Source organism: Castor canadensis, chromosome 12 (assembly GCF_047511655.1).
Source record: "Castor canadensis chromosome 12, mCasCan1.hap1v2, whole genome shotgun sequence".
In the NCBI taxonomy this organism is placed as follows: Eukaryota; Metazoa; Chordata; class Mammalia; order Rodentia; family Castoridae; genus Castor; species Castor canadensis.
In genome coordinates this window covers 91416112-91488200 of record NC_133397.1, presented here as the reverse complement: position 1 = coordinate 91488200, position 72089 = coordinate 91416112, and the positions used below count along the sequence as shown (strand labels likewise).

General features: G+C 39.5%; 1 long non-coding RNA gene across 1 annotated transcript; it reads left to right on the top strand.

The window, feature by feature from the left end:
* The first annotated feature begins 29796 nt into the window (after positions 1-29796).
* On the top strand, positions 29797-57961 carry LOC109677054 (uncharacterized). The gene is made up of 3 exons (XR_012440093.1): positions 29797-29853; positions 30092-30235; positions 57505-57961. It is a non-coding gene; the product is annotated as an uncharacterized lncRNA (long non-coding RNA).
* Positions 57962-72089: the final 14128 nt, after the last annotated feature.

Here is a 72089-nt window from a genome sequence, read left to right as displayed (position 1 = left end):
AGAATCCATTGGGTCCTGGACTTTTCTTTTTGGGGAGACTCTTGATTGCTGCTTCAATTTCATTTTGTGTTATAGCTCTATTCAGGTGATTAATTTCCTCTTGGTTCAGTTTTGGATGATCATATGTATCTAGAAATCTGTCCATTTCTTTTAGATTTTCAAATTTATTTGAATATAGGTTCTCAAAGTAGTCTCTGATGATTTCCTGGACTTCCATGGTGTTTGTTGTTATCTCCCCTTTTGCATTCCTGATTCTACTAATTTGGGTTTTTTCTCTCCTCATTTTAGTCAGGTTTGCCAGGGGTCTATCGATCTTATTTATTTTTTCAAAGAACCAACTTTTTGTTTCATTAATTCTTTGTATGGTTTTTTTGGTTTCTATTTCATTGATTTCAGCTCTTATTTTTATTATTTCTCTCCTTCTATTTGTTTTGGGATTTGCTTGTTCTTGTTTTTCTAGGAGTTTGAGATGTATCATTAGGTCATTCATTTGGGATCTTTCAATCTTTTTAATATATGCACTCATGGCTATAAACTTTCCTCTCAAGACTGCCTTAGCTGTGTCCCATAGGTTCCGGTAGGTTGTGTTTTCATTTTCATTGACTTCTAGGAACTTTTTAATTTCCTCTTTTATTGCATCGATGATCCATTCTTCATTAAGTAATGAGTTATTTAGTTTCCAGCTGTTTGCATGTTTTTTGTCTTTACTTTTTTGTTGAGTTCTACTTTTACTGCATTGTGGTCAGATAGTATGCACGGTATTATTTCTATTTTCTTATATTTGCTGAGGCTTGCTTTGTGCCCTAGGATATGATCTATTTTGGAGAAGGTTCCATGGGCTGCTGAGAAGAATGTATATTGTGTAGAGGTTGGATGAAATGTTCTGTAGACATCTACTAGGTCCACTTGATCTATTGCATATTTTAGATCTTGGATTTCTTTATTGAGTTTTTGTTTGGATGACCTATCTATTGATGATAATGGAGTGTTAAAGTCTCCCACAACCACTGTGTTGGCGTTTATATATGCTTTTAGGTCTTTTAGGGTATGTTTGATGAAATTGGGTGCGTTGACATTGGGTGCGTACAGATTGATGATTATTATTTCCTTTTGGTCTATTTCCCCTTTTATTAGTATGGAATGTCCTTCTTTGTCTCATTTGATCAATGTAGGTTTGAAGTCTACTTTGTCAGAGATAAGTATTGCTACTCCTGCTTGTTTTCGGGGGCCATTGGCTTGGTAAATCTTCTTCCAGCCTTTCATCCTAAGCATATGCTTATTTCTGTCGGTGAGATGAGTCTCCTGTAAGCAACAAATTGTTGGATCTTCTTTTTTAATCCATTTTGTCAAACGGTGTCTTTTGATCGGTGAATTAAGTCCATTAACATTAAGCGTTAGTACTGATAGGTATGTGGTGATTCCTGCCATTTAGTTATCTTAGTTGTTTGAAGGTTTGATTGTGTGTACCTAACTTGATGTTACTCTCTACTGTCTTGCTTTTTCTTATCCTGTGGTTTGGTGCTGCCTGCCTTTTCATGGTTAAGTTGGGTGTCACTTTCTGTGTGCAGGATCCCTTGCAGAATCTTTTGTAATGGTGGCTTTGTGGTCACATATTGTTTTAGTTTCTGCTTATCATGGAAGACTTTTATTGCTCCATCTATTTTGAATGATAGCTTTGCTGGGTAGAGTATCCTGGGGTTGAAGTTATTTTCATTCAGTGCCCGGAAGATCTCACCCCACGCTCTTCTTGCTTTTAATGTTTCTGTTGAGAAGTCTGCTGTGATTTTGATGGGTTTACCTTTGTATGTTACTTGTTTTTTCTCTCTTGCAGCCTTCAATATTCTTTCCTTAGTTTCTGAACTTGTTGTTTTATGATGATATGTCGTGGAGTAGTTCTATTTTGATCTGGTCTGTTTGGTGTCCTGGAGGCCTCTTGCATTTGTATGGGAATATCTTTCTCTAGATTTGGGAAATTTTCCGTTATTATTTTGTTGAATATATTACGCATTCCCTTCGCTTGCACCTCTTCTCCTTCTTCGATGCCCATGATTCTCAAGTTTGGTCTTTTGATGGAGTCGGTGAGTTCTTGCATTTTCTTTTCACAGGTCTTGAGTTGTTTAATTAATAGTTCTTTGGTTTTTCCTTTAATTACCATTTCATCTTCAAGTTCTGAGATTCTGTCTTCTGTTTGTTCTTTTCTGCTGGATTGGCCTTCCGTTTTGTTTTGCAGTTCTGTTTCATTCTTTTTTCTGAGGTTTTCCATATCCTGGCTGTTTTCTTCTTTATTGTTGTCTATTTTTGTCCTGAGTTCATTTATCCATTTATTCATTGTGTTCTCTCTTTCACTTTGGTGTTTATACAGTGCTTCTATGGTTTCCTTTATTTCTTCTTTTGCTTTTTCAAATTCTCTATTTTTATTGTCTTGGAATTTCTTGAGTGTCACCTGTACATTTTGGTTGACCCTATCCAGTATCATCTCTATAAAATTCTCATTGAGTACTTGTAGTATGTCTTCTTTTAAATTATTCTTGTGGGCTTCATTGGGTCCTTTGGCATAGTTTATCTTCATTTTGTTGGAGTCTGGCTCTGAGTTTCTGTTCTCTTCATTACCCTCTGGTTCCTGTACTAATTTTTTGCTGTGGGGAAACTGGTTTCCTTGTTTTTTCTGTCTTCCTGTCATTGTCCTTGGTGTTGTTACTGTCCCTGTACTGTGTGTAATTAAGTATTTTCTAGCTTGTAATAATAACAATGGTAATATTGAGAATGGAAGAGTGAGCTGAGATGGAAAGCAAGAAGTTAAAGAAAAGGGGAAAACAAATATACAGACAAGAGGGAGAAAGCAGAACAAGGTATCAGACAAGAGAGTTTCAAAGGTATAAACAGGGAGTGTTAGTGTACTAATCGACAGTAAGCTGAACAGACAATAGAGAGACAGAGAGAGGATTGAAAATCAAAGATAAAAAAAATAAAAAATAAGTATATGAAAGTAATATCTATTTATAAAAATGAATTAAAATAAAATGGAAAATAGGAAATTAAAAAAAAAAAAAAAAAAAAACTTCCAAGTTTATATGCAATGCAATTTCAGTCTTAATAATTTGGATGTCCGTCTCAATCTCCACTCCTGGAGTTGGTGCCTCAGATGTTGTTCTGTAGTTGTCTCATCAAAGGGGATGCATAAAGTAGAACAAAACTACACTCACACACACACAGAAGAAAAAAAAAAAAAAAAAGCCCCACCAAGTGTCCCCAGTTCAAATGCAATACAGTTTCAGTAAGTTTTTCAGCTTGCAGGTGTAATTCGGTTGTTCTCTCATCAAAGGTAGGGAGAAAAAGAAAAAAAAGCGTCTGGAGACAGTTCTGAGAGTGGTATCTGCAACTGTGGTTTGCCTGCCTGCTGCTCTCAGCCTGTAGCTGGAGGCGTTATTTATGCAGATCTCTGGGGTGAGCTTAGCACTCACCTGGGCCCACAGGCTTTGTTTGCTCAGAGTTCTCCTGTGCGGCGGCCTCTGCTACAGGCTTTCCCCTTTCCAAGCACTGGGAAAGGTGCCACTGCCCCGCGTTGTCAGGCCTGCGTGTTTATTTACAGTTCATGTGGGAAGTGGGCCTTCCCTCCTCTCACAAGCGTCCCCGCTCCTGGTTGCTGGTGTGCCCCGCTCCCGCCAGAGCCTCTCCGGCCCGCCCGGCTCGTTTATTTACAGTCCCGGGAAGGGTTCCCTTCCCTAATCTTCAGCGTTCAGGGCGCCCCACCCTCTTTCCAGCGTGTCTTAACTGTTCTTATTGCTTAGTACTCAGTTTCTCTTTTTTTCCCGGGTGGAGGTCAGTCTGTCCAGGGGGCTATGCTGCTCTGGCCCAGGCTTGTCTGTGGGGCTACCGCGGTACCACGAAGCTCACCTGGTCCGCGTCTTTCCAAGCCGTATGGGCGCCGGCCACTGGCGGCCCCGGGGGCCTCCTCGGTTCTCCGTTTAACGTGAAGTGGAGATTCTCTGCGCCGGCTGGAGATGTGGAGGGGTCAAAGTTATGCCTTTTCTCAGTGATTATGCCTGCAAAGTGTGTCTCCAGCGTCTCTCCAAGATTTCACTATAGGAGGCTCGCTTTCTGCTTCCTATCTCTAGCCGCCATCTTGGAATTCCCTCAAGAACCAACTTTTTGTTTCACTAATTCTTTGTATGGTTTTTTTAGTTTCTATTTCGTTGATTTCAGCTCTTATTTTTATTATTTCTCTCCTTCTATTTGTTTTGGGATTTGCTTGTTCTTGTTTTTCTAGGAGTTTGAGATGTATCATTAGGTCATTCATTTGGGATCTTTCGGTCTTTTTAATATATACACTCATGGCTATAAACTTTCCTCTCAAGACTGCCTTAGCTGTGTCCCATAGGTTCCAGTATGTTGTGTTTTCATTTTCATTGACTTCCAGGAACTTTTTAATTTCCTCATTTATTTCATCAATTTTCCATTCTTCATTAAATAATGAGTTATTCAGTTTCCAGCTGTTTGCATGTTTGCATGTTTTTTGTCTTTACTTTTTTGTTGAGTTCTACTTTTACTGCATTGTGATCAGATAGTATGCATGGTATAATTTCTATTTTCTTATATTTGCTGAGGCTTGCTTTGTGCCCTAGGATATGATCTATTTTGGAGAAGGTTCCATGGGCTGCTCAGAAGAATGTATATTGTGTAGAGGTTGGATGAAATGTTCTGTAGACATCAACTAGGTCCATTTGATCTATTGTATATTTCAGATCTTGGATTTCTTTATTGATTTTTTTGTTTGGATGACCTATGTATTGACAATAATGGGGTGTTAAAGTCTCCCACGACCACTGTGTTGGAGTTAATATATGCTTTTAGGTCTTTCAGGGTATGTTTGATGAAATTGGGTGCATTGACATTGGGTGCATATAGGTTGATAATTGTTATTTCCTTTTAGTCTGTTTCCCCTTTTTTTAGTACGGAATGCCCTTCTTTATCTCGTTTGATCAATGTAGGCTTGAAGTCTACTTTGACAGAGATAAGTATTTCTACTCGTGCCTGTTTTTGGAGGCCACTGGCTTGGTAAATCTTCTTCCAGCCTTTCATCCTAAGCCTATGCTTATTTCTGTCGGTGAGATGGGTCTCCTGTAAGCAACAGATTTGTTGCATCTTCCTTTTTAATCCATTTCATCAAACGGTGCCTTTTGCTGGGTGAATTAAGTCCATTAACATTAAGCGTTAGTACTGATAGGTATGTGGTGATTCCTGCCATTTAGTTGTCTTAGTTGTTTGAAGGTTTGATTGTGTGTACCTAAGTTGAGGTTGCTCTCTACTTTCTTGCTTTTTCTTTTCGTGCAGTTTGGTGCTGCCTGTCCTGTCATGGTTATGTTGGGTTTCCCTTTCTGTGTGCAGAATCCCTTGAAGAATCTTTTATAATGGTGGCTTTGTGGTCACATATTGTTTTAGTTTCTGCTTATCATGGAAGACTTTTATTGCTACATCTATTTTGAATGATAATTTTGCTGGGTAGAGTATACTGAGGTTGAAGTTATTTTCGTTCAGTGCCCAGAAGATCTCTCCCCAAGCTCTTCTTGCTTTTATTGTTTCTGTTGAGAAGTCTGCTGTGAGTTTGATGGGTTTACCTTTGTATGTTACTTGTTTTTTCTCTCTTACAGCCTTCAATATTCTTTCCCTAGTTTCTGAACTTGTTGTTTTGATGATGATATGCCATGGGGTAGTTCTATTTTGATCTGGTCTGTTTGGTGTTCTGGAGGCCTCTTGCATCTGTATGGGAATAGCTTTCTCTAGATTTGGGAAATTTTCTGTTATTATTTTGTTGAATATATTTTGCTTGCACCTCTTCTCCTTCTTCAATGCCCATGATTCTCAGGTTTGGTCTTTTGATGGAGTCAATGAGTTCTTGCATTTTCTTTTCACAGGTCTTGAGTTTTTAATTAATAGTTCTTTGGTTTTTCCTTTAATTACCATTTCATCTTCGAGTTCTGAGATTCTGTCTTCTGTTTGTTTTATTCTGCTGGATTGGCCTTCCGTTTTGTTTTGCAATTCTTTTTTCTGAGGTTTTCCATATTGGGTGTTTCCTCTTTTATGCTGTCTATTTTTGTCATGAGTTCATTTATCTCTTTATTAATCGTGTTCTTTGTTTTACTTTTGTGTTTATACAGTGCTTCTATGGTTTCTTTTATTTCTTCTTTTGCTTTTTCACATTCTCTATTTTTGTTGTTTGGAATTTCTTGAGTGTCTCCTGTACATTTTGGTTGAACATATCCAGTATCATCTCTATAAAATTCTCATTGAGTACCTGTAGTATTTCTTTTTTTAGATATTTCTTGTGGGCTTCATCAAGTCCTTTGGCATAGTTTATCTTCATTTTGTTGGAGTCTGGATCTGAGTATCTCTTTTCTTCATTTCCCTCTGGTTCCTGTACTAATTTTTTGCTGTGGGGAAACTGGTTTCCCTGTTTTTTCTGTCTTCCCATCATTGCCTTGGTGTTGTTATTGTCCCTGTAGTGTGTGCAATTAAGTATTTTCTAGCTTATAATAATAGCACTGGTGATATTTAGAATGGAAGGATGAGAGGAGATGGAAATCAAAGAAGTTAAAGGAAAAGGGAAAAATAAATAAACAAGTAGAAAAAAACAAAAAAAAACAAACAAAAAAAATTTCAAAGATATAAAGAGGGAGAGATAGTGTACTAATCAATTGTAAGCTGAAGAGACATTAGACAGAGAGAGGATTAAAAAATATATATATATAAATAAAAATAAAAAAAAATAAATGAAAAAAATGTAAAAAATTAAAAACTAAAAAATAATAAAATAAATAAAAATAGGAAAAAATACCCCTCCAAGTTCAAATGCGATATCGTTTCAGTCTTAATAATTTTGGTGTTCGTCCCTCAGCCTCCAATCCTGGAGATGGTCAGAAGTAGTTTTGTGGTTGTCTTATCAAAGGGGAAAAAGACTGGAAAATCCAAAATAAAACAAAACCACACAAAACAAACAAAAAAACCCCCCACAGTGTCCCAAGTTCAAATGCAATACAGTTTCAGTAAGTTTTTCAGCATGCAGGTGTAGTTCAGTTGTTGTCTCATCAAAGGTAGGGAGAGAGAAAAAAAAGAGTCTAGAGACAGTTCTGCTGTCAGCCTGCTGTTGCTGGAGGCTTTATTTATGCAGATCTCTGGGGTGAGCTTAGCACTAACCTGGCCCTGCAGGCTTTGTTTACTCAGAGTTCTCCTGTGCGTGAGCCACTGCTACAAGCTTTCCCCTTTCCAAGCACACTGGGGGAGATGACACTGCACCTGCTTTCTCCAGCCTGTGTGTTTATTTACAGTTCACGTGGGAAGTGGGTCTTCCCCCCTCTCCTGTGGAGTTTTCCTCCCACCACCACTTTTACAAGCTTTCCTGCTCCTGGTTGCTGGGCATGTGCTGCCACTCCTGTCTTCTCTGGCCAGCTTGTTTATTTACAGTTCCAGGAGGGATTCCCCTCCCCCCTCTTCGATGCTCAGGGTGCCCCACCCTGTTTGCTACATGTCTTTTTTTTTTGTTATTGCTTATTATTCAATTTTTCTTTTTTCCCTGAGTGGGGGTAGGTCTGTCCAGGGGGCTATGCTGATCTGGCCCAGGATTGTCTGTGGGAGTACCGCGTACCGCTTAGCTCACCTTGTCAGTGTCTTCCCAAGCTGTCTGGGAGCAGGCGTCTGGTGGCGGCACAGGAGCCCTGCTGTTTTCTCCCTTTAACGTGAAGTGGAGATGCTGGGGGTGTGGAGAAGTCAAAGTTTTGCCTCTTCTTGGTGGTTTTTCCTGTAAGGTGAATCTCCAGCGTCTCTCCAAGATTTTACTTTAGGAGGCATGCTTTCTGCTTCCTCCCTCTAGCTGCCATCTTGGAATTCTCCTACATTTGGTTTAATATGTGCCATGGACTATAGTTAATTTTTTTTTTTTTTGGCCAACATACCTTATCCAGAGGAACCTTTCAGGTTCACAAGTAAGCCTGTGTCCTTAGGACAGATTAAACAGTTTCCAATAGAATCAGTTACTGCTGTCAGATAAGGATTGGTTAGAAGGAGTCTCTCTTTCTCTTCAAAAGAAAGGAAGAAAGAGGAGAAGGAAGCACTACGAAAGGGTCACTATGAAGCATACCTACTTTTTCAGATTGTGTTTGTAACAGATATCTATTGCTACATAACAAACTATTCCACACTCAGGCAATTTGGGCTGAGCTCAGTGGGGCATCCTTCTGGTATGTTGCCTGTTTTGCTCTTCTGAGCAAGGTCCACTCACATGTTTAGGCCTGAGGAAGTGGGTCAGCTGTGGTACCAGGGCCTCTTGCAGCTGCTGTTCCATCCTCCACAGGCCAGCCTGGATTTATCCTCATGGTGGCAGGAGGGTTCCCTGAAGCAAGAGATGCAGCAGCAAGGCCACTTTACATGTAGGCTTGATTGCACACAGCCTCACTTTTGGTGCAATCCATTATTCAAAGCAGTCACAAGTGAACCCAGATTTAAGTAGAGGGGAAATGAGAAGAGGCAGATCATTTGTGACCATGTCTAGTAATCTATCAGTGTATTTTAAGGCCTAAATGCCTCCTTCTCAACTCCCCTAAGAGAACAAGCCAAGTAACAAGGAGTAGGACATCAGCAACATCCATACTATCTACAAAACATCATTTACAACACTACTTTGACCATCTACAGTCTTTGAGTAATAATGTCCTGGGAATCAGATACTCTTCCTATGGACCAGGAGAGTGAGACTAGAAAGGTAAATGCTACTTATTTCTTCTCTTTGAGGCCTAGGATATCAAATAAATAGACTTTTTGTTTCCTTTATAAGGACCACATTCTAGATTTGATTTGGGCTCAGAAGAACTGATGCAGCCTTCTGTAAATAGCCCCAATGATAACAGAAGTTGTTTTTGCAGAAGAACACACCGTGAAGTCCAAGTCTGAGTTCAACTCCAGACACTGTAGGTCAATAGATACTGTACAATGCTCCACATTCGTATGATAAGCAGTGGAGCTGGGGAAGTGTTTATGGCATGACCACCATTCCCCATTCATGTTCTTTAAATTGCTTTATTGCCACAAATTTCTTGCACTTAAGATCTTAAGAAAGCATTTGAGTTTTTCTTGACCTGATCCATAACAAGTTACTCTGAAAAGACAAGTTGTCAATGTACTGAAATGAATGTAATCTAATTTTCATGTGCACAAGTAAAGGTTCAATGCAAACAATAAGTATGATAAACATTTCAGAGCAAATTTTAGCCTAACTATTTAGGACTGTTTATTTTGAAATATTTTCAAGATTTCACTACATAAACACATCAGCTGGAAACAGTATATTTTTATCCATTTCCATCCACCCACTCAGATGGAAGAGCAAGTATATTTTTATAACTTAAAAAAAAGTTATTTTTCCCAGGCAAATGCATGGGTAGAATTTTCAAGGCATTTTTCAATGTTACACCTGCATCCTGGAGACCAGAAAAAGCTTCTTTGTGTTTCAAGAAGTAGGAAAAACACTAACCACTGAATTCCTCTTGGCTTTTGCACAGCAATGCTATTTAGTATGATATGTATTTAAATTATAGATTTGGACCAGCATTTAGGCATGTGGCCAATATATAATCACCAACATTATTGCTGAAACAGCAAGCTAATGTGATGTAAGATGGTGATGGAAACTTGACCCACTTTCAATTTAGATTTTGGTACTTTACTGAATATTATCTATGTATCTCTGGTAGATGACAGAACTGTGCAAATTGTTTTTAAAAATACAGCAAGGACATACTTTGCTGCTTCAGCCATAACATAGTAACATTTCATAGTGATCACAGAGAAAGATCTGTTCATATACCTACCATATTACCAGCTGAGCTGGGAATGTATTTGGACATCACTGACTGCTGTTTCTGGGGCCTCTTCCAAGTTTTATTTTCTTTTTTCTTCTTTTTTGGTGGGCTTGGTGTTTGAACTTGGGGCTTCACACTTGTAAAGTAGGCTCTCTACTGCTTGAGCCATACCTCCAATGCATTTTCTCTGGTTATTATGGAGATGAGGTCTCTAAAACTATTTGCCCAGGCTAGTCTTGAACCACGATCTTCCTGATCTCAGCCTCTGAAGTAGCTAGGTTTACAGGCATGAACCACTGGTGTCCAGCTCTGAGCTTTCTTAATATTCTCCTGTCCACTAATGAGGCTGACATGGACAGCCCCTTGTCTAGATGCACGACTAATTTCCAGTGGTTGCTAGCTATGACCTGTCAGTAGTAGCACCTGTGATGCTGATTGGTTCATTCTTCATAAGGCCTCCAGCTCACCACAAGTTCTGCATTTTTTCCTCTCCCTCTGCCAATTCCTCCTCAACTCCCTTCTTCTTCATGTTGTTGTGCCCAGAACATAAGTCTCGAACCTCTCTGTTTTCAGCCTCTACTCACTCCCTTGATAATCTTAAGTGGTCTTATGGCTTCAAATTCCAAATTTAAATCTCCAGTCCTGATCATCCTTCTGAACTATGGACTGGCAAATTGAACTGCCTACTTTTCCCCTCTACCTGGGTGTCTATCACTCCCCAAATTGGTGATATCTGCTCCCTCCCCTGTTCCTGCTCAATCTCACTTTTTATCTTGTTCGTAATGGCAACTCTACTTCTCCAGTGCACAAACCTAAACCCAGAGTCACTCTTGAGTCCCCCTTTTCTCACGTCCCACTTCCAACCCATTAGAAAATCCTGTTGAGTCTGCCTTAAAAATTGATGTAGAGGGATTCCAAGATGGTGGCTAGAAGTAGGAAGCAGAAAGTGACCCTCCTATAGTGAAATCTTGGAGAGATTCTGGAGACACACTTTGCAGGCATAATCACTGAGAAAAGGCATAACTTTGACCCCTCCACATCTCCAGCCGGTGCAGAGAATCTCCACTTCATGTTAAACGGAGAAACGAGGAGGGCCCCCAGAGCCGCCAGTGGCCGGCGCCCATACGGCTTGGGAAGACACTGACCAGGTGAGCTTCGTGGTACCGCGGTACCACCACAGACAAGCCTGGGCTAGAGCAGCATAGCCCCCTGGACAGACTGACCTCCACCCAGGAAAAAAAGAGAAACTGAGTAATAAGCAATAAGAACAGTTAAGACACGCTGGAAAGAGGGTGGGGCGCCCTGAGCGCTGAAGATTGGGGGAAGGGAATCCTTCCCGGGACTGTAAATAAACAAGCCGGGCGGGCCGGAGAGCCTCTGGTGGGAGCGGGGCGCGCAGCCAGCAACCAGGAGCGGGAAAGCTTGTGAGAGTGGCTGAGGGAGGAAAACTCCACAGGAGAGGAGGGAAGACCCACTTCCCACGTGAACTGTAAATAAACATGGCGGCCAGCAGGAGCAGCAGCACCGCCCAGTAAGCAGGAGCAGGAAAGCTTCTGAAAGTGGCAGTGGGAGGAAAACTTCAGAGGACAGGGGGGAAGACCCACCTCCCACATGAACTGTAAATAAACACGCAGGCCTGACAACATTGGGGCAGTGTCACCTTTCCCAGTGCTTGGAAAGGGGAAAGCCTGTAGCAGAGGCTCCCGCACAGGAGAACTCTGAGCAAACAAAGCCTGTGGGACCAGGTGAGTGCTAGCTCACCCCAGAGATCTGCATAAATAACGCCGCCAGCTACAGGCTGAGAGCAGCGGGCAGGCAAGCCACAGTTGCAGATACCACTCTCAGAACTGTCTCCAGATGCTCTTTTTTCTTTTTCTCCCTACCTTTGATGAGAGGACAACTGAATTACACCTGCAAGCCAAAAACCTTTCTGAAACTATTGCATTTGAACTTGGGACACTTGGTGGGGCTTTTGTGTGTGTGTGTGTGTGTGTGTGTGTGTGTGTGAGTGAGTGTGTAGTTCTGTTCTACTTTATGCATCCCCTTTGATGAGACAACTACAGAACAACATCTGAGGCACCAACTCCAGGACTGGAGATTGAGATGGACACCCAAATTATTAAGACTGAAACTGCATTGCATATAAACTTGGAAGTTTTTGTTTTTTTTTTTTTTTAATTTTCTATTTTCCATTTTTTTTTAATTCATTTTTATATATAGATATTACTTTCATTTACTTATTTTTTATTTATTTTATCTTTGATTTTCAATCCTCTCTCTGTCTCTCTAATGTCTGTTCAGCTTACTGTCGATTAGTACACTAACACTCCCTGTTTATACTTTGAAACTCTCTTGTCTGATACCTTGTTCTGCTTTCTCCCTCTTGTCTGTATATTTGTTTTCCCCTTTTCTTTCTTCTTTTCTTCTTGCTTTCCATCTCAGCTCACCCTTCCATTCTAAATATTACCATTGTTATTATTACAAGCTAGAAAATACTTAATTGCACACAGTACAGGGACAGTAACAACACCAAGGACAATGACAGGAAGACAGAAAAAACAGGGAAACCAGTTTCCCCACAGCAAAAAATTAGTACAGGAACCAGAGGGGAATGAAGAAAACAGAAACTCAGATCCAGACTCCAACAAAATGAAGATAAACTATGCCAAAGGACCCAATGAAGCCCACAAGAATAATTTAAAAGAAGACATACTACAAGTACTCAATGAGAATTTTATAGAGATGATACTGGATAGGGTCAACCAAAATGTACAGGAGACACTCAAGAAATTCCAAGACAACAAAAATAGAGAATTTGAAAAAGCAAAAGAAGAAATAAAGGAAACCATAGAAGCACTGTATAAACACCAAAGTGAAAGAGAGAACACAATGAATAAATGGATAAATGAACTCAGGACAAAAATAGACAACAATAAAGAAGAAAACAGCCAGGATATGGAAAACCTCAGAAAAAAGAATGAAACAGAACTGCAAAACAAAACGGAAGGCCAATCCAGCAGAATAGAACAAACAGAAGACAGAATCTCAGAACTTGAAGATGAAATGGTAATTAAAGGAAAAACCAAAGAACTATTAATTAAACAACTCAAGACCTGTGAAAAGAAAATGCAAGAACTCACCGACTCCATCAAAAGACCAAACTTGAGAATCATGGGCATCGAAGAAGGAGAAGAGGTGCAAGCGAAGGGAATGCGTAATATATTCAACAAAATAATAACGGAAAATTTCCCAAATCTAGAGAAAGATATTCCCATACAGATGCAAGAGGCTTCCAGGACACCAAACAGACCAAATCAAAATAGAACTACTTCACGACATATCATCATTAAAACAAGTTCAGAAACTAAGGAAAGAATATTGAAGGCTGTAAGAGAGAAAAAACAAGTAACATACAAAGGTAAACCCATCAAAATCACAGCAGACTTCTCAACAGAAACATTAAAAGCAAGAAGAGCGTGGGGTGAGATCTTCCGGGCACTGAATGAAAATAACTTCAACCCCAGGATACTCTACCCAGCAAAGCTATCATTCAAAATAGATGGAGCAATAAAAGTCTTCCATGATAAGCAGAAACTAAAACAATATGTGACCACAAAGCCACCATTACAAAAGATTCTGCAAGGGATCCTGCACACAGAAAGTGACACCCAACTTAACCATGAAAAGGCAGGCAGCACCAAACCACAGGATAAGAAAAAGCAAGAGTGTAGAGAGTAACATCAAGTTAGGTAGACACAATCAAACCTTCAAACAACTAAGATAACTAAATGGCAGGAATCACCACATACCTATCAGTACTAACGCTTAATGTTAATGGACTTAATTCACCCATCAAAAGACACCGTTTGACAAAATGGATTAAAAAAGAAGATCCAACAACTTGTTGCTTACAGGAGACCCATCTCACTGACAGAAGTAAGCACATGCTTAGGATGAAAGGCTGGAAGAAGATTTACCAAGCCATTGGCCCCCGAAAACAGGCAGGAGTAGCAATACTTATCTCTGACAAAGTGGACTTCAAACCTACATTGATCAAACGAGATAAAGAAGGACATTCCATACTAATAAAAGGGGAAATAGACCAAAAGGAAATAATAATTATCAACCTGTATGCACTGAATGTCAACGCACCCAATTTCATCAAACATACCCTGAAAGACCTAAAAGCACATATAAACGCCAACACAGTGGTTGTGGGAGACTTTAACACCCCATTATCATCAATAGATAGGTCATCCAAACAAAAAATCAATAAAGAAATACAAGATCTAAAATATGCAATAGATCAAGTGGACCTAGTAGATGTCTACAGAACATTTCATCCAACCTCTACACAATATACATTCTTCTCAGCAGCCCATGGAACCTTCTCCAAAATAGATCATATCCTAGGGCACAAAGCAAGCCTCAGCAAATATAAGAAAATAGAAATAATACTGTGCATACTATCTGACCACAATGCAGTAAAAGTAGAACTCAACAACAAAAGTAAAGACAAAAAACATGCAAACAGCTGGAAACTTAATAACTCATTACTTAATGAAGAATGGATCATCGATGCAATAAAAGAGGAAATTAAAAAGTTCCTGGAAGTCAATGAAAATGAAAACACAACCTACCGGAACCTATGGGACACAGCTAAGGCAGTCTTGAGAGGAAAGTTTATAGCCATGAATGCATATATTAAAAAGATTGAAAGATCCCAAATGAATGACCTAATGATACATCTCAAACTCCTAGAAAAACAAGAACAAGCAAATCCCAAAACAAATAGAAGGAGAGAAATAATAAAAATAAGAGCTGAAATCAATGAAATAGAAACCAAAAAAAACATACAAAGAATTAATGAAACAAAAAGTTGGTTTTTTGAAAAAATAAACAAGATCAATAGACCCCTGGCAAACCTGACTAAAATGAGGAGAGAAAAAAACCCAAATTAGTAGAATTAGGAATGCAAAAGGGGAGATAACAACAAACACCATGGAAGTCCAGGAAATCATCAGAGACTAGTTTGAGAACCTATATTCAAATAAATTTGAAAATCTTAAAGAAATGGACAGATTTCTAGATACATATGATCATCCAAAACTGAACCAAGAGGAAATTAATCACCTGAATAGACCTATAACACAAAATGAAATTGAAGCAGCAATCAAGAGTCTCCCCAAAAAGAAAAGTCCAGGACCCAATGGATTCTCTGCTGAATTCTATCAGACCTTTAAAGAAGAACTGATACCAACCCTCCTTAAACTGTTCCATGAAATAGAAAGGGAAGGAAAACTGCCAAACACATTTTATGAAGCCAGTATTACACTTATCCCAAAACCAGGCAAAGGCACCTCCAAAAAGGAGAACTATAGGCCAATCTCCTTAATGAACATTGATGCAAAAATCCTCAACAAAATAATGGCAAACCGAATTCAGCAACACATCAAAAAGATTATTCACCACGACCAAGTAGGCTTCATCCCAGGGATGCAGGGGTGGTTCAACATACGAAAATCAATAAACGTAATAAACCACATTAACAGAAGCAAAGACAAAAACCACTTGATCATCTCAATAGATGCAGAAAAAGCCTTTGATAAGATCCAACATCATTTCATGATAAAAGCTCTAAGAAAACTAGGAATAGAAGGAAAGTACCTCAACATTATAAAAGCTATATATGACAAACCTACAGCAAGCATTATACTAAATGGAGAAAAACTGAAAACATTCCCTCTAAAATCAGGAGCCAGACATGATGCCCACTATCTCCACTCCTATTCAACATAGTACTGGAATTCCTAGCCAGAGCAATTAGGCAAGAAGAAGGAATAAAAGGAATACAAATAGGTAAAGAAACTGTCAAAATATCCCTATTTGCAGACGACATGATCCTATACCTTAAAGACCCAAAAAACTCTACTCAGAAGCTTCTAGACATCATCAATAGCTATAGCAAGGTAGCAGGATATAAAATCAACATAGAAAAATCATTAGCATTTCTATACACCAACAATGAGCAAACGGAAAAAGAATGTATGAAAACAATTCCATTTACAATAGCCTCAAAAAAAATCAAATACCTAGGTGTAAACCTAACAAAAGATGTGAAAGACCTCTACAAGGAAAACTATACACTTCTGAAGAAAGAGATTGAGGAAGACTGTAGAAAGTGGAGAGATCTCCCATGCTCATGGATTGGTAGAATCAACATAGTAAAAATGTTGATACTACCCAAAGTAATCTACATGTTTAATGCAATTCCCATCAAAATTCCAATGACATTCATTAAAGAGATTGAAAAATCTACTGTGAAATTTATATGGAAACACAAGAGGCCACGAATAGCCAAGGCAATACTCAGTCAAAAGAACAATGCAGGAGGTATCACAATACCTGACTTCAAACTATATTACAAAGCAATAACAATAAAAACAGCATGGTACTGGCACAAAAGCAGACATGAAGACCAGTGGAACAGAATAGAGGAGCCAGATATGAAGCCACACAACTATAACCAACTTGTCTTTGACAAAGGAGCTAAAAATATACGATGGAGAAATAGCAGCCTCTTCAACAAAAACTGCTGGGAAAACTGGTTAGCAGTCTGCAAAAAACTGAAACTAGATCCATGTATATCACCCTATACCAAGATTAACTGAAAATGGATCAAGGATTTTAATATCAGACCCCAAACTCTTAAGTTGATACACAAAGACTAGGAAATACTCTGGAGTTAGTAGGTATAGGTAAGAACTTTCTCAATGAAACCCCAGCAGCACAGCAACTAAGAGATAGCATAGATAAATGGGACCTCATAAAACTAAAAAGCTTCTGTTCATCAAAAGAAATGGTCTCTAAACTGAAGAGAACACCCACAGAGTGGGAGAAAATATTTGCCAACTATACATCAGACAAAGGACTGATAACCAGAATATACAGGGAACTTAAAAAACTAAATTTTCCCCAAACTAATGAACCAATAAAGAAATGGGCATGTGAACTAAACAGAACTTTCTCAAAAGAAGAAATTCAAATGGCCAGAAAACACATGAAAAAATGCTCACCATCTCTAGCAATAAAGGAAATGCAAATTAAAACCATGCTAAGATTCCACCTCACCCCTGTTAGAATAGCCATCATCAGCAACACCACCACCAACAGGTGTTGGTGAGGATGCGGGGAAAAAGGAACCCTCTTACACTGTTGGTGGGAATGTAGACTAGTACAACCACTCTGGAAAAAAATTTGGAGGCTACTTAAAAAGCTGGACATCGATCTACCATTTGATCCAGCAATACTACTCTTGGGGATATACCCAAAAGACTGTTACTCCAGAGGCACCTGCACATCCATGTTTATTGCGGCACTATTCACAATAGCCAAGTTATGGAAACAGCCAAGATGCCCCAGCACTGACGAATGGATTAAGAAAATGTGGTATCTATACACAATGGAATTTTATGCAGCCATGAAGAAGAATGAAATGTTATCATTCGCTGGTAAATGGATGGAATTGGAGAACATCATTCGGAGTGAGGTTAGCCTGGCCTAAAAGACCAAAAATCGTATGTTCTCCCTCATATGTGGACATTAGATCAAGGGCAAACACAACAAGGGGATTGGACTATGAGCACATGATAAAAGCGAGAGCACACAAGGAAGTGGTGAGGATAGGTAAGACACCTAAAAAACTAGCTAGCATTTGTTGCCCTTAACGCAGAGAAACTAAAGCAGATACCTTAAAGCAACTGAGGCCAATAGGAAAAGGGGAAGAGGTAATAGAGAAAAGGTTAGATCAAAAAGAAATAATCTAGAAGGTAACACCCACGCACAGGAAATCAATGTGAGTCAATGCCCTGTATAGCTATCCTTATCTCAACCAGCAATAACCCTTGTTCCTTCCTATTATTGCTTATACTCTCTCTACAACAAAATTAGAAATAAGGGCAAAATAGTTTCTGCTGGGTATTGGGAGGGGGAGAGGGAGGGGGGAGTGGGTGGTAAGGGAGGGGGTGGGGGCAGGGGGAAGAAATGAACCAAGCCTTGTATGCACATATGAATAATAAAAGAAAAATGAAAAAAAAAAAGGAAAGAAAACGGAAAAAAAAAATTGATGTAAAATCCTCTCATTTCCCACCATCTGCTCTGCTCACTCACCCGATTTAAGCTACCCTCTTAGCTCAGCTTAGCTTACATTGTTACCGGTCACCCCCCAAGTAATATCTGTGCTTGTGTTCTTGCTGTATTAAAACGCCAGTGAGTTCATGGTATTTCTCTATTCAAGGCTCACCAGGAGCTCTCATCTTGGTCAGTACAAAAAGGAGTGTTTATAATGATCTACCAACATCCTACACTCATCTCCCCCAAAACTGCATGAAACTCCCTAACTTCTTTTTCATCTAGGCCCTTCTTGCTAATCTGCTTCTTCCCTGCTCATTTGTTTGTTTGCTTATATGTTTGTTTGTGTATTTATTTGCTATTTCTGAAATGTACCTGACATGAAGCCACATAGGGTTTTTGCTTTTGTCATTCCTTCTGTCAGGGTTCCTTTTGTCCGAGATATTCATGTTTGGCCAAGATATTAGTGTGTTTTCCTTACTACCTCAAGAATATGTTCCAATGTCCCCTTCTCAATGAGGTTTTCCAGGATCACAGTAAATAGCAGCCGTCAGCCCCTTCCTCTTCTACTTCATTTTCCCTCAATATTTTCCCCTACTTTTTCTATGCAGCAGACCTTTATTACCGGTAGGTATATGGTTCCCAGAAGACTAGTGTTAAGGAAAAGCCGTACACTATTCAGGGTGCATAGAGTTTATTGCTGTTTTGTGGATGCTTGATTCATTTTTCTCATAATGTCACCCAACTTCCACTAAAGCTTGAGGCCTTTCAACAAATCTCAACTTGCCACTTTATCTCTTCAATTAAGCATGTTCACTTTTACTTTGGTTTGGAGGCCACATCTGCTTTGGGGGAGGCAGTTTTTCATAAAATCGAGGGCAGAGAAACACTCTGCAGAACACACAATTTTTTAAGCACAATTGACAATGACATGGGACTAACAGCTGCTTAATGTGCACGTTGGAGATTGAAATTTTTAGTTTTTCAAATTTCTCTTATTTATTTACTTTTGAGTGTGCTTGGTCAAAACTGCATTTAATAAGTCCATGAATAAGATGGGCTTACTGTACTTACCAGTTTTATTCATTGTCTTAACTCCAGTTAGAATGTAGGACAATGAGTCACGTTAGTAGACAAGATATTTTTCTCACTGCTGAATCCCAGTGCCTAGAACACATAGTAGGCACTCAATTAATGCATGAGTAAATGGATCAGTGTATGAAAGCTTACGTATCTTGTGGCTGGACTGATAGCCCCAGTGAAAATGACAGATAAGTAGGTACTGTGCCCTTGAAAACCTTTCCAGTGTTAAAACATTAAATCAGAATCTCTAAAATGATTATTGCTGTAAAAACAAGTGTATTGTCCTAGAGTTTGAAATGTAAAGTAAACATTATTTTTATTGGAAAGAAAGCTAGTTCTTTGCATTAAGCCCTCGCTCACCTAGGTGTCGAAGGGTAATTAAGGGGCACACACGATGTGCCTGTGGAACCTGAAAGGCAAGATAGATCTTCATTTTGAGAAGATGACTTGATTATATCAATTTGTCATCCTTCTACTTTTATTACTCACTGAATGAAAAATGAGCTGAAACATTTGTTTTTACAATTCCTAGCATTTAGGAAGTTTTTCAATCCAGTAAGAAATGTGTCTTAATTTTTCTAAATTCTTCCTATGTATAGAATTGTTAATCTTATGTAGCTTGAGTTCAGAATGGAATTTCAATGAGTTGGTAGGCAATGTGATCTGGTGGAAAGGAATTTTTGTTTGTTTATCTTGAATTTTTCCCCTGCTGCCTTTGCCAATAATTTGTCCTGAAATTTTAAGGGAATCCTAACATACTCTTTTGTTTACAGACTGCAAAACATGAAGAAGAAAGATTATTACTCTTTCATAAAAATGTTATCCTGTTTTATAAACTAATGCCAGTAAAGGTAGAATTATTTTTAAATCCAAGGAAGAAATTGTAACTTAAATTTAAAGTGCTAATATATATTGAACAGGTGAACAGAGAGGTGGTTGCTGGAACTGATGGTGTGAACCCAATAATTAAAGACTACAAGGATCCTTTCTATGTACTGTCTCTTCCACACAGAGGCCTGGATCAAATCTCTAAATTCATACACTCTAAACATTTTTGTTATAAACACAAAATGTTACACTATTGTTAAGTTAATTAAATTAACTGTTCCTTTTACATTAGAAGAGCTTCATACCCTACTCAAAGGAAGCAAATTTAGATAACATTTTAGCAAAGACAAAAGAAATATTGCTTTGCTTTAATTTTGACTTGAAAGATGGTATGGTGATGGTGGTAATGGTAGTGGTATTGATTGTGGTGGTAGTGGTAGTGTTTATTGTGCGTGTGGTGGTAGTTGTTATGGTAGAGATGGTGATCATGGTGGTTGTACTTGTGGCAGTAGTTTTGGGAGTGGTGATAGTGAAGATGGTGGTAATGATAGAGTTGGTAGTAGTGATGGTGATATAGTGGTGGTGGTAGTTGTGGTGATAATAATATTAATTGCTATAGTGGTTGTGTGATGGTGATACATAGTAATGGTGGTTGTAATTATGGTGGTAGTGATAGGAGCAGTTTTGGTGCTGCTGAAGGTGGTGGTGATAATGGTGATATTGATGATAGGATGGGAGTGGTGGCAGTGGTGGTAGTAATAAATGATAGTGATGGTGATGGTGGTGGTAGTGATGGTGGTGATGGTGATTGTGGTGGTGTGTTGGTAATGGTGGCAGTGGCAATAGAGTATTTATCATGGCCCTATGTGTTTACTAAGGTGATCTGTCTCCATCCTAAAAGGCTGGCTTACATTAATGACTAAGCATCATAAGAGCCCAAACCCTAGATCAATATTTTGATATATCTTATAAATGGATGAAAAACTAAATCATCATTAAAGGAAGCTAATGACAAAAGTATTTTTAAATGACTCCCTTTTAATTGAGTAAATTGTCTAAATTAACTGGAGGTTTCCAAATTATGAAGACATGTTTATACTTGACACCAGTGGGCTGGTTCATTTTTTTCTTTTTTGATTAGTTATGAGTGCTAAGATTATAGGTGTACACTGTCACATTCAGTAAGTGGGCTGTGCTTTTTGTACATTCCTTTTTTTTATTACTTTTCCTTTCTTGCTTCATTTTATTTACTCTCCTTTTCTTTTTCTCATTTATCCAGTATTAAGAAATGAATTGGTGTCAATACAATTTATCACTTATCTCACCTTTGTGATTAGTATGTGTTCTCTTCTGATTGGTGAGTCTCATGGATTTTTAGCTGTAAGGACCCCTTTCCAGTCAGTATGCTCTCTAATGCTTCATTCTCCTGTGCTTAGACCAAGATATTGATATTATTTGAGTTTATATAGGCTGAGAAGTAGCTATTATCTCAATATGACAGTAAAACAGTTGATTACTTCCTAAAGTGCCACTTTAAATCAAGAATCCCTCTAATAAAATCTTTTGAAAATTCTTTTAAATTGTAGAATGTGGAATTAACCAGACTCCACATACCACAGAGGCCTCTCCTGGGCTCAATTCTGAAATGTCCTCTTTCTCCCTGAATGACATGGAATTGGAGAATGTGAATTCAATACCCACAAAAGTGTTTATGAGAAGCTGTGGGCCCTGCCTCTAACTTGATCTCTAACAAGGAGACTTGAGATGGTTGTCTCTCTGCACTGCTTCTTACCTGGAGATCAAGATAGCAAAAGTGCCCCCATCCCATAAAAGAGCAAAAATCTTTGATGGAAAGTTACTTATGGAAGTTCCAAGTCTGATTGTCCCATTTTGATTCTGTTTCTCTCTGTTAGCTGTTTACACTTAAAAACTAAGCCAAACTCCTTATAGTTGGACAGAGTTGAAACTCCCAGGTTTTTTCAATGTTGCTGTGTCAAACATTTTCCTGTGATAGTGGTTTAATCATGCATATTCTTCCTCTCTTTTTAGGTCTGATGAATTCTGTCATTGTGATTGCTGCATTTAGAATCCAGCATCTACCACAGCAATCACACTGGCAGATTTCTGGTGGAGGGACTTGCTCATACCACTGTGGCAAGGTTGCATTCCATTTGAGATGTTGTCCTCTGGTTGTAGTCAGCAGAGGAAAGAACATTTGATTCTTGCTGAAGGGATCTGTACTGGTTTAGTTTTAGTTAATGTTGAACTATTAGTTCTGCTTCAGCCATTAATTTATAAAACATTTTCATGTACTTTACACCTACTTATAGAACCTACTTACACCGCCTACTTACAGATCTAGATAAAATATTCTTGCTGGCAAGACAGTACAGGCTCACTTGAGTGTATTTGGCAAATTTTCCTTATGAGTGTTGTGTCTGAATGTTTGTACTCCTCCTAAAGTCATATGTTAAAATCCTAACGCCAGGTGATGGGATTATGACTTGGGGTCTTTGGGAGGTGATCAGGTCAAGGGGGTGGTTCTCATGAATGGAATTAGTGTCCTTACAAAAGAGGCTCCAGAGAGCTCCCTTGCCTCTTCCACCATGTGAGAATGAAGAGAAATGCAGCCTATGAACCAGAAAGTGAGCTCCTCAGACATCAAATCTGCTAGTGCCTTTGTCCTGAACTTACAGTTTCCAGAACTGTGAGAAATAAATCTCTGTTGTTTAAAAACCACCTAGTTTATGTTATCTTGCTATAGCATCCCCAAATGGACTAAGACAATGAGTACATATGCAAATGTAATCTTTCCTTATCTAGTGTAAAATATTCTCCCCTGCATCTATGCTAACTAGAATATTTGAAAATAAGAAATGAAATATTCATGACATAAAGCATAGAGTTTTGAATGTAAAAGCATTTTGGCATATTTTAGAGAATTTTAACAAGGAGATAAATTCTGCAAGTCAGAATTTCCATGTTCACCAAGTAAATGGGAGAAGGGAGCCCCTCCCCTATGCCACAATCTCCTAGGATGCAGGCTCCATGGTGGGGCCAGGTATGTTTGGTTCATCAGAATTGTGTCTGGTCCTTTGAATGACCTACTCTTCACCTTAAAATAGCTAAACAGTCCTCAATTCGGGGACAGAATCCACATGCTGTGATCACAACACACATAGACCACATGCATATGGCAAGCAACATTTTTCATGACTTCGGGAGATTGTTGTGGAGATCAGAAAATAAAAATAAGTGTAAGCAAACAATTTCCCCTTTACTTCAGAAATTAATGTTGGAGGAGCCAGGGTAAGGGAAGAGTGATGCTGAAGGACGGGGACTGCCTGCATGAGCCCTTCATTTGGCAGACTACCTCAATGAAACACAGAAAGACAGGCCTACTACTCCATTCAGGGCCCACTGAGGTGCAGAGCTTATCCAAGGGAGAGAAAGAATTAATGATTTTGGATGTTAGTAGCTGACAGCTAGTGAGGAGAGGAAAGCTAAGAAGGGGTGTGGTTTGCGAAGGTAGCAACAAGCTGGGCCTGAAGGAATAAACTTGGCCAGTAAAAACTCTATATCAGCATATGAAAATGGTTTTGTTGGGTTCATTCTTTTGCAGTACTGAGGGTCGTCTCCAGGGCCTCGTGCATACCAAGCATGTGCTCTGCTTCATGCTTCAGGGCTCAGGGCTGGGGAGCCCTGACAATGACTTTTGAGGACAGCTATGTCTGATGATATGTTTTTGCACTGCTAATTTATTCACCAGGTATTACTGAGTGTCAGGCCTATGATAGGTACCAGGAGCACACAGCTAATTAGAAAAAGAAAAGGCCAGGAACCCTACCTTCCCGGGACATACTTTCTAGCAGGGAGCAGGGTATTAACTAGATAAATGCACTTGGATTATGAATTATGATTAGGATCTGTAAAGAAATGAACATGGGGACCTTCTCTAGATTGGAGAAGAAAAGCATAGGGTGACACAAGGGAAGCTTCTTCAAGGGAGTGACTCAACCTCAGGGATAAAAAAGGAGTATGATTTATCTATGCAAGACACAGAGGAGAGATTATTTCAGAGAGATGGAAAGAGAGAGCAGCTAGTGCAGACTGAGCAAGGAAAATGATAATAGAGGAAGCTGGCAGGCTAGACAGGGATGAGATCATGCAGGGTCATAGAAAGTCTGTTAAAAATTTTTTGATTTTAGTCTAAGTGAAATAGGAACTTTGAGAGCTTCAAGGGATGGGTATGGTTGAATTTGAGTTTTTAAAACTCACTCTGGCTGTCCAACTGAGAATATATTGGAAGGGAACAAGAATAGAATTGGAAAGACTAGTGTGATAGCTAATTCTATGTGTCAACATGACTGGGCTAAGGAATGCCCATATAGCTGTAATACCTGACTTCTGGGTATACATGTGATGGTATTTCCAGACGATATTAGCATTTGAATCCATGGACTGAGTTATGAGGTTCCATCATCACTAACATGGGTGGACACCACCTACTTGGTTGAGGGCCTTAACAGAACAAAAAGGCAGAAGAAGGATAAGTTTGCTTTCTTTTCTTGAGCTGGGACATCTATCTTCTTCTGTCCTTGGACACTGGAGCTCCTGATTCTCAGGTCTTTTCAATTCAGACTGGAACTTACACCATTAGCTGCCTTTGTTCTCAGGCCTTGGACTTGGATTGAAGTAAAATTAACAGCTTTCCTGTTTCTCCAGCTTGTAGATGGCAGATTGCTGAGACTTCTCAGGCTCCAAAATTGCATGAACCAATCCCTCATAATCAATCTCTCTGTCTTTGTCTCTCTTCATTTCTCCGTGTGTGTGTATGTGTGTGTGTTCTATTGGTTCTGTTTTTCTGGAGAACCCACACTAATAGGATCAGGTACAAAATGGTGACAGTATGGAGTGATTTGTTGCAGTGGAGAAGGAAAGAAGACTTAGGGCTGCACATATGTTTCTGAATGACCAACTAGAAGCAAACAGCCTTCTAGCCTTCATAGGTCCTTGTAGTGTTTCCATGTACGATCTGGCCAAGGAAATATGCAATACACAGATCACTGGCGTGCTGTTGAGAGCAGAGACAACAAGCCATGTCCAGTCTTCCATATCACAAGTAAGCATTTTCCTTCCTTTTGGATGAGCAGTTGCCCTGGGGATCCTGTCCTCATGCCATTCTTTGAGAACAGATGCACACACACATGACAACTTTTCATGTGGTTGGTGAATCTATTTCCACCTGGTACTGTTGTCAGCTGCTCTCCTGCCCTACCTTATATTTTTCCCTACACCTTTTCAGAAACTTCTGTCATCTTTTTTTCTGCCATTTTCCCGGCTAACACAAGCATGTATGGTTTCCTAGAAGTCCACAACTTTGCCCGCTTCCTTCTCAACATGTAGTGAGATTCCCTCCCAGTACTGACTCTGAAAAGTACAAAAACCTCATGGTTAAAATATGTAATTGAAGGCAGGGAGAAAATGAAGTGAGGCTGTGAAAATACTCTGCTAATGGTAGGAGAAATGTAAATGAAAAACACTTACCAAGAGATTCCTTTTATAGCATCTACATTACTATACTAACAGGAGTAAATTGTATTTTGATTGTGGCCAGTTGAAAACCACATCCTACATGTATGAGGTATATAATCAGCTTAATCAGTTGCTGATCCCAGGACAATTTTATCCAGTGTATTGGGAGAGTGCAAATAACATAGAGTTTATTCCATTCTTCTCAGTAATTTAAATGTCACTTTGCTAAATGAACTTGAAGACAGATTTGCATTGCTTGAATGCAGGGTTTCCAATAATAATTTTTCCCCTTCCAGTACAAAGGAAATGACTTAATATAGAAAGCAAGTGGTTAGATTCAAAACATTTTTCCAAATGAGCATCTTTTAGTGCTATGATTTTCTTTTTTTGTTTTTGGTGTCGAATTTATTTTCAAGATCTTAATAAATATGCGGGCTTTTAAGTTGTTGTCTCTCAAGTTCAAACCCACTTCTATATAGTTTTTGTGATGCCAGCCAGCGTGGGATCTCTGCAAACCACACTTTTGTTTTGCCAGCTGCTTCCCCTGATAGACATTATCAATAGGGGGCGCTTTGGAGGAGGATGGGGGAACTGGCTACTTCTGGTTTGCATCCAGTGCCTGTAGAGTCACCTGCCTCACTCCTTCACTCACACAGCAGCGGCTCATTGCAGGAGTGACAGTTAAATTTAGTTTGTCATTTTCCTCACACATATAGAACCAGCTTCATTTTACTGTCAGAGATGCCTGTTCTAGCCAGTGGGTACCTTCTTCAGAAGTCTGTTTCCCAGTCCTGTTTGGGCTCTTGTTCAAACTTCTAAGTTTAGAGAACCTCAACCACTTGTCCTAGAAGAGGAAACTTCTCTCTGCAATTGCTGCCCTTTAAAAATATTCCTTTCTGCCTTGTCAGCTCCTCGATATGTAGTCAACTGTTCTTTGTCATTACAAAAGTAATGAAAAGTAACAGGTGTGTTTTCATTCTCTGGATGGACACTGGTGATACATAAGGTGACCTGAAGCCACTGCAAGTGACTGACACTTGACGGGTTTTGAGATTTCAGCCTTTCTTGGAATTCTGAGACTGCATCACACAAGACTTGATTTAATTGGGCTGTACACACAGTCCCAAGGCCTTAAAGACCCCTGCAGCCTTGTGTAACCGTGCAGGTGAACACTTTCAGCCCTGCCAGACTTTATGTTTAACAGGCTACAAAGTCTCAGGCAATTGAAGCATTATAGAAACGAGAGAAATAGAAGCCATAGGAGTAGCATTTGCCAATTTTTCCAGCTGAACTATGCTAAGAATTCTTTGGAGAATAGAGGGATTTCTTACCTGGGGTGGGGGGGCGGCTGATAGAATAGAGGAATTTTAAGTTCTAGTTGGAATGTCTATGACTTATAGCCTTAGCTTACTTCTAAGAACCAGTTATTAAATTTGTGGCCAGTAACCTCACAACTCAAGGAGTCATTCATTTGCAGGTACTCTGACAGCAAAATGCTGAAAGGAATTCATTTTTTTTTAATGTAGGACAGAGCATGGATGTGGGGTCAGAAAGCCATCACTTCTGTTCCTGCCTCCAGGACTGTAAGCTGCGTGGGTTTGGGTGAGTTATCTTTAGGGTCCCTTATCTCAGAAAACCTGGCAGTGGTTCATACATTGTATGGCTGTTCTGAGAATTAAATGAGAGAATGTTTATAAAGAGGTGAGCAAGGACTTGGATTCCAACAGGTGTGTGACAATGGGGGCAGCCTTTCCTCTTCCACCAGTATCTGCTCTCATACCCCAGAGTCCCAGCTGGACTGACCTGTCCTCAAAGGCAAAACCAACGAGTTTTGTGTGATGATGAAATACAGACTCTTACTACAAGCTAGGATTCACAATGGTCCTTTGCTTTGTTTCTAGTGTAGTGCTCCTATTGTCCCCTACCACATCCACATTGTCATGCAGCAAATAGAAGCAAGATGTAGGTGTACTCTTTATGTAGCTGGTTTTGCATCCTGTCTGTTTTTACCAGTTAAGTTTTTCTCTGCTCCCTCTTGAGATATTAGGAAGTTAGTTTGGAATGTAACAGGGAAAGTAAATCATTCTGAGCTTCTCTATTGGTGTAGTGGTGGCTATTCCGTTTAAAAGGATGGAGACTTTCTGCTTCGGGCACAGGGCTTTTGTTCTCGGCATCTGAGAGCTCTCTCCAAGCCTCCGTAGATACCCTAGGTGCCACTCAGAAAGGAAAAGGGCCATTCCTTCCTGATCTAGTCTACCTAATCTCAGAATAATTGCTTTAAATAAAACTCAAATCAAATCCTTCTCTTGCTTAAAAGCTCCACTCTCTACAGGATAATAGCTAAGCTACTATCTGCTCTTCAGAGGTGCCCCTGTCACTGAGCCACACCTCATGCCCTTGTATAGTTCCCTCTGCATTGAACCTGGGCTGGCAGCAAGCCTTTTAAGTTTAGGGCATAAGAAGCTTTGCAACTTCTGTCTTGTTCTCTTGAATATCTACTCTGAGGGGAGCCAGCTGCCATGTCAAAAACCCAAGTACCTTCAGGTTGCCATGCTGTGAGGAAGGCAAAGGTGGAGATAAGTGGAAGGCACTGAGACTACATGGAGAGGGAGGGAAACCAGCTGTCTCTCTATCCCAATCAAGCCTTCATATGACTACATTCCTAGCCACCTACTGAGTATTGCATAAGAAAACCCCAGTGAAACCTGCAGGACTCCTTGGTTGAGCCAGTCAGGCACTGATTATTGCTGGATGCTTAGGGGCTGAAACAGGTGGAGACTGGCCAGCATTCTTCTCACTTCCAGAAGTTGAGCCTCACCATGTGTTCTCTCCAGGTGGGATACTTTTGGGCTTCCACCAAGCATGGTGGTGGCTTTCAAGATCAAGTGGCCTAAGAGACAGGAAGTAGAAGTTGTCAGCTTCTTGAGGCTTGAGTTCGGAAAGTGCACAGCATCAGTTCTGCCATATTCTATCAGCCAGTCACCTAGACCAGGTTCAAGGGCAGGGGACACTGATTTTTTTGATGGAAGAAGTGTCAAAGAATTCAGGGGCCATGTTTATAAAGTATCACAGTATAGTATCTGTCAAAAGTATTTCAACTTTGTGGGGAGGGTTTCAAGCAGGGAGAAGGTAGGGTTGACCTAACCAATGTACAATGTAAACCTATTCAAAATTGTCACAATGAATACCCCACATACTATGAATATATCCTAATAAAAATGAGAAAAAGTATTTCTATTTCTCCCACATGCAAAATAAACTCCCTTCTTCCTCACACCCCTACCATTGCAGCCATCAGAATTTTCAAATTAATTGTTTCAGATTTTCCAGCCCTGTGGACTCCCCTTAAAACACCCAGGGTACCTAATTCATCCTTGGTTCCCTCCTGCCTGGTATGCTTGTTAACCAGCACATAGTATGTATCAGTAAAGGCCAAACCCCCAGAAATAACTCTACACACATACAGTCAATGGATTGGTAATCAACACAAATCGAAAAGGTAAATATCAGCTAGTGGTTACATTAAATACTGCATTTAATATTACATTTCCTAAACAAGTATCTCCTTTCAATTCCATTTAGATCATCTTAAGAATTAAAAAAAAAACCTGGAAGTCAAAATGGAACCAGCAGAGATGCTGTAAGTCGTGCTAAGGGAGCAAATATAGTCAAAGCACATGGTGGTACTTCCATCAGCGATCAACAGGATTACATATGATGGTGGCCCCAAAAGACTATAATGGATCTGAACATTTCCTGTTAATTAATGACATCATAGCAGTAATCACATCGGAACTACATGTTTGTGGTGATGCTGGTGTAAACATACCCACTGCATGGCCAGTCATATAAAAGCACAACAATACACTTATGTACAGTATGTCATACTTGATTGATAGTGACAAGAAATGACTATGTGACTAGCTTCTGTATTTACTATGCTGTACCTTTTATCATTATTTTAGAGTGTACTTCCTTCTGGTAGATGAAGTTTGCTATAAGACTCTGCCGTTATGATACCTGTAGCAGCCACACGAGTCTCATATTTACCTCATCTCTTAATTGCACAATTTCTCTTGTGCTTGATTTAATCTCATGTTGTATTGCTCATCATGGCCCTAGGAAGGTCACACTATCCTATATGTTCATGTTCTTTATAGCTTAAGTGTGGACCATGGCTGTCTGGTGTACCTAGGCAGCTATACCATCTAGGGTTGTGCAAGTACACTCTGTGATGACTGCACAATGACAAAATTGCCTGACAGTACATTTCTGAGAATGTGTCCCTGTCATAAAGGGACACATGATGGTGATTGTACTAATATTCCCTATCCTGTCTAACCTTCTCATGTTTTGTCTTTATTTTTGTGTTCCTTTTCTACTGAACTGGATGAGAGAGTCAGGTGGGATCTAACCCATCCTCCAGCAGGTAACTCACCAGCTCCTTCATTTTTTTTAACCTTTCATCAAAAGCACTTTGACCTGACATGTCAGAACTATAAACCAAGGCAGTAGGTTAATCAGGGTCCTGAGAAACTACAGGCCTTGTCCATGTGAAAGAAAGGATATGAGGATTAGGAGGGAGGAGGAAAACTTCTATTTGTATTAAAAAAATAATAAATCCAGGAGATATTCCCATTGTCACTGTATTTTTCTTAAATTTGCAGCAAAGGAGAATCAGGAAGAAACTTTGAATTTCAAATGTCATGACATTAGTCCCACATCTGAATCTGGAGAAGAACCAGCTCCTACCTTGTCCAGTCCATGTGGGACCTGGCACAGGGTTGTACCTCAGGAGTTCCTGGGATGGGGTAAGGATCTGCGGTGAGACAAGAGGACTCTTTGTTCACCAACAAGTATTTGTGTACAATCTACTGTGTGCCAGACACTGAGCCAGGTCCCAGAATATGATGGAGCACAAGATAATCAGGCACCTTACCATCCCACTCCTCCCCAGCTGAATCAGTTGGTTCCTCCTTTATTAGCTCTTTCCTTACAAGATCCCTGGACTCTCAAAACATTGGGACTCAGGCAATTGTTAGCTTCTCCATTTCCCAAACATAGCTGTAGTTTTTCCAGGCAAGGAACATGGCTTTGGTTCTTCTTATAACTGGGAGTAGACTGGATACCCAGAAAGCTATACATATTTGTGGATACATATTTGATTGAATGGATGGATGAATGGTGGAAGAATAGCCTGTGCAGCACATATTAAAATAAACCCAGCAATATGCTGCTGGACTTTGGACCACTTGAAGAGGTCGACTAATTTACTTTAGAAAAACTGATTTGGACTCTTTGGAGCCCAACTTTGAGAACCAAGTTGCCTATAAGACCATCTGTAGGATGTTGCTTATAAAAAAACAAAACAAAACAAAAACTTGAGAGATATTTGTTGTGCTGGGGATATGGCTCAGTGGTAGAGTGCTTGTCTAGCAAAACCCTAGGTTCGATCCCTAGCACCGAAAAAAAAAAACCCAAAAACCCAAATCATCAAAAGATGCTTGTTGGTGAGTGTTCAGGACAAAGTCATTTATCTCCTCTCAAAGTGCTGAGGTTTCCTGTGGAAGTCACTGCAGGGACACAAAGGAGTCTTACTGAATGTCAGGAAGTTGGGCTGTGCCTACCTCCTGGAGAAATCCAGACTCTAGAAGTTAAAGATGAAAGACAATGTGAGAAGATGAAGCCCCTTTACTGGTTTCTGGTTCCTTTTCACTGAGTAGACTTCCAGAATGCATGTGCTTGCTAGCAGCAGGGAATCCATGCCTCCAAGTAACAGGGGAGAAGCACTTTGCTGAAGAGTAGCAATAAGTCATATCTAAGTGCTCTCTCAGGTTGCTTTGCTCCTGCATGTCCTGCAGTTCTGGGGCTCCAACGTTCTGTCTATAGCTGACCCACTGAAGCAGGCATCAGGGACAGGTATGGGCCTGCCTAGTGAACATCTCCTGGTGAGGTAGTAAGTCCTGGAGCCTGCTGCTGTGTCTCTGGCTGATTTTTCTTGTTATCACTGTGGCATGGTGTAGAAGCAGGGAGCCCTGGCTCTCTGCACAGCCTTCAATCACTGCCACCCACTGACTCTCATAAGGAAGTCATCTTGCCCTTTCTTTTTCATCACAAGTTAGGAGATTGCTTTACCAACTCCTCTTAAAAATCCATCCTGCAAGTAAAGAAATACAAAAACAACTTTACTGCCAATGGGTAGTCAAGTCTGTAGAACATTCAGAATCCTGTCCAATGGTATGTACAGAGCTAGTATCTGAACAGACCTTAATAAGGGGATCATTACAAAAGTAAAGTTTAGGAAAAAAACCCCTAAGTAATGGTTCACTATTTGTGGCAAATGGCAGGAGTTTGATGACACCTGCCTGACTTAAGTGGGGACAAGAGGAAGTATATGTGCATGGGAGGGAGGGAGAGAGGGAAGGAGAGGGACAGGGAGAGAGATGGAGAGAGGAGAGAGAGAGAGAGAGAGAGAGAGAGAGAGAGAGAGAGAGAGAGAGAGAGAGAGAGAGAGAGAGAATGAGAGAGCGCAGTGGCTTAGCAGGGAAGATGCTGAGGGAATTCTTTGCTCTTTACACTTCTGCTTGGTGTCCTTTAATTGCTGAAGCAGCCATGAGTGAACAATGGAGTACTTGAGATGGAGTGTGCAGGTCAGCCTATCTGGTCACAGAGCAGGTCAAGGAAAGGTGAGGAGGAGTCTGAAGCAACAAATGGAAGATTTCCCAGCCCAGTCCCAGCCAGATACTTCATCACATTTGCCAAGATTTTCATGGGCCACTCTCACCAATGTTTTTGCCTAATGACTTAAGTGTCAAAGCCTCTATCAGCTCTTTTCAACACCCATGACTTTGAGGCTGCTAGACAGGCACCTGTAGGGTTGGGTGCTATGCTGGCAAGTAGGCATATAGCACTTATCTGTTTTGACGCATACTGACACTAGCCCTTGCTCTCTTGTTAATATCAGTGATCTTGATTTTAGATTGTCCCTGGAACTGCATTTAACATTATTCTTACAGAGACTTGACTCCCTCTAGTTGGTTACTGTAATCCTTGACCCTGCCTGCATCCCTTTTGCCATAGAGCAATGGTTTAATACCTTGCTCTCCTGATACCATGCCTGACCCTAACACTACCATCTTCATGCTCTAAATAGTTTGACTCCATCTTCAACAGTGAACAAGGGCCCATTTATCTGCAGACTTTATATTTTGGAAGACTTGACCCAATCCAGAGTTTATATATTCCTGTACTCATTCTCTTCTCAAACTTGTTCTGCTACCTGGGTCCTAGAGGGCAAAGCCATTTCTCTAAGTGTCCAATCATTATATTGGCTTAAAATAATATCTATACCTATCATAGAGCCACTTCCTCATCTTAGCTGAGGTCCTTGTTTTATTTCCTGGGTAGCCCTCTTGAGATGTCTGGATAGTGTGCCATGTATTTAGTCTTTAGCTTGGTTTATTCTAGGAACTCTGTTGTTCATTTTGAGGTTTCATCTATGTGCCTCAAACCTTTATATTGGCACTCTCTGGAACCAAGTCCTGGTTCCACTCCACTCTATTTTTCTGATTTGACCTTTTCTCTGGACTGGAACTTGGACTGTACTATTTACTTACCTAGACAAGGATATGAATTTTAATGTGCTTGCTTGGTTTTGTGCTGTGGTTTGTGTGTTGTTTGTATGTTCTTCAAAGTCCCTTTTGTTAAAGGTTTGGTCCCCAGAGTGGTACTATTGGGATATAGTAGAACTTTAGAACAATGGGTCTGATGGGAGGTCCTTAGGTCATTGGGAACATTCCCTTGAAGGGGATTATGAGACCTCAGTCTCTTTCTCTCTGCTTTCTGGCTTGTGATGTAGGTGGTTTGCTCCACTATACACTTCTGCTATGCTATACCTTCTTGGTACATTGTTTTGGCCAGAGGACCAAAGCAATGGTATCACCTAGTTTTGGACTGGAATGTCCAGAACCTTGAACAAAGATAAGCCTTTTCTCCTTATAAATTAATTGCCTCAGGTATTTGATTGTAGTAGAATGAAGCTAACTAATCCATGGTGATTTCCAGACCCCACCCCCATCCAACCTGTTCTTAACAATCAGACCTCTCAGTAGTGTTTTAGAAGTTTAAGGATTCTCTTATAGACTTTCAGATTAATTCTCCTACATTTTTCAAAATATACAGTTTTATATTTCTATCTAGGATAAGGAGATGCTTCAACAAAATTAGATGTAAGAGTGTGGGCATAAGGAATAGTGCTTGGATTGAATATATCTTTGCATCAATGTATTAAATGCACCATTTAGAATGTCCCACATTATTTTATATCTTGAAAAGAAAATGTCTGTCAGACAAGAAAGACATTGTACATTTAAGTGCTTTTAAGAATTCTCACAGCACGTTTGGGAAAGCACAATTGAGGGAAGTCATCTGGCACTTGCCTGAAAAAGTGGCAACTAAATTTGATGCTTCCTCTACTCATGAGTGTTATTACCCTATAAAGTGATCTCAAGGTAGTTGCATATAACAGAGAAAAACAAGTTTAAGAAGGACCATGGATTGAGCTGGTATCTTTTCCAGGACACAGATCTGAGCTGATGACTCTTAATTAGAACTCTCCTATGACCCATTCCTGGAAATCTCAATGCAAAATTTCATCAGTATTTTGTGCAATGTTTTATACAAAGCATGCACGCACACACACACACGAAGTGCTGATGAACAATTAAAGTTTACATGTTCAAATTCTATTCAACATCCCTAATATTAACTTCCATCCTGGCAGTTTTTATAATGCCGTATTCTTCACCGTCACTGTCACCATCATTCCTGACCCTCCGTACTAGTTAGGAATGATTCCTATTGCAACAGAAACCCCAACTCAAACTGGCTACAAATAACAAATACTTTATTCCTCATAACAGATTTTTCATGATGACAGTCTCTATAGTTGGTTGATTTTACAGCTTTGTAAGGACATCAAGTATTCGGGTCCTGGTTATCTCTCTTCTGTGTCATACCAAGGCTGTTAGTAAATAACAGCACCCATTCCAGGTGAGGTAAAATATTGTTCAGGGAAAAGAAGAGTCATTGGCTCTTCCAGTGCCTCTATAAGAGAGCAAAGAATCTTTGCTCAGGAGCTTCCTCTCATGACTGAGTCATGACGGTAGGATCACAAGCTCATTCCTATAGCAGTTACTTAATGTGATTGCATTTTGTGTGTCCTCTGAAGTGAAATAGATCTTGGAGATCAATGATAATGTTTGCCACACATTTGTATAGTGACTTCAGCTTACCAAATGCTTAATGCATTTATCCAACATCTTTGTAAGACATGGAAGGCAGGTGTTATTATTCCCATTTTATATATAAGATGATGGAGGCTCACAGAATATTTTGTTCTTAAGAAACGTGCTTCTTCAAAGAATGGAAGAAATAGAATATAATCATCTTAAAATCCCAAGTGAAAGAATGAATCTAGTTAATGATCATAAATAACTGCTAAACCATCACATAAATGGCTGGTGAAACATTATAATGGACTGATCTGACAATTTTAAATCTGTTCATCAAACTTACCATCACAAAAACAAGAGACAGTCACATACTATGACCTCCTGATGCAATATAACAGCAAGTAAGTACATAATGCAAGCTTGACTCTCATCAACCTCTAAGTCCAAATACCAGTTTATATGATATATAGGGGACAGATCAACAATCAGAAGACATCTTGAAAGTGCAATGAAAATCAAGAAGGTGAGAAATTCTATAAAGCAAGCAATTTGGTTTCTTCAATAGATAAAGTGCAAGAAAAAAGAAAGAGGCAGGGGGAGTGTATAGATTAAAAGAGACTCAAAAGACATATCAGCTAAATGCAGTTTGGACCTTGTTCAACTTCTGATTTGAACAATATTAATTTTAATAAAGCAATCTGAGTCCATGTAGGCAATTGTTTTCATGGTAGCTGAAACTTTGATGTATCAAGGAATGTTTTAATTTTGTTGCATATAGTAATGCTAAGTATCTTTTAGGAATACCTTTTGAAATGTTCATGAATGGAATTGCATATTGTCTGGGATTTGCTCTCAAATAATGTGGTACAAAAGAGTGACATTAGCATATGATAGAATAGGAAGCCCCAGAGCCTCCTTCTCCCCTGGAGAAGTTGCCCATGTGAGCATGAAACCAATTGCATTAAAGCCCAGTAGGAAAATCTATGATATTCACTCCCCAGAGTTCCTTCTCTCAGCATAATACATTATTATTAAGAGAAAACTCCCAAATAAGCTGAGTGTGGTGCATACCTATATAATCCCAGCACTCAGAAAGCTAAAGCAGGAGGGTAATGAGTACAAAGGCAACCTGGGCTATATAGTGAGACCCTACTTCAATAAACAAACAAACAAACACCCCCTCTCAACTCTTTCTACTCCCTGGGAAAGAAAATGAGAAGAGTATAACACATGTCAAACATTCTGACTTTTCAGGGGTCTGCCTAAGGACCCGATCTCTGTCTTGTCTGAGTCTAAGTAGTGTCAGGCACAGGACACTGGATTTGATGCTTGAGAGAACAAAGGTGAGAAGTATGGCTTTGGTTGAGCACCATGGTTTCATAGACAGGTGCCAGGATGGAGCTCCCAAGTAGAATCTGGAAACCTCTTCACTTATGCACAAACCCAGAGAGAACATATCCCAAAAAAGACTGAGAGGTCTCCAGAATCCCTAGCCAGGCTGATTGGTGAAGGATTTCCCTGTACAAAACCAGACTACATAAACTAGGAGAAGTGGCTCATTTTTCAAATGCCAAGGTCCCAACAGAAGATAACAAGCATACAAAGGAACAGGGAGATATAACCCAATCAAAGGAACACATTAAATCTCAAGAAACTGGCCCTTATGTATGAATACCACATTTTCTTGATCTATTTTTTAGTTGTGGGGCATCTTGGCTGTCTCCATAGCTTGGCTATTATAAATAGTGGTGCAATAAACATGGGTGTGCAGGTGCTTTTGTTGTAACTTTAGTCTCATTCGTTCAGGTATATCCCTAGGAGTGGTATTGCTGGATCATATGGTAGATCAATGCTTAGTTTTTAAGAAGCCTCCATATTGTTTTCCAGAGTGGTTACACTAGCTTACATTCCCACCAGCAGTGTATGAGGGTTCCTTTCTTCCTGCATCTTCGCCAACATTTGTTGTCGGTGGTGTTCTTGATGGTAGCTATTGTAACAGGAGTGAAGTGGAATCTTAGTGTCGTTTTGATTTGCATTTCCTTTGTGGCCATTTTTTCATGTGGTTTTTTTTTTTTTTTTTTTGTCATTTGGACTTCTTCCTTTGAAAAAGTTCTGTTTAGTTCAGTTGCCCACTCTTTATTGGGTCATTGATTTTTGGGGAGTTTAGTTTTTTGAACTCCCTGTATATTCTGGTTATCAGTCCTTTGTCTGATGTATAGCTAGCAAATATTTTCTCCCACTCTGTGGATGGTCTCATCAATTTAGAGACCATTTCTTTTGTGGTGCAGAAGATTTTTAATTTCATGTAGTCCCACTTGCCCATTCTTTTTCTTAGTTGCTGGGCTGATGGAGTTCTACTGAGGAAATCCTTGCCTATTCCTATTGTTTTCAGGGTATTCCCTGTTCTTTAATGTACTAACTGCAAGGTTTCAGGTCTGATATTACGGTCCTTCATCCACTTTGAGTTGATACTAGTACAGGGTGACAGGCATGGATCTATTTTCAGTTTTTTGCAGGCAGATAGCCACTTTTCCCAGCACCATTTGTTGAAGAGGCTGTCTTTTCTCCATATGTTTTTGGTGCCTTTGTCAAAGATAATGCTGGCATAGCTGCATGGATTCATATCCAGGTCCTCTATTCTGTTCCACTGGTCTTCATATCAGTTTTTGTGCCAGTGCCATGCTGTTTTTATTGCTATGGCTCTGTAGTATAGTTTGAAGTTGGGTATTGTGATACCTCCAGTTGCTCTTTTTCCTCTGTATTGCCTTTGCTATTCACAGTCTTTTGTATTTCCAAATGAACTTTAGGGTAGATTTTTCAATCTCTGTGATGAATGGCATTGGAATTTTGATGGGTATTGCATTGAACATGTAGATTGCTTTTGGTATTTTTACTATGCTGATTTCACCAATCCATGAGCATGGGAGATCTTTCCATCTTCTGTAGCCTTCCTTGATCTCTTTCTTCAGTGGTGTGTAGTTCTCCTTGAAGAGGTCATTTATGTCCTTTGTTAAGTTTACTCCTAGGTATTTACTTTTTTTGAAGCTATTGTAAATGGAATTGTTTTCCTGTATTCTTTCTCAATATGTTCATTGTTGGTGTATAGAAAGGCTACTGATTTTTATAAGTTGATTTTGTATCCTGCTACATCGCTAAAACTGTTTATGGTGTCTAGAAGTTTTTGGGTGGAGTTTTTTTGGGTCTTTGACATATAGGATCATGTCATCTGCAAACAGGGATATTTTGACTGTTTCTTTACCTGTTTGTATTCCTTTTATTTCTTTTTCTTGCCTATTGCTCTGGCTAGGGAATTCCAGGACTATGTTGAATAGGAGTGGGGAGAGTGGGCACCCTTGTCTCATTCCTGAGTTTAGGGGAATTATTTCAGTTTTCCCCATTATGTATGATGTTGGTTATAGGTTTGTCATATATAGCCTTTATAATGTTGAGGTATATTCCTTCTATTCCTAATTTTCTTAGAGCTTTTATCATGAAGTGGTGTTGAATCTTTTATCAAAGACTTTTTCTGCATCTATTGAGATGATCATGTGTTTTTTGTCTTTGCTTCTATTGATGTGCTGTATTATATTTATTGATTTGTGTATTTTGAGCCATCCCTGCATCCCTGGGATGAAGCTGACTTGGTTGTGGTGAATGATCTTTCTGATGTGTTGTTGGATTTGGTTTGCCATTATTTTATTGAAGATTTTTGCATAGATGTTCATTAAGGAGATTGGCCTGTAGTTCTCCTTTTTGGTTGTGTCCTTGTCTGGTTTTGGAAGGAACCAGACAAGGCTTCATAGAATGAATTAGGCAGCATTCCTTACTATTCCATTTTATGGAAAAGTTTAAAAAGTATTGTTATTAATTCTTCTTAGAAGGTCTGGTAGAATTCAGCTGAGAATCCATCAGATCCTGGACTTTTCTTTTTCAAAAGACTCTATTGCTGCTTCATTTTCATTGTGTGTTACAGATCTGTTTAGGTGGTTAATATCTTCTTGGTTCAGTTTTGGATGAAGAAAATGAGAATATCAAGACAAGGCAAAAACTTTGAATAAGAACTAAAGAGACATTTTGAATCTGAAGAATATAAGACTAAACTGAAAAATTCATTACATGGAATCAACAGAAGACTTGATTAGGCAGAAGACAGGATGAGCAAATATAAAGATGTGTCATTAGAGATTACTGAATCAGATGATTGGAAGAGAATGAAGAGGAAGACGATGATGAAGAAAAGTGAAGAAAGCCTAAGGGACTATGGGATACCATCAATCAAACAGATGCATCATGGCAGCTCCAGAAGGAAAAGAGAGAGGAAATGGGTGAAGAGTTAATTTAAATAAATAAATAATACCTAAAATCTCCCCAAATCTAAAGAAAAAAATGGAAATCCAAATTTAAGAAACTCAAAGATCCCAAATGGAATGGCTCAAAACACTGAAACACTATGATGAAACGGCTCAAAATTGAAGAGTAGGAGAATTTTTCAAGTAGCAAGAGAAAAACAGCTTGTTATATACAGGGGAGCTTCCACAAGATATAAAGACTTTTCCATATAAACAGAAGCTCAGGGAATCTATCGCCACTAGACCTGCCATACCAGAACTGTTCAAAGGAAACATTCAAGTTGAAATCAAAGGACATGAAAGAATCAAAAACATAAAACTCACTACTAAAGGTAAATACAGTAAGGACAAATACAGAATATTATGATACTATAATGATGGTTCATAAATCACTTTTAATTCTGGTACAGAATTTAAAATATCAAAGATTAAATGTAACTTAACTATAAAACTGTTAATGAAGGCAGATATTTTAAATTGTATTCATAACAATAACACAGTGTAGAAGAGCTGAGGTTTGCCTTGTGGTTGAAGTTATCAGTTTAAAACAAGTTGTCAGAACTATAGGTATTGGGGGTGTGTGGCAGTATTGGAGAATGAACTCAGAGCGTCATGCTTTGTAGGCAAGTGCTCTACCACTTGAGCCATGTCCCCAGTACTTTTGCTGTTAGTTTGTTCTTCAAATAGGGTCTTGCATTTTTGCTCAGGCAGGCCTGAAACCACAATTCTTCTATCTTTGCCTCTGAAGGAGCTGGGATTACAGGTGTGCATCATCATGCCCAGCTGATAACTATAGGATATTTTATGTGACCCCCATAGTAACAACAAGGAGCATATGTATTGTAGATACACAAAACAATGAAGAAATGATCAAAACACATCTCCACAAACAGATCAACAAACACAGAGAAAAGCAACAAGAGAGGAAAAGAGGGCAAAATAGCTTAACAGAATAATTAACAGAATAGAAATAGTAAGTCATTCCTAATCAAAATTTTCTTTAATTATAAATGAATTAAATTCTCCAATCAAAAGGCATAGAGTGACTAAATGAATTTTAAAAAACAGACCCCATTATATGATATCTACAGAGATGTACTTTAGATTTAAGGAAACATAAGCTGAATGGAAAAAAATGTCATTTTCCGGAAAATCATTATCAAAAGAGAGCAGGACTGATTATACTTAGACAAAAAAGACTTCACATCAAAAAAAATCACAGAAGCAAAGAAAGACATTACATAATGATAAAAAATAGTCTGTTCTTTAGGAAGATATTACAATTACATACATGTATCCGTCTAACAGCAGAGCAGCTAAATATATGAAACAAACATTGACGGAATTGAAGGGGAAGTTAAGAGAGTAACACAGTGATTTCAATAATGGATGAAATAACTAGTGAGAACACCAGTAAGCACACAGAGGACTCAACAACAGTGTAAACCCACTGGACCTAATACACATATAGACATTGCAACCAACAGCAGCCACATACACATTCTTCTCTTGTGCATACTGGACATTTTCCAAGTAGATCACATGTTGGGTCACAAAACATGTCTTAAGAAGTTTCAGATGACTGAAATCATTCCAAGGATCTTTTCCAACCACAATGGGATGAAATTAGAATCCAATAAATATTAAAAGCAAAACTGGTCTATAATCTGCATATGAGGGAGAACATGCAATTTTTGTCTTCTGAGCCTGGCTAACTTCGCTTAAGATGATGTTCTCTAGTTCCATCCATTTACTTGCAAATGACAAAATTTCATTCTTTTGTGGTGGAATAAAATTCCATTGTGTATAAATACCACATTTTCTTAATCCATTCATAGGTAGTGGGAAATCTTGGCTGTTTTCATAGCTTGGCTATTGTGACTTGTTCTGCAATAAACATGGGCATGCAGGTTCTTTTGTTATAATTTGAGTTGCATTCCTTCAGGTATATCCCTAGGAGTCATTTTGCTGGATCATATGGTAGATCCATGTTTAGTTTTTAAGAAGCCTCCGTACTGTTTTCCAGAGTGGTTATAGTAGCTTACATTCCCACCAGCAGTGTATGAGGGTTCCTTTTTTCCTGCATCTTCACCAACATTTGTTGTCAGTGGTGTTCATGATGGTAGCTATTCTAACAGGAGTGAGGTGGAATCTTAGTGTGGTTTTGATTTGCATTTTTTTTGTGGCCAGGGATGGTGAGCATTTTTTTATGTGTTTTTTTTTGCCATTTGGACTTCTTCCTTTGAAAAAGTTCTGTTTAGTTCAGTTGCGCACTTCTTTATTGGGTCATTGATTTTTGGGGAGTTTAGTTTTTTTGAGCTCCCTGTATATTCTGGTTATCAGTCCCTTGTCTAATGTATAGCTAGCAGATTATAGACCTAAAGCAAATGCAGAAATATTATTGGACATGGGTCACACATGCATGGGAGGAATAGGAAAAGGGAAGGAAACCTAAAACTTTCACTCACTGTAGAGGAGTGAATGTAGTAATCTTAAACTGCCAGAGGCCACTATGGGAAGGGGACTAGGAACTAGTGAAGAGGTCTGGTAGAGATGAACCAATATGGGTTGTAATACACATATGTTTTGTAACAGCACAAGGAATCTCTCTGCTTATCTATCTTTATCTCAAACTAGCAGAAAAGCTATGTTTTTCTTGTTATCTCTCATGTTTTCTCTTCAACAAAGCTGAACAACAGGGTGGACCAGGTTCTGCCTGGAAGCGGGGCAGGGGGAGGGAGGTGGCCCAGACAACGTATACAGATGTAAGTAAATGTAAAAAGATAAAATAAAATTTAAAAAAAGAAAAACTGGGACATTCACAAATGTGCAAAAATTAAACAGCACACTCTTGAACAGCCCGTAAGTCAAAGAGGAAATCACAAAGGAATTTCAAAGATCATCAACGGCCAAAATAATCCTTACAAAGAAGAACAAAGCTGAAGGCCTCATACTTACTATTTCCAAAACATATTCCAAAGTTTCAGCAATCACAACGCATGGCATAGGCATGAAGACAGACATATAGATGAGTAGTAAACATAGCAAGCCAAGAAACATTCCCTGCATACATATGGTGAGATGATCACTGACAGTGATGCCAACACTGCACAGTTGAGAATGACTGTCTCTTCACCAAATGGTGTCAGGAGAACCGGATATGACATGCAGAAAAAGAATAAGCAAATGAGACTAGGAATTTAAGAACTTCTGCACAGCAAAGGAAACAATCATCGGTGTAAAAGATAACCTTCAGAATAGGAGAACATATTTGCAATCCATATATCTTTAAAGTGGCTAATAACTAAAATATAAAAAAGAACCCCCAAAACTCAAAAATAAAAGGCCAAAACACTCAATTAAAAAAAGGGGGAAATGATCCAAATAGACATTTCTCCAAAGAATATGTACAAATGGTGACAAGCATGTGGAAAGATACTAAACACCATTAGTTATGAGGAAAATGCAAATCAAAACCATAATGAGGTATCACCTCACACCTGTAAGGACAGCTACTATCAAGATTAATAATAATAATAAAATAAAAAGAAAAAAGACAGAAAATAACAAATGTTGTCAAAGATGTAGAAAAATTGGAATCCTTATGCACTGTTTCTGTGGATCTAAAATTAGTGCAGCCATTATGGAAAACAGTACAGAGGTCCCTCAAAAAATTAAGAGTAGAGGGCTGGCAGAGTGGCTTAAGTGGTAAAACACCTGACACATTCAAGCCCCAGTACTGCCAAAAAAAATTAAGACTAGAATTGCCATATGATCTAGAAATCCCATTTTGGAGTATATGCTCAAAAAAGAATTAAAAGCAGGGGCTCAAAGAGACATCTGTACACCCATGTTCATTGCAGTGTCATTCACAATGAGCAAGAGATAGAAGCAACCCAAATGTGCACTGACAGATGAATAGACACAGAAAACATGGTGTGTGTATATACAAGCTATTGTTCAGTTCTTCAGTGGGTATAGAGGTAGGATGTGGTTCTGGGATCTGTTGCACAACAAAAGGTATGCAGTTGACAAGATGGTACTGTTCACTTGGAAATCATAAGTAAGGTTTTTTATTTATGGGGAGGGGAATTGCCACAATATTTTAAAATCTAATATAGAGGCCAACATGGCTTATACCTGTAATCCCAGCTACTTCAGAGGCAGAGATTGGGAGGATTGTGGTTGGAGGCCAGCCCAGGCAAAAAGTTAGTGCGATTCCTTCTTGATGAATAAGTCAGTTGTGGTGGTGTGAACCTGTAACAGCTACATAGGAGGTCGTAGGTAGGAGAATCATGGTCTGAGACAGGCCGTGGACAAAAATGTGAGACCCTACCTAAAAAATAACTAAAGAAAAAAGGACTGGAGTGTGGCTCAAGTGATAGAGTACCTGCCTAGCAAGTGTGAGGCCCTGAGTTTAACCCTCCCACTACTGGTACCATCCTCAAAAAATCCAGTGCAGGTTAAAGTGAGATTGTTTTAAAAAGAAAATAAATATCCTCCTCAAATACTCTTCACTGACATTTACAGATCTCAATTAATGCACTGAGTGTCCTGGGAACAGTGTAGCCCATCCATCCAGTTTTTCCTATTAAAAAGGCAGAGGCTCTGTCCCAAAGTAAGAGGATGGATAAGTGAGAAAGTTTACTTTCCCAATACAGCCCCTGACTTTTCTTGCAACCCACAGCCCAGGCTCAGCTCAAATACCACATGGAAATTGACCTTCAGACCTGAGCTTGCCGAGTCACATTTCTACTGAGAATTAGCTGGTGAATAATACAAAGGTTTCCTCTTACAATTTGTTGTGAAACAATAGTGTCCCCTTCATTTACTCTCCCCAGGAGCTAAAGGTTAACCCTTATAAAAGAAAAATTGTATCTTTTGCTAAAAGTTGTATCACAAGTTCACTGTGCAAGGCAGTGTTAATGATCTGATCACAGTAAGACTGAGAAATTCAACTATTGGCTGTGTCTTCAGAAAGAGGAGAGCAGAACTGATTGAAGAATACAGGGTTTTCAGTTATAGCAAAAGAATAACTTAGTCTGTTAGGACAAAGGCAGATGTGACAATGACTCTGCTCATTTCTTGCCCACCAACACTTTCCACTGTTGGGTGGTTTCCAGCACCATGTGAGTTGAACTTGGCTTTATTTTTAGCTACATATTGTATAGTTTAAACTTATATTTGACCATTTGACTAGAAAGAGGAGATACTGGTGTCGCAAAATGGTATAAGTATCCCCAAATGATAATGAGTCCTGCAAATTCTTCCTGAAGTGACTTGTACAATGTGTCATACTGTACACATCTGTGCCACCATAGTCCAATCTCATGGTAAGAAAGGTAAAATATATCCAATTTGACAAGCTACTTCCTGGGAAATTAAAATGGAAAACTTTCTACACCCATGTATTATTGGCAAATTTTTTTTATAAGTACCAGCATGAAACTTTCTTCCTTATCTTGTCACTGAGAAAAAAAAGCAAAAATTATAAAAATAAGTCAGTTGACTTTTTAAAAGCTAATATGTAAGATTTCTAAATATCAGGCCCATGCAATGGTTTTCTAACACATTGGACACACTAATGTGTGATTATTGTAATAAACATACTCACTGTCTGAGGAGAAGGTATTGTATCACTATAAAATTAATTGATCAACAAAACGGGCCTTTTCTTAAACTATGATTTCAAGAAAATGAAGGCAAATAAAACATCTCATGTCATTTATCTATTGAGACAATTGATAATTACTTTAAAGATAATAACACTTAGATTGATAAACATGAAATTTAAGATTGATGTTTAATAAAATTGACAAACATTTTTTAACTTAAAATTTCATGACAAAACAGGGAAATTATTGAGAAGAATTACTAAGGGGAAATAGGGCACTAGATATTATGAAGAGAGCTTGTAATAACAAAAGAAAAAGGCAAGGAGTCATTGTGTGGTAAGAACCCCACTATACCCTCTTCTTTGAATATCCTCACCCTACCCTTGGAGGGAGTGTATTTCTTTTGGGTGGGAAGACCTCTGAGGACAGCCACACTCCAAGCCAGAACCACGAGCTGCCCGTTGCAGTTGACTTTCTGGACTTTTAAATGTGCCAGGAATGACTGAGCAGACAAAAAAAAAAAAAAAAATTGTACTGTAGTGATGTATGATGTTAGCGTTCGGGGAAAGTAGGGGATAAGTACATATAAACACTCTGCCCTACTTTTCTGTAAATGTAAAATTATTTTAAAGCAAAAACTGTAAATATAGATATATAGATATAGATATACAGAAAGTGCTGAAAATGTTCCTTTTACAGGGAGTGCTATAGGAATTAGGCTGTGAGAATTGAATACCACTTGGAGGATGTTTGTTTGCCCATCTCAAATGCAGTGCCCAGCCTGAGAAGTGTTTGATGAAGAAAGGGCTTGAAAAATGCATGTCCTACTCCAGTGCCCAGTCCACTCTTGGGAGCATTCCCCCAGCCTGCAGATCAGTTTGAGTCTCCCAGTGTGGTCTGTTTGCACCTGGAGTTGCGGGGGCAGAGCCCTCTTCCATCTCTTTTATGTCCGAATAATGCTGCTTTTCTGGCCACCCATTGAATCAGGTCCCTACTGCATTTCACACTTGGATTAACTCAATCATGCAAATTATGTCAGGCCTAAAAGAAATCAGGCTGTGGGCAAATAAGAAATGCTAATAAAAATTGAAAATACGGCTCCCAGCCATGATGCTCCTTTATGGTGCTACTGCCCACAGTCCTCAGATTCACGTGTTCTGGCCCAAAGAGAAAGAGAGGGATAAGCAGAGTTGAGTTATATCATAAATAAAAACCACAGGGTTAATCAGATCCCCAAATCTGATGCACCTCCTCTCATAGAATGAGGTGGTTTTGACAAGATTAGCAGGATAAGAGGTCTCATGCAAAGTCTTCCTTGAAATATTTTTATTTGTCCTTTCTAAGCAGAGATTCCCAGAGCATTCTTTGTGGGCTGCCAAATATTTCTTCCTGTACAAATGCCATAATGTCTTGGAGCCCAGCCTTCACTCTGCTGGTCCCTCCACTTGCACACCTTCTAGAAGACACTTTCATCACTCATGTCCAGCTCCCAATTGTCTTCCTAGATCCAGTTTAAACAAAATCTCTGTGTTCAGAAAGCTTTACTGACTGTCTCAAGAGACAGGTACCCTCCTGCTCTGAACTCTGTCTTGTTTTGCTGGCTCTTTACCTATGTCACTGCATTAGTCCATTTTTGTTTTACTATAATAGAACCCATGATGCTGGCTACTTTATATTTTAAAGAGAGGTTTATTTAGCTCAAACTTTAGAAGACTAAAAGTCCAAGATCAGGTGGCCCCACCTATTTGGTTGCTGGTGAAGGCCCTGGCTGCGTCACAACCTAAGAAAGAAATGGAAAAGGAACTGGCCATATGCAAAAGGGGTCAAGTATGTGGGGTGACCTGCTTTATGACAACCTACTTTCTCAAGAACTAACTCGCTGCCTGAGATCAGCATTAATCCCTTCAGAAGGCAGTGCTTCCATGGCCTAACCACCACAGACTAGGCTCTACCTCATAAGATTTACCAGCTCAATGTGGCCACACTGGGCCTCCAGCACACGAACTTTGGTACAGACACTCGAACCATAGCTGCTGTTCCTGCCTTCTGCCTTTGATGTTTGCAAAGCCCCTTGCTGCCTGGAACACAGGTTCCCTCATGCACAAGCCAGGCTAACTGCATATCTCCTGCCAGATCAGGTGTTTACACTCACTATTATGGGTGTTCATTAAGTATTTTCAGAAGGAGCTCTTGAAACTTTGGTCATAGATGATGAAAAGACTACAATGATACAGGTCATTGGAGTTTCTCATGTCTATGTGGGACATGCTGCATGCCCAGATGATTTGTTCTCAATTCTCCATTAGTAGAGAACATTAGGCAAATGAAGGGATCTGCTGTGTATGTTTCTAAACAAAAACCAAATTTCAAAAGAATCAGGAATGCACAAGGAAGTGCTGGACTCTATTGGAAGCCCTCGAAGGCACCACTCCAGCTAATCCTTAGCTCCAGGCAGTGAACCCAAATGTGTAGCAGGTGCTTGATTTGAATTCTCCCTCCCCTACTTAGCCCTGGATGCCCTTCAGGGGCCTCACCTACTTTACTTTAAAGCTACTGACTTTAAGATTGCCTGCCCAGAGAATTTCCTGTATCCACTAACATGGATTAGATTTACGTTTATTGAGTGCAGAGGTGACATTTAAAACTTTTCTGTATCAGTCACAGCACCCAGCCTGGAATGACTTTCAGAAGTATGAGTTCAGTTATTGTCCCAACCAGTGGAGTAAGTGGACCTGGCAGGGCCCTAGAGAAACTCCCTTCTCGCCCCATGAAACCCTGGCCTGCAGCTTGATAGCACTGTATGGAAAGGACACAATCTGAACAAGCAGTCCTCTCCAGGAAGATGAGGACAATGCAAACAGCAATGTCAAGACCAACTTTTCCTGCGTGCTTCTTATGAGGCAGGTGCTGTGTTTAAGTGATTTACACATGTTATCTCATTCAATCCCCTGAGGAATGTACTAAATAAGTGTCTTTATGTACCTTTTACATACAAAGAGGCCTTTGGGAGGTTCAGAAACATGGCCCTCAGAGCTTGACCCCTGAAGGAGCAGGAAGAATAGCATTTCCTTTGGCCGGTGGTCTTTTTTCTCCTGGTCCTCTGGCTTTGCTTCACTGCAGGCATGGAAGGAAGGCTTTGAAACTGAGGTTTTCTTACAAATGATAATTATTCCAAAAAGAGGGTTTGGAAGACTGCTGGTCATATCTTCTGGGTTAATGTTAACAGTCTGGGTTGAGCAGGGTCTTATCTCCATCTCTGGCTGAGGAGGCCGGAGATTATTTAGTACAGGGCTACACTTCAGTGACCATATGCACATCTAAGGAGTCAGCAAGGGCTCCCAGAGGATCTGTCTCCAAGAGCCATGCTTCTCCTAAAAGAGCTATACTATCAGGCTCCATTCCCCTTCGTCTTTATCTTTTTGCTTCTCATGAAGAAATCACTATGAAAAACACTGGCAATAAAATTATTAACCATTATCATTTTTCTCTTAAAAACCAACCCACTTACATTTAATGACTAAATGTAAAAGTAGGTGGGTTAAAATAACCATGCAGTCTGTCTTTCTTTGGAGGTGACAGCATATCTTTTCCCACTCAAAAATTAGAGGGAACCCCCAAGCCAAGCACTGCTTGTCCTTCTGGAGGCTTGTTGAAACTCGGAGCACATACCCCTGACAGATACAACGGGGATTAATGAGCCATGACCAGAAGTTTGATTTTTCTGTCAAGTGCTCCCATCCGTTTTTAATAAACAGAAGAACAACATCAGCTCTACTGCCTGCTCTCTCCTGTGGAAGCCAAGCCGGCCATTCCTGGTAGACTGTGTGCAGAGTGGAGTTATGATTCTAAAGGACTGACAAATGCTTTTACGAGCTCCTTTAGTCTGCTTCTGTGGTGCCTGGCTTTTTCCCCACCTTCCATTGCTTTGCTTCTATTCAATGTGGGCGGCTCAGTGCTTTGCCAAGAGAAACCGTTCAAATGCGGTATCACATTTACAACTAAATGGCTTCAATATAGTGCCACTGGTGCACTATCTGGAGTGTAAAGCTGCCAAAATACCCACTGTTTTCCTGTAAAGCCATGCTGGGTGCTCTTTCACAGAAAGCTGTCTCCTGTAAGAACTAGAAGTTGAGCCAAGGTATAGCTAACCTACAATAGCAGATGGTGAAAACCAGGTAGGATTGAAGAGCAATGTCCTACAACATGGCACTCCTCCTTTGTGTTGATGAAGCTGTACTTTGCTTCAGTGAAAAAGCTTTCTTTAACAAAAATACTCATGACCTGATCTTACTCCATGCACATTCACTGAAAAATTGCTTTGCTCACAAAAGAGATGTCTCTATGATAAAAATGATCAACAACAAGAATATGTTTCTTTTTTCTTTCCTGTCCTTTCTTTCTTCTTCTTTTCTTTCTTTTTTTTTTTTTTTCCTCTCTTCTCTCTTATTGGTCTGGCAAGACAAACTAGGATTTATGTGGGACACTATTCCCTGAAAATGCTGCTCACCCTGGCTGCATTAGGCTGTACTGACCACAGGATGTCCCCAGTGTTCCATGGAAATTCCACGGAAAGGACATTTACCTGGTAATGCAAAAGTTGTTTCTTAAAGAAAAAAGGTCAGAGCACATAGATGTGGTCACATCTCCAATTTCAAACAAAACCTTGTTTGCAGAGGCTGTCTCAGCCACCACATAGCATTGCAGAGCTGGGCTGAGATTGTCCTTGAAGAAGAATGTGCTATCTACAAGTAAAGCCACTAAACTTAACAGCCCAGAGCTGCTATTTAATTGTCCCTGAAGAGAAGTCACCCTGAGGTAGAGTTAATAACCAATACCAGATCTTGTTTTTTTTTTTTTTTCACTTTAATTTTCTTTGAAAGCTTCATGTTCAAGCAATGTGGTGACCAGTATCTAATGAAATTATGTGTCGTTCAAATACATTCCTTGGGCTGAGATATTTAGCAACTCTCAAAATAAGAGTACAGAAGAACTCAGCAGAGAAACATTTAAAAGGAACATGAATATATATCTAAGCTGATTAGGTTAGGAAATGTTAAAATAGAAATTGGTTGAATAATTAACTCAGTCTCCTCTTGCACAATGGCAAGGGTGACAGCTATGGCACAAGAACTTTGTGATGGACAAAGTGTTAAAGGGAAGATTCCCAAGGGAGAGGGTGGGAAAGGACAGATCCATCAATCCCTGAATCTTATGGAGGCTAAGTGTAGAAAGGCACTTGGGAAACAGCCACGTCTCTTTTCCTAAATGGGCACAAATTTCAGTGCTGGCCCAGTCAGCCAAGGACAAAGGCAGTTTGTCAGCTTCCTCCCCTAGCTTGGATGATCCCAAGTTCAAGTAGAGTTCTGCTGGTTTATGTTATCAAAGCTTTGTGAGTTGAGTCTACAAGTATATTACATCAAACCATCCCACTGGTATTATAATAGTTCTCATCTTTGCTTGATTTTAATTTAGCTACAATCTGTGAGCCTTTTTTTTTTAAACTAGGGGCTCATCAGAGACAACAATCTTTTCATCTCAGGGAAGGCATATCAAGAGTCTAGACGGAACCTATTTTGCTATTCTTTCTTAATATTTGGTTATTTGCACATATTAGAGTAAGTTTTTACTGCTATAAAGACTTTTATAGGGTTAATTGTGTCCTCTCAAAATTCATTGTTGAATTTCTAATTTCAAGTACCACAGAATGTGACCATATTTAGAGATAAAGTCTTTAAAGACATAATTAAGGTTAAACAAGGTCATTGGAATGAACCCCAATCTAGTGTGACTGGTGTCATATAAGAAGAGGATCAAATGTGTACAGAAGAAAGGCCATGAAAATCACAGGCAGAAAACAGCATCCACAGTCAAAAGGAGGCCTCAAGAGAAACCCACCCTGACAACAACCTAATTTTGGACTTTTAGCATCCAGAACTGTGAGAAAATAAATTTTTATTGTTTAAGCCCCCTCTCCCATGTGGGATTTTATTATGGAAGACTTAGCAAATTAGTACTAAGGCAAAAAATTTCAGCTTGTTAATATGGTTTAGCTCATATCTTAATATGACACCAATGACTCACTAACTGGTGACGCCTTTGTATTCTACCAAGAGATTTGCATATATCAACTTATAGAGTCATAGAGGCAACTGTCTGAGGTTAAAATCTCCACATTTCAGATGAGAGACCAGGGTGAAGACTGTCCAGTCAGTCTCCAAGGCCCAAACTTGAACTCTAGAAAAAGCATGCCATCTTTCAAACCATGGCGTGGGTGGCTCACAGAAAGCTAGAAAAGAGGCCCTTTCCTTCCTATTCCTCTTTTACCCACTGATTTCTGACCCAGTATTTTAGCTGTGTGGGCGGATTTTGAATAGAATATACTTGTTCTAACAAAGACATGGGTTAACGTGGAGTCAAGCTTTAAATCATAGAGTCACATCTTTCTCATTTTTTAAAAGTGCATCTATATCAAGGTAGGTGCTAACCTTTTAAATTACCTTATGCCAATTCCCTGTGGATGGTACCAAGCAGGCCAGACTAGAACAGGAGCAAGTCAGTGTCAGGGAGGGGTGGGTGATTGGGCCCTGGCCCGGATGGTGGTAAATCGTGGAATGACAAAGTCGTGGAGCTGCACAGGCCAGATGCAACCTTTGGTTCATTTCTTTCATGTCTGTGTTCCAGCTCTTTCCACAGTATGGGCGGCTACAGAGTGGGCTGTGTGTGAGAGTGTGAGTCTTCCTTCCCCTCCACAGGGATTTGTACATGATGGGTTTGCAGACCTGCTTGCAGGCTGACTTGGCTTATCGCCCAGTACCCTTTCTACCACATGACCTTATAAAAATATCTGAATTCATTTAAAAAAAGATAAGCTGATAGATAATTATGCTCAGCACAAGGGAATTTGCTACTCTGAAAAGGATTTGCTGTCCAGGCTTCTTCAAAGCAGAAGAAGCTCTCTGTGTGGGTTGAAATATGAAAGCTTTACAGAAATTCAGTTTACTACTCTTAAAAACTCTTCTTTTTAAAGAGAAAATAGACATTTAAGCACTGGGGACTTACTAAGTGGGTGAAGTAATCACCTACTAGAAATGTTCCCTGAAGAGAGTCACAGTCAAGTGAAGAAGGGCTGCCCTTCACTGCACCTGAACTTGAGGTGGGCTTTCTGCCAATGACACCTGAACCCACTGCTCCTCTTGCATTGGGAAGCTACATCCTTACCACAACTTTGTCGGAGAAGAATGATGATTGCCCCATATCACAGATCACAAAACTGAGGCCTGAGGCTAGATAACTTTCATGAGGTCAAGTTTCTTACTGATCTAAACCATTATGTGCTTTGCAAAAAAAACCCCGCAGGGACATGAACTTGAAATTTAAATGATAAAAATAGCAACTACACACTCACTGACTCCAAAATAGAGAAAACACATTGACCTTTGGGTATTGAAATTGTGGAATAGCTGGAAACTGTTTCCAAACTGGAGTGTGGCAGAGTTTAAGGGGTCAATCAGGAGGAATACAAAATCTTATTTTTAAAAGAGTGTTGCTACATTTTCAAGGCACCAAGGACAATCTGAAGTGGGGGTGGGGAACTGGTGCAAAGAAAATGTAATGTGAACATTTTGTAACTAATTTACCTCTAAAGTAAAACATAAAGAAAATCCATATAGTCTCCATAATTGTAGAGCATGAAAAACATTCTTTTTTAAGGATTATGAAAATACTCAAATCATTGTTTGAGTCAACCACTTAATGTGAATGTCTTTTTCAAAATACCCAACTATAATCTCAGAGGATTCGTGTGAGCTTCTATGCCATGTCTTCTTTGTAGTAATAATAAGCAGAAGGTAAATACAATTTGGTGTTTAAATAGCTTTCCTCTTCTTTGGCCACTCGGGTCTTCATTTCATTTAATTAATCTGTTCATTGCTGGGCAATGCATTGGGATATTTAGATTTCCTGGTGTGAAAAAAAAAAGAGCTGTCCATGTGGCTTGATACTGAATCATATGTTTGGAGGTGGGTGTGTGTGCAGTTAATCTGAAAGCATATTTCCTTGTATCTCATGTGTGATAAGAGATTTGATAAGCTGTCAGGTGGCTTCTGCCTATTTCAGCATCTATAGTATATTACTTTCTGTGCTGGATTCAGCAGCTGAGAGAAAGCAGATGATTTATAAAAAATTACAAAGCACAATGCAGGTGCTCCACTGGATGTTTGCCTTCTTTTGCAGTTACCTGCTGCTGTGCAGGATGTTAACTTCTGATGCTGAATATTTAAGTCCAGGACCTTACTTGGTTTTCCATGTTTTTGGTAATGCACAGAGCAGCTGAACTTAGTAAGCCTTTCTTCTCTTCCTTAGTGTGTGTGTGTGTCCACGCTTCTCTCAGGGGATCCTCTGGCCATTCCCCTGGTGGGGAGAATGCGTCCTGTGTGTCCTGGGAGTGAAGGTGGGGTTGAAGAAGAGGTGAGGGAAGGCAGGGATCATTGCCTACCTTTGATGCTCTGACTAATGAGAGAGGCCACTAATGAAGAGCCAGGTTGGGTCTCTCCTTTCATAGAGTCTGAGACCATTACCTAATCAGTGCCCACTAACCTGCGGGCAGCAGGCCTGCTTTCCGGATGGATGGCTTCCGGCTCCCTGTGCTGCTCCCAGTCCTGGTGCCAGTGGCCGTGAATAACCTTACTTTTGTGTGTATTTATTTAATTTTGAATTTCTCCATCCTGGTTCTTTCCACCTCCAAACTCCACCCTCTGCTTGCCAGCCCCATGCGGTGATGTTTCTTGAAACTTAGATTCTTTCTTCCTCTATCCCCCTCTAGTTCTGGAAGCATTTTGTTTCTGTACTGCTTTGTGAAGCGGGTGCTGAGCTCAGATCCTTGGGGCTTTAAAGTTGAATTAATTATTAAACAGGAAGGGAGCAGTACTTTCAGCGGGCGCCAAGTAACTATACTTAAACTGCAACCTGGCACTGTTTTCTCCACCCCTGTGCTGTGGTTTGCTGAAGGCAACTGGAAATTTTTATTCTAGTTTTAATCAAGCATTTCTATAAGTTTTCAGGCAGTTACGAGTCAGCATGCAAACTGCGGGGAAGCCAGTCTTCATGACCTCCTGACCATTTTTGTCAAAAAAATTTTTTTCTTTTAGATCAGAACTACTTCCCTAGTTAATGAGTCAATCTGAAATTACTCACTCCCAACTGTTGGTGTTTCCTGAGAAAAGGGTGGGCTTTTCTCTCGAATATATTCATGTTTTATATTGCTTAATCTCCATTTATAGACAAGGGTGTTTTTCAAATAAAGCCATCAGAACAATGACTTTGTTGCTTTACGATTGTTATAATCAATGCTTCCATTTATGGGATAAGTTGACTTTTCCAACGCCTGTATTTAAAAATTCTAATGAAGACATGCCGTAGAATTTCTTAATTTCCTGAGTCTACTCGTTGATATTTTTCAGAAATTCACAACCCATTGGCCCAACTTGGCCTAAGATTCTGGGAATGGATGGGTTTTCTCACAGAGCTGCATGATCAAGACAGTGCTGGTATGTTCTAGGAAAACCCAAGCCTGTATTAAAGGTACTGAAATCACAGCCTTCAATGGCTGGAGCTGCCCCACATGGGGCTCACCATTTGACTTTCACCTGGATTCTGGAGTGTGGGCCTGGCCTTTCTCAGCCTCAGCTGAATGGCTTCCCCAGAAAACTCCAAGGAAGTGCTTAGCTCCATTAAATCTCACCCTTGTAGCTGAACAGTGATGCAGGCTGTTAGGGTAGGGAGGAGGAAGAGCTATCTGGGTGCAGTTGGGTGCGTGGGCAGGAGTGTGAAACAACCTCAAGAGGAAAGCGAACAAAGATTTGGTTAAAAATGAGGATTCATGCATATAAATTTGGCACGGGGTGGGGAGATGTCGTGGTGATGGGGAGCCCAGTGCACACAACCATCCTACATCCCTACCAGTTGGCTGATCTCTCCCAGTGTGCATGTGAGAATGCCTCCAAACAGAACACAGCACAGTTATGTCACTTCTTAAAATGCCTGGAAACATTACACCAAACACAGACTTAGACCTCTCTAAAAATGTGAGATGTTGGGCTGCGGGTGTGTCTCAAGTGGTAGAGTGCTTGCCTATGTGTGAGGCTCTGGGTTCAATCCCTAGTACTGTCAAAAAAAATCTTTACAACCAATGATTGGATAAAGAAAATGTGGTACATATACACAAGAGAGTATCATTTAGCCATTAAAGAGAATGAAATTATGTCACTTGCAGGAAAATGAATGAAACTCTTAGAGATCATGTTAAGCAAAATAAACCAGACTCAGACAAAAATCATGTTTTCTTTCATATGCAGATCCTAGACCTAAATAAATATTTATATAATAGAATATATATAAAATATATTTAAAATGTTATATATAATATAATATATATAAAATAAGATATATATTATATATGGTTATTTTGTATATATTATGTATTTATTTATATTTGTGCATTTATATATGCACATATATGCATGAATGCAAAAGGGAGACTGTTGGGTGGGGAGTCTGGGGAAGAAAGGGTAATAGTAGTGAATATGATCGAAGTATATTATAGACATATAGGAAGCTAGCATAATGAAACCCATGACAAATTGTGAAAAAAGGGGGCAGGATGAGAAAGAATAACCAAGGGAGTGAATTTGATCAAAGTCCAGTATATGTATGTATAAAAATATCACAATGAAATTCCTTTGTACAAGTAAAATATGCTAAAGAAAAGGGAGATGTTCTGTGAGCCTTGCTAGCAAATATTATTTTTCAATGTTTATTTTCCCTTCAGGAATGAAAAGCAGGTACTCTTGTTGACAATTGTTTATTTTAAAAATATGTAAAAATTTTACCTCATAGGTATTAGCTACATCTTGACTATATAATTTCCAACAGTCGCTACATTTCGTTACATAATAACCCAACAAATGAACTTACAATAAGCAAAGACACGAGGTCTACTGACTTTTTAAAGTGATCAGTTAAAGGCTGCGGATGTAGTATCTCGGTGGTAGAGCACTTGCTTAGCATGCAGGAGGACCTGGCTTCAATCCCCAGCACCACATGCACAAAAAACACCTTACAAGAAACCAGGTAAATTTACATTGCTGAGAATTTAACTAAACTGAAAATTTCAACCACCTCTCCTATACCTTCCCTGGATTTCTCCCCACTTTCAGTGACCGACAAGTCACTCTCTGCCTCAGGGCCGTGCTTTGGTCTCCCGCCCTCTGGATAGCGAGTTTGGTCAAAGGATTTAGGATTCTACAATGGCCACCCTGGAATCATCATGTTCCTTACCAGAAAAAATAACTTAAAACCCAGATTGAAAATGATATATTCCTCATCAACAGTATTTGGAAAACATGCCTATTAAATGGACAACTTGGGCAAATTTTCATCTGTTGTCTATCATTTTCTCTCCAGAAAATATATTCTGAGCTGGTTTTAAATTAAATGCTAAGATTTCTGATCTTAGCAAAAATCCTTATCCCTTTTATTTGGAAATGGCCAGTGCTCATTCCTTACTTAAAGAGTGTTTCCAATACATTTTTTTACTACTTTTTATTAGCACACATTAATAATATGAGGGTGTTTCATTGTGATAATTCCATAGATATGTATATCGTACTTTGAACAAGGTCACGTCCCCTATATTATATTCCCTTATACAAAAAATTTTTAAAGTGTTTTATTTAAAATACCCTTCCAGGAGCTGGCTCTGTTGCATATCTTTAGCTATCAGAGCATACTCAAAAAGTAAAAATTATCTTCACTTAGTTAGGAATCAGAAAAATAACCCTTTAAATAGGTACAGTAAGCTGTTGACTATTAGGAGAGCATGGTGACACAGAACGAGTAAGTAATGGAGGGTTAATTTGATAAACGTGTGATATACACAGACCTGAAGTACAAGGTGAAACCCCCTTGGACTATCAATATACACTTAATGTTTAAAAATGAAGGGCAGGAGGGAAAAATAAATCTTTTCCGAGGGAGGGTACAGTGGGAGAGGAGTGGCCACAAGGAAAGGGGGAATGAGGGTGAATTTGGTGGATGTATTTTGTATCAATATAAGAAAATAAAAAATGAAACCTGTTGAAATTTTTCTAAGAAGGAGAGGAGGGGGAAAGAGGGAGAATGATGGAGGGGGTAAATCCAACTAAGATATATTTTATTTTAAACACATATGTAAATACCACAGTGTATCCCCTGTACAACTGTTAATGCTAATAAAATCATAGAAAAGCATAATAACCCTTTAAACCAACAAAAAAGGTAAAAGAATATGGAAAATAGCAATCATGTATTTTTAACACAGTGCTGGGGACTGAACCCAGGGCCTGCAGGTACGCTACCCTAAGCATACCCCAGCCCCGTGTGTTGCTTTTTAAATGCCTTTTCCTCCCCTTAGTTTTAATTCAGCCTTTGCTGATGCTAAAAGAAAAAGATAGTAAACGCGTTTCTGTTTGATCGTGCTGAGGGGGTGTAAACGACTATGGAGACCTCCCTGTCGTTGGAGAACTAGTAAGTGACCAGGCGCTGCCTGGCTGCAGCCACTCTTCCTGACCATATTCCCAGCTGCAGAGGCAGCAAGGCCTTCCAGGCCCAGCTCCCGGGTGCGCCCAGCCGCCTGCCAAGAGACCGGCTGTCTGCAGGTGGATGGGCGACAGCCCTAGGCACGGCTCTCCCTGCCTTCCCCAAAGGTCTCTTGGCCCTTCTGCAGCCCAGCTGGTTCCAATTTGAGGCCTCTACTCAGGGCGGAGCTGTATTGGGTTTCTTCCCTGAAACCAACAAAACCTGCTTCAGCATTTTGCTTGGATTAAAATATTTGTCCCTTTTTTCACAGGGCAGGAGGAGGACTCCTGAAGCGTCCGAAGGAAGGAAATCATTATAGGGCCCTACAGAAGTAGGTCAGGTGCTACAGCTGCTCATAGTTTAAGAGGAAGAAACATCGGACCTCAAACCTGGAATACAACTCTTTCAAAATGTTTGTGAGCAGCCCAAGAAAAACATCCTCTGAGCCTTATCTAATAAGCGTGATCTCTAATCGTCTCAGTGTGTGCTCTGGTTCCCTTAGCACTTTGCACCTACTTGCCTGAGCTCAGAAAGACCAGCAGAACACAGAAAGAACTAATGAAGGGGATTTAATAGTTTGTGTTAAAGTTAATATGGTCCATTAGGAGCTGTCATTTTTATAAACAATGAAGATATGTGACCCCCTTTCTTTGGTGTAAAGTCACTCCATGCAGGACCTGTAAACACAGTCATGATGGGTGGACTACGCATGAGCGACACAATTAAAGCAGTGCTTGGAAAGTTGAGTTCCTCTCACATATTTGGTTTCTTGCTAAATAAACTTGGAAAGATCATACATGTGAAAGCATATGCTTATATTATAAAAAATAACATGTGTGCATTTCATTAAGGAAATCAAAGACCAGATATCTTCTAAGTGGTTTTGGTTTCTATAAGCTTGAGAAATATCAGAAGTGATTAGTTAAGTTAGAAGCATAGTTTTAATTCTTTAGTTCATGCTGTGATGATAAAATAACCACTCTTTTAGGGGAATTTAGACAGACATAGAATTAGTCATTCATTTTGCTCAAAAAGGTACAATTCCAACCTTAAAACCATGCGTTAAAAAGTTTTCATACAACCTGTTGCAAACATTCCACAACCATCAGATACTTTTGAAATTTAGTTTTTAATTTGGCAGCTCCCAGGCAGAGACAAGTCTTTGGAAGTGATATACTTTTTGAGAAAATGAAATCTGATTGCCTCTCTCTCACTCTGTAAATAGAATTTGCTCCTTTACTCTTCCTTCTTTTTTTTTTTTTTTCCTTAAAGACAAATGATTCTTTTGTAAGTTTCAGGTCTAGCAAAATTTGATGGAAAAATTCTTACAAACCCTTATTATCTCCTTCTATGTTTAGTGGGGAAAGGGAGAATGGGTAGGAAAAGGAAAAGTCCAGATTAAAATTATTCTAGTTATTCCCATACACTTGAAAGGTCCAGCGATAAGTGGTTTTTTTTTGTTTTGTTTTGTTTTTTTCTTTTTTTGAGAAGTAGCCTCAGGCAGAACTTGGTATCAAAGAAGTTTAAGAACTAAAAACATTTAAAAGCAGATCACAAATCCTTCCTAACAAAGCAAAATCAAATCACTGATCAATAAGTACAGCTGGGTTTAAATTGTTTCCTAAAAAAAGTCTTAATTTTTTTTTTGAATAATAGGCAAGAGGCTAAACCTTTTATGCTTTGGAGCAAGCCCCTTCTGGAAAAATCTTTCCCTCTCCTCTAGGGAGCCTCTCTTGGGATGAGCAGTGGTTGCCCTCTTCTCACTGAACACAGCCTCATGTCCGGAAAAGACTGGCAACATGGCTTCCCAGAACGGGAAAGTTGGTCTTTAATCTATGGTGAATGCTCTAGGATGTTTTAGCTCCCAGTCCCCACAGCACAACTCCATGCCCCGTGGTCATCTATGAACGATTTGTGAGATGCCCAGACTGGGGTGGCCCTGATTACTGTAAAATCAACTTGGAACCTAAAGGAAATCTTCAACAAAGAAAACCCCTAGTCTTCAGGACCCTGAAGCCACAAAAATGCACTGAGTGGATTGTGGCTTGCTGTCTAGATGGAGGCCATGTGCAGGACGTTGAAGTCTACCTCCCAGCATCTTAGCTGAGATGCCCAGCTCCATCAGTGACTGAATTCAAACAGGGCTTTTAAAAACAAGGGGAGACAGAAAAGAAAGAACACCAATGAGCAAGTGGTGTTCAATTTATTCACATATGTTCCAAATGGCACAGAGATAAGCAGAAAAGGGTTCTGGTGCATTTTTTTTAATGATTTCATTATCACCAGACGAGAATTGAAAGATCGTCCAGATGCTATTAGAAAGATTGAAAAAGAAGATTAAAAAAAATAATAATACCATGCAGGAGTCTCTGCTAAAATAAAGAGCCAAGGCTGACCAATGAGATCTTTGAAGTTAGGCCTTTTTGTAAATAGGAGCTGAATGGACCAAAGTAAAGCACACCCACAGCGGGGATACACTGAGAAACTCCTTTGAACATCAACTTAAATATTAAAATGAAAGACAGGACTGTAAAATAGGTACAGTGTGTGGGTGGGGGGGCACTAGTGGGAGGGGGAGGGTGAAGGAAGGAGTTGGAAGTGAGGGAATATGGTTGATGGACTTCATATACATCTATGAAATAGAACAAAGAAACCTCTTGCAACTGTTTCAAGTGGGGTGGGGAGGGGGCTCAGGGGGAGAGAGGACGGGAGTGATCTAGCTAATGTACACTATAAGACTAATCGGAATTGTCACACTTTGAATCCCCATCTGTATAATGAATACATCCTAATTTAAAAATGTTAATAAAAAATAACTAATACCATGCATGATTCTCTGCTCCAATTAACAGCCAAGACTGACCAATGAGATCTTTGAAGTTAGGCCTATTTGTAAATGATTTTATTTAAAAAAGGAAGGTTGCGATTATGTAGAAAAATGAAAACTTTTAGAAAGGTTTGGTCTTGGCCTGGCTTTCCTTCTCTCCGCAAGCACCGGGTGGACGGTAATTCAAGCACACTGGCAGGGCAAGAGGGTGAAAGGAGGCTACATTCACCCAAATTTCATAAGCCTGGGCAGTGAGTGCCCAGACAGCCTTTGTCATACCCACAAGCACCTGAGGAGGGGGAAGATTATTGCTGTTCCAAGAGTCGGTTTGAAGATCTATCCCTTCCCTGTGTTTGGCTCCCTCCTCCCCCATGATGTCCACCTGGATGTGACAAGTTCTGCACTTTTGCAAAGTGCCTGGCCACTCTAAACTGAAAAAAGCTCTCTCCTTTCTCTGGGGAGGGTGGGGGACAGCTTCAAGAAATGAGCAAGCTCTGACATCATGGGGAAATGCTTGACCACCTAGAAAAATGGTTTGTGATCTATTTATGGGTGTGAGTATGTGTGTGTGCCCATGTGAGCATGTTTGTGTGTGTGTTATAAGTAGGTTGTAAACTTACTGGAAAAGGGTGAGGGGTGCAGTCCAAAAATCTTCTTCCTGCTCAGAGTTGCCATCTCCTAATTGCTCACTAAAACTTGGTCTGTTGCTGGGTGGTGATAAAGAAGGCGCAAAGAGCTGGCAAAATTTACTTGTTCAGGAAAAGCATGTTCAGATGGAATCTTACCCAAGGACTGAGGCTGCCCTTTTTTTTTATTGTTTTATTATTCATATGTGCATACAAGGCTTGGGTCATTTCTCCCCCCTGCCCCCACCCCCTCCTTTACCACCCACTCCACCCCCTCCCTCTCCCCCCCACCCCCTCAATACCCAGGAGAAACTATTTTGCCCTTATCTCTAATTTTGTTGAAGAGAGAGTATAAGCAATAATAGGAAGGAACAAGTGTTTTGTTGGTTGAGATAAGGTTAGCTATACAGGGCATTGACTCACATTAATTTCCTGTGCATGTGTGTTGCCTTCTAGGTTAATTCTTTTTGAGCTAACCTTTTCTCTAGTTCCTGGTCCCCTTCTCCTATTGGCCTCAGTTGCTTTTAAGGTATCTGCTTTAGTTTCTCTGTGTTAAGGGCAACAAATGCTACCTAATTTTTTAGGTGTCTTACCTATCCTCACCCCTCCCTTGTGTGCTCTCGCTTTTATCATGTGCTCAAAGTCCAATCCCCTTGTTGTGTTTGTGCTTGATCTAATGTCCACATGTGAGGGAGAACATACGATTTTTGGTCTTTTGGGCCAAGCTAACTGAGGCTGCCTTTTGCTACAACTTTTGCAAACATTGCTTGAGACCCTGGTCTGTGGAATGATGGAGGCAAAACCTCTTCTTCAAAGACAACATGCCTTGTACTGCACTGCAGCTCCCCACACCATTCCTGTCCTGGTTCTAGGGTGGCTTGCTACCATACTGTCCTCTGACTGTTAGAATCAGACCTTCTATCATAGGACAAAGCACTGGAATTGTACCTGCAGGGCAGATCATCTTCATTTACTTTTGGACTGACATTAGTGATTTCAGCTGCCCAAACTTTCTACGTTAGGAATTACAAAAGCAAAAGGGCTAACAAAAGCTTTACTTTCTAACATCCCAGATAATCACTCCTGCCACCAAATTTCATGAGCACAATAAAAATAAACATGGACAGTTGAGGTATTTTGTTGTTGTTGCTTTGTTTTTGACAGTACTAAGGTTTGAACTCAGGGCCTTGCTATTGCTAGGTAGGCATGCTACCTCCTGAGCCACAGCCCCAGTTCATTTTGCTTTAGTTTATTTTTTTCAAATAGGGTCTCCCTAACTTTTTTGCCTCTAGCTTCAGTCCTCTTGCCTCTACCTCCCAAGTACCTGGGATTATAGAGATGCACCATCATGCCTGGCTGATAGTTGAGTTTTCTAGTTGAAATTTTTAAATGGGCACTTGTTAAGTTCCTCAAAGTCTAACAACACAAATTTATCTTTTGGCTTATATTTCCTTAACTTTTACCACAGGCATCCCCTATTGCCAAAAAGAGCTTGTCTGACCACTGCAAGATGACTCCTTTACACAGAAATGAAAGCAAACCCAGTATGTAGAGATGTGTATCATCCACTAAGGGCTGATCATAGTCCAATGGTGCAGCTAGGTTTCTGTGTTTGTCTTCAGTCTGGTTGAAGGGTGATCCTCCCAGCCAGCCTTCAGAGAGATAAGGTGTTCCTGAAGTTCCTTTTGCATGTGGTACAAAGCATATTGTAAAGAGGCAAATTAATTCCCTTAATTTAAAAGCCACTCACTGAGTGCCCGGTATGTGCCATGCTCGTGACAAAAAACCGCAGGTAGCAGGTGGGTTGGGAATGTGGTCCTGCACAGCTCTTCTCATCTTCTCATCGTGTCACTAACTGGAAACAGGGCAGTGTGTCCCACACCTGGTGCTGTTTGCCTTCATGGCTGCTGTGTGTTCAAGAGCAGGATCGTTTCCTCCCGCCATTACTGGCGACTTGCACAACACAATAACATTCACTAATGGAGGAATGGAAATGAAGTGCCTGGGTTCTGTTTTTTCCCATGAGTGTCAGATAATGGCTTCTTTCTCACTACATGGACATGCTTTGAGATCCTCCTGTAGGCAGAGGCTGAACACATTACACCTTGTCTCACCTCTGCCAAACTTTAGCTTGGGAAACTGGCTTAAAGTGATCTGTCTGAGAATTACATGTGAGCATAATCACAGGAGCAATTCTACTTGATCTTACAAGCCCCTCCCATCTCCATCACTCACACTACTAGAATAACCTACCCTGTTTTCACCCTCCACAACTTCCTTTCGCTCTTGATCTGCTCATTCTAGCTTGGGAACTTGTACTTACTTGTCTTTAAGTCAGCCTGGAGTCCTGCCTACTTCCAAAACAACTTTCTAAAGTTTTCATTTAAATAAGAACTCTAATAAAGTAGTACGAAGTAATGGTTAAATAATTACTGAGCAATAAAAATTATTTAACCAAACTTGGGACTACTTTATCTGATGGCAGGCTGTGTTATTCTCCCTTTCATTATGTTTCTAGAAACTCTTAATTAACCCCAAGGTAAATCTGGTCTCTTCACTTTCAGATCGACTCTTTGTTCTTAAATACTCAATTTTCGTTATAGTCCTGTACTCATGGGGAACAAGAGCTCTGTGTGTGTGCGTGTGTGTGTGTGTGTGTGTGTGTGTGTGTGTGTATGAGAGAGAGAGAATAGTCACACATGAGCACATTATTGTGTGAACTGTAATTTTTTAGGATAGGAATGTAACTTTCTTCTTCCTCATCCTGATCTTTGTGTCCTCCTCCTCCTATTTCATCATGAGTCCTATTCTCACTGCATATCTATTATCCAAAGTCGCTTAATAAATGTTGTCAAATTTCTGGCAGTTTTTTACTTTAACAAAATTCCTAAGACTTCACTAAACACTACCTGGAAACAGAAGTCAGGAGAAAACGCTCAAACAGTCTAGCTCTGGATTGGGTCAACTTTTTAGTATATACATTTAATAAGAAAGCCTTAAAAATTAATGAGCAGTTTTTAAATGTAAATTTTGTTGATTGTTTCTAATTTAAGAAGGTTTGCAATGGATAATAACAGTTTGTCTCTGGATAATATAGTCTCCAGTTTAACTGAAACATTTTTGTGTGTGTGTGTGTGTGTGTGTTTATGAGGATTATTAAACCAAGTAAGTGATTACTGAAGATATCAGCTGACCATTTTATTTTTTTAGAAATGTGGGTAAGATTCTTAATTCCACTTTTCTATTAAACTCTCTGGCCTAGAAATTAGACTATCATACCAAAAAGCAAATTAGAAAAGAAACAAAGGACGTCACCATTTGTCCTACATTCAAGGAAACTTACTTTATTCAGGAAATAAAGAACCTGTATGTGCATGCATAAGAGATCAGAAGACAAAATAGTGGTGTCATCCAGAAGGACAAGGTAGAGCTAATGTATTTCTGTCCCACATCCTGGGGAGGCTTTTGAATTTGATTTTTTATTTCACTCAGATATACAAAGGCCTGGTAGAGTATAAGTAGTGTGCTGGAGTTCAGGAATCCAGGCACAGCTCTGTGTGTACCTGGAGGAAAACAAATTCTGAAAGAGGTAAGGGTTGGGCTTCCATTAATACATTAGGAGATTTCCATAGAGAAATTCTGCAAACTTCAGCTCAATGCAGTGAGGAAGCAAATGCCTTTCTACAGAGACACGTAGCAAAATTTCTGATTAATTGTAACAAACACAGCTCCTCATGCATCTCATGTTATCTTCTTAGTAGTCAGCAAATATATACATACATATGTATTCTATTAGTTTCATAAGTAAAAGCCAATGAATGAAAATCTAAATTACCCAAATTGTGCCTTCAAAAGGCATATGTTGGTAGAAAGTATATAGTAGAAACTGCCTAGTTTGTTGTCTGAATTAAATACAAATTTATACACCCAAATGACTAAAAAATAATGAAAGTGATAGATTAGTATACTGATGCATAATCACTGCCTAGAATGCAGAACTTACAAGCAGGCTGATTTTGAGACAATTACTTGTAATTAAAGCTGTGCTGGTTACCAAAAAAATGGAAGAGAGGCAGAGAGAGAGAGAGAGAGAGAGAGAGAGAGAGAGGGAGAGAGAAAGTCCTTTGTGTATAACACCAATTAATTACTTTTTTTTTTCCAGTGAGAGTAGCTCTTAAGTGTCTGTGAAGCTCTTTCCCCCAACCGCATTCAGGAGGGATATGAAATAAGCTTAGCAGCACCATCAGAATGCTATTTGCAACTTATACCTCTCAGTTAGTTTTCCTTAAACCCATCTAAAAAATAATAACATCCATAAGACTCGAATGTAAGGAGGGTATTAAGATCCCTATTTTCTTCATAACTAATAAAAACAAATAACTAGGCCCAGCTACGTAGTTTGTAAATCACTTTCTCTAGCTATCATACCCACTTGGATAGTGATTAAAGTATATAGTATGGGATGCCTGAATATAGCCCTGTGGTTCTGGGTCAGCCTAAAATAGGTTATGGTGAATGGCATCTTTGTCACCAAGTGCCTTGCCTTTTGGAAGGAGGGCGGGATCAGCCAACTCTCTGTCCAGCTACCCTTCTGGAGTCTGTCCAGCTGGTCCTTGCCTATTCTTCTTTCACCATTTTGAGGTTCCTGCAAGGACTGGCCATACAAAAGTCCATGTGCAATCCCATCACTCATTTCCATCTATGATCTTAGTACAAAGCAAGTTCTGGATGCTCCTGAACAATCCTTTCAGGTGAGTTCATTATTTATTGTACAACCAACAGTGACTGAATTCCTTTCTTGATGTTTCTGTGTATACCCTCACAAGTAAGTTAACTATGGGGATCTATGTCTAGATTTGGAGTGTAGAAGAGAAATTTACTGTAGGAAACAGAACAAAATAAAGGTGAATGTGTATTTTATTTGGGTCTCTGAGTGGTATTTTTCTTTTCTCTGTTTGTCCATGGCATGTGAGAGAGAGAGAGAGAGAGATCCCTGAAGTGAATGGCAGGTTATTGTCATGGTTAACAAAGCAGGATAGAAGGTTTCACTGACCAGCTCCAGTTCCTGGCTTCATCCCTGAGAGCTGTAAGACTTTCAGACATTTATCCACTTCAAGGTCTGTAAGGGGCCTGTCTGTAAATCTATTATAGCTTGTTGTGAAGATTAAGTTATATATATAAAGAGGTTTTTACAGTGCCAGTCCATAAGAATTACTAATAGTCTTAGCTACTGTCATTAATTGTTTAGAAAACAATAAAAATAAATTATTTCATTTTGATTATTGAGCCTCAAATTCTTGTGAATACTGACCACTCCTTTAGGTTAGGACAATATTTGTGCCAGAAGGTATTTACTTCAGTAGGGATTTGAAGGGATTTTGCTAGAAGGGCACACACACTCTTCTTAGTGATTTCTTCTGGGGGGATGGGATATGGCAGAAGAAAGAAGGAAGACTGAGTGAGGTTAGCCTGGCCCAAAAGACCAAAAATTGTATGTTCTTTGTGACATTAGATCAGGGGCAAACACAACAAGGGGATTGGACTTTGAGCACATGATAAAAGCTAGAGCACACAAGGGAGGGGTGAGGATAGGTAAGACACCTAAAAAATTAGCTAACATTTGTTGCCCTTAACGCACAGAAACTAAAGCAGATACCTTAAAAGCAACTGAGGCCAATAGGAGAAGGGGACCAGGAACTAGAGAAAAGGTTAGATCAAAAAGAATTAACCTAGAAGGCAACACACACGCACAGGAAATTAATGTGAGTCAACTCCCTGTATAGCTATCCTTATCTCAACCAGCAAAAACACTTGTTCCTTCCTATTATTGCTTATACTCTCTCTTCAACAAAATTAGAGATAAGGGCAAAATAGTTTCTGCTGGGTATTGAGGGGGTGGGGGAGAGAGGGAGGGGGTGGAGTGGGTGGTAAGGGAGGGGGTGGGGGCAGGGGGGAGAAATGACCCAAGCCTTGTATGCACATATGAATAGTAAAACGATAAATAAAATAAAAACTCATTAAAAAAAAGAAGGAAGACTATTTTTATATTTTTCTGTAGAATTTGAATTTCTGCTGTATACAGGAAGGGGTCTATTGTCCTTCCCCTATTGCAGTACCAGATAGTAACATGTAAGTGCAAATGCACTGTTAAAATCAATGAGCCTGAGCATGAAGTTCTAAGCGATAAGATGATGCAAATGGAAGGGCCATGTTGGGAGCCCCTGACCCACTGAAGGGCATCATGGGGACACGGTGCAGTGGCCTGCTGGAACTGTTCTGGGCCCAGCCATCATTGGTGCCATAGCACTCCATAATATTTGGGCTCAGTGATGCTGAACCCTGATCTTGACATTTGTGAGCTGAGCGCCCTTGAGGACATTACTGAATCTCTCTGTGTAGTAGCTTCCTCACTGAGCATTTTCTTCAAAAGGAAGATTATAACATGCTCTCCTTTGTTTCTCTACTTTGACATGTGCTGGATGATTTAAACTCGAATGGACAGAAATCAGCAAATCTTGGCTCTTCTTTTCCTCCCTTAACTCCTTGTCCAGTCAACTCATGAGAATTTAAAAATAAAAATAAAATGTGTAGTCTTTGTCAGAGCTAAAGTACTATGCCTTTCTCTTTTTCCTTCTCTCATTTATTTTGCCTACTCCTGCACTCTCAAGTCTGTGTTTAAAGAGTTACCAAAAAGTAACTAGCTGGGGACTGAGCGTTTGTGTCCTACCCAAATTCATATGCTGAAATCTAATCTCAGCGTGATAATATTAGGAAGTGGGGCCTTTGGGAGTTAATTAGGTGAGGGTGGGGGGATTATTACCCTTATTAAAAAGCCCCAGAGAAACTTCCCCCTTCTACCATGTGAGAACTCATGGAGAAGTTGCCACTTATGAGTCAGGAATGGACCCTCGTCAGACACCACATCTGCTGATGTCTTGATCTTGGACTTTCAGCCTCCAGTAAATATTTTTTTGTTTAAGCCTCCCAAGCTACAGCATTTTGATATTGAAACCTGAATTGACTGAGACACTAGTCCAAAATGTTATTTTAAACAAACAACAAGCAAAACCTTTAAGAGGAAATTCTACCTTGGAGTCTAACTCCTTTATTGGCTGGGCTCGTTTTCTCTGATTCTGTCAGAGTGGAGGCTCAAAACTGATGCCAGACACCATTCTCCTTTGCAACTCTAAGGAAAATGAATTGTCTTTTCTCCTTATCCATCATTCTAGGCTAAATGATCAATAATCGTTTCACTTTCCTTGTGGTCATATGTTTTGCAGCTTTGGAATTATTTCTGGATCCAAGAACTTTTTTCTTACACTTCCACTGAATTGTATGGGGCTCAGGATCATAGCTCCCCATTGTGCATATTTCAGAGGGTCTGTTTGCTTAGGATAGCAGCCTCCTCTCCTCCCTGTTTTGCTTCTATTTAAGGATCTCTGTCAGGAGCACGATTCCAGGGAGCCAGAGGAAACTTCGGTCATTTCTTACTCACACTTCCCCTTTTCTTATCTCTCCAATACCCAGCTCATCTCTCCAATACCCAGGTTCCATTCTGTGTCCATTCCTACTGAAGACTCTTTTCACCTATTCCCATCCAATGATCTGATATGCAAATAACCAAACTTGTTCTTTGACAAGGGCACAAAAAGTCACCTTTCCAAGCCACAAATGGTATGATAAAATATTCACTGAGATGAAGACTGGGTTGGCTTGATGACAAGTTGGTTTCCTCCTTCCAATTACTTGAAAGGGTGCAAAATCCAAAATGGATGACCCAGATAGAAAATATGCATTGTTTCTGGAATTTTCTTCTCCTCAAAGGACTTTGTGATAGAGGCTAAACAGCAACTTCTTCCATGTGCTGAAAATTGCTCAATTAAAATATCTTTGCAGTGCAAAGGTTTCAATATCTGTAATGTTCCATACTGTATAAAAAATGTGCTGCACTTAGTAGATATACAAGATTAAGCTCATAATACCCTAGATTCATGGAAGAAGATGTAGAACTAATTGTTTTTTCTTAATTGGCATTTGGGAACTATAAATGATTCCCCACTTCCAATGATTCAACTTAGGACTTTTTTCAACTTTGCTATGGTGCAAAAGACCTATGCATTCAGTTGATACTGAATTCTGGATTTTGATCTTTTCCTGGGCTAGCAATATGTTAGTATAATACTCTTTGTTGTTGGACAGTAGCAATGAGCCATAGCTCTAAGTCGGCTATGAGATCGGGTGGACAAACAATGGACATTTCACAGTATGCTGTGTTGCCAGTGTTTATGGATATGAATGTCCAATAAATTTCATGAGATACTTAATACTTGGTTATAAAATTGACTTCATGTTAGATGATATTGCTCAATGTAGGCCAATGTAAGTGTTCTGAGCAACTTAAAGGTAGGTTAGGCTAAGCTAGAATGTTTGATAGGTTAAGAGCATTTTCAACTTACAATATTTTCAACTTAAAATGGGTTTATCAGAACATAAATTCATCGTTTGGTCAAAGAGCATCTGTAGCAAGTAGTGTAGCCAGCAGAGGCTGCATTTCATAATTAAATAGAAAGAGGTGTGTGTAGCTTGAAGTGGAATTAACTTTTAAGTTTAGTTACAGGATTTCAGAGTCGCAGGAAGTCAACTCAGGAAAAGGATGAATAGATTAAAAGATGGAGAGTCACTGGGCCCAATGGCATGTGCCTGTGTGCCCAGGTACTTGGGAGGTTGAGGCAGGAGGATCACTTCCAGGGAAGCCTAGGTAATACAGAAAGACCCTGACTCTCTGAGAGAGACAGAGAAAGGCAGAGAGACAGAGACAGAGACAGAGAGACACACATACACACAGAGATGAGGTTGTGAAGATTCAGAAGGGAAAAAATTAGAAGACTGTTTTGGTTAAAGTTTATAAATGACAACAATTATTTCACATTGTTGAAAAGCCTGTTAATGTAAGTCCAGACAAAACTGTGAAATGTGACACTGCTTGGAAGTGGCTCTTGCTCTTAACTCAAAGGGAGGAGAACTAAGGCCTAATAGCTGAGGGAGGCCAAGTAGAGGGAAACAAGACTCCTTATGCTTTGAATGATCTGTTGTGTTTGGAGATGCGATGTTAGGGTTTGACTTTACCTACTCCACCCAATCAATTTTCTACATTGCAGACAAAATGCTTCTCTAAAAAAACTCACACATAATTATATCCTTTCCCTAGGAGAAATTGTTCCCTAGCTTCTTATTGTCCTAAAAATCCAAAATCTTGCATGATCTATGCACAGAAAGCCTATCTTTAAGGTTTCCCAGGACATTCTGGTTTGTGTCTTTTCTCTTGGTGTGATTATCTTAATAATATATTTTATTGTGATAAAATTTGCATAGCATAAATTTTTAGCATCTTAGCCATCTTTAGGTGCATAATTCAGTGGTATTAAACATATTTATATTGCTGTGCAATCATCACTACAATCTATTTCCAGATTCTTTCATCTTGCAAAACTGAAATTCTGTCCCCATTAAGCACTAACTTAATTATCTCCTCTCAATTTATAGTATTCAGGACTCTACTTTCTGAGCTTATGAACTAGAAGGCTCTATGTACCTCATATAAGTAGAATCATACAGTATTTATATTTTTGTGACTGGTTTATTTATAACCACACCTACTCTTTTATGGTTACTATTTATGTGGAAAATCTTTACCGATTTGTTCACTTTCAACCTATTTGGTCTCTAGCTCTAAAGTGAATTTCTTGTAGACAGCATGTAGTTGGATCCTGTCTTTTGTTTATCTTTTCTGACATCTGTCCTTTGATGGGGGAGTTGAATCCATTTACATTTAAAGTAATTATTGATGACTAGGAACTTAACTTGTGTAATTTCACTATTTGTTTTCTATATGCCTATGATTTTTTTCTCTCGTATCTTACACTACTGTCTCATTTTGTGTATAATCTATTTTCCTTCAGTAAAATATTTTAATTCCTTTCTCACTTTCTTTGGGAAAACAGCTGTATTCTTTGTGGCTATCATGACAATTACATTTAACAGGCTAATGTTATAACACTTTGATATGAACGTCATTAACACACAAAACTCTGCTACTTTGATAACTTCATCCCCATGCCCTTTCAGTTATTAATGTCACAAAATAATATCTTTGTATATTTGTGTGTTCAGAAATGTAACTAGTAACTTTTAAATACATTATGTAGAAAATGAAGTGTGGAGTTACAAATCAAATGTACAAAAACAGTAACTTTTAAACTAATAGTTTTTAAAAATTATTATCCTCTGAAATCACATAAAATACAAAAAGTAGAGTTAAAATAATAATGACTTTCATACGTGCCTATGTATTTAGCTTTACTGATATAATTATTTCTTTATATAGCTTCAGGTTACTCTTACAGCCTTTCAGTTCAACCCAAAGGATCCCTTTTAGCAGTTCTTACAGGACAGAGCTAGTGGTAACCAATTCCCTTACCTTTTGTTTATTTAGAAATGTCTTAACTTCTCTCTCACTTTTGAAGGACACTTCTTCTGGGTATAGGAGTCTTGACTTACAGTGTTTTTCTCTCAGCACTTTAAATATATCTGCCTATTACATTTTGGCCTTCAAAGTTTCCAATGAGGAATTGCTAATAATTTTATTGAATATTCTTGTCTGGCTTCTCTCTTACATGCTTCAAGATTCTCTCTGTCCTTGGACCATTCAGTTACATGTCTTGGTGTGAGTTTCACTGAGTCCATTGTACTTGGAGTCATTGAGCTTCTTGGTTGTTTACAGGGTCATGTATGACTTAACAATAAGAATACATTCTGAGAAACGTGTTACTCACAGAAAAGGAGATTTGCAGAAAGAAGCAGAGTTTGTAATGATTGCTTTGAAAATGGAGGAGGGGGTTACAACTTGGGAGTACAAGTGGCTTCTAGAAGCTAGAACAGACCTGGCAATGGATCTTCCCCTGGAGCCTCCAAAAGGAAGGCAGCTCTGCTGACACCTTGATTTGAGTGTCATAAGACTCATTTCAGATGTCTGACTTCCAGAACTGGCAGACTTTTGCCAGCCACTTGCAGCAGTAGAGCACAAGGGACAGGTGGCCAGCACAGAAGGGAGTGGCAGAGGTGCCACAGGAAGGAGATGTACATATCCCGAGCATCTCCTATGGGGGATCTCTTTAAAAGAGTTACTTTACTGTGACACTTCATCAGCAAGATTCACCAAGAGGAGCATCCAAGCAAGTTCCTTTCTTTCTTCTCACCTCTGTGGGAGTCTTTTCAGGAGAAACTAATGGCTTTTGTAAATCAGAGTGGGTAACTCAGACTGAATTGATTCTCCAAGGTAGTCTGGTGCTTTAAAAAAAAAAACTAACTAAAAAGAGCAAATAAAACTGGAGCTGGTCCCTCTTC